The sequence below is a fragment of the Dioscorea cayenensis genome, chromosome 2 (assembly GCF_009730915.1).
Source record: "Dioscorea cayenensis subsp. rotundata cultivar TDr96_F1 chromosome 2, TDr96_F1_v2_PseudoChromosome.rev07_lg8_w22 25.fasta, whole genome shotgun sequence".
NCBI classification, from domain to species: Eukaryota; Viridiplantae; Streptophyta; class Magnoliopsida; order Dioscoreales; family Dioscoreaceae; genus Dioscorea; species Dioscorea cayenensis.
The window spans coordinates 5,706,972-5,779,060 of record NC_052472.1 but is presented as its reverse complement, the minus strand read 5'-3'; the positions used below and the strand labels follow the sequence as shown (position 1 = coordinate 5,779,060).

Sequence of the window (72,089 nt, the reverse complement as noted above, 5' to 3'; positions counted from 1 at the left end):
TAAATTTTCCATTTTAATGTTTATATCTTGTTATATTTGGAAATCCTACCTTCATTCCATGATCTTTCTTTAATTCTCCTTCTGACCATGTTACAAAAGTAGATCTGAATTTCTCGGTTAGCTTTAAATTTGTAAACTTCTTAGTAATTCCTTCCATACCATTATCATTTATAACTACTTTTTCGAATACTTTTTGTAATAATCTAATTATTTCAACTAACATCATTATAATAGCATTATTTTGTCTAATAATTATTTTTTCACCAATTACTTGTGGTTTATTATATAAATTATTTCTTTTTTCTTATATTGCTACATGTTTTTTTTTAAAAAAAAATCCTTCAATTTTTGTAAGCAATTCTTCTACAACATCCATTGATGAAAATTAATTACTGTGAATTGATATGAACTTTCATTATTATCTCTCATTTTTTTATTGCTCTTAAATATGCTAATCTATAATTGAACTCATTAATTTCTTTTTTTAATTCTTTTAATACTAGATCATTTCTCATCATTTTTTGTAGATGTCTTTTTCCAAAATGATCATTCATAGCTATGCTTACTCTATTTGCTACTTGTTTAATTCCTACTTCTAGGGTATTAGTACCTTGAAGAGCCATCAAGTACTACCCATGAAGCTCCTTCAGGCATTATTTCATATAGTTATATATTATTTATATAAAAAAAATTTCTTCATTTTGCCGTTTTATTTCTTTGAGTTTTCTCAATTGATTTTTAAGTTGGTAAGATAGATCTCTTAGCCTTTTTAATTCTTTTGAATTTTTAGGCATGTTTTGGATATATCTTTTTTCAAAATGTTCGTTTTCTACCTTATTAATGTTTGTATTTATCATTTCTATTTTCTTATCTAAGGTTAAGCTTGGCATATTTATTTTCCTATTATTTTCTTTATATGTTTAGTTAATTCTAATTGTATTTTATTAATTTTTTCTACCATAACTTTTAATTGATTAAGTTCCTTGTTCATTATTTCTAATGTTTTAAGAGTTACTTGCCTTGTAATATGATTTTCTAATCCAGTTTTAATGCAATCTAATTTATTTAGTATTGCTATTATGTTTTGATGGTTTTCCTTCAATATACTAGTTGGTAATGCATTTCTTTCTAATAAATGTACTCTAATTTTCTCTAGAATTTTTCTAATTTATTTTTAGTTGTTTCTATGGAGTCCACTAGCTTTAAAATACTTAATTCTTTTGTATTCATACATATATATATATATTTTTGTTTTGATAGATAATTTCATTTAAATTGTTTTAATGATAATTATTACTATGATTATAAGCATTATTGCTACAATTGATAAACATTATGCTATAATCATTGATAAACATTATGCTGATAATTATCACTAAAATTGATCATAATTATTACTATAGCAATTGATAAGAATTATTGCTACTTTTGATAATAATTATTACTAATAAAAATTCTGCTAACAGTAATTATTACTACTGTAAGTAAGAAATACTGCTACTATTAAATTTTTTTTAAGAGAAATTAAGTGAAACTTCCAAATTGTTTTAGGGCTTTTCAAATATTAATGATAAGGACTTCATTTTCTCCTTTCCAATACAGTTTTAAGTATCAAGTTATATTATTTTAAGTTACAAAAGATAATAAAATCAGAGTTTTACTGACTTATATTATTTGTGTTTGTCAATTATATATATATATATATTTATATGTATTACCAAATTTCTTATATTGTATATAATTTATTAATTTCCCTTTTTAAAATTTTTACAAATTGTTTATATTTTTTGAAAATTTATTTGTTTTAACAATGTTAAATTCAATCCTCTTTCCTTGCTTCTCTTGCTCCACTCAGGTAACTCTCACAACCCCGTTATTGTAAGAGAGCCCCAACCAATAATGTCAAAGAACATAGCGAAGGGTTTCTTGGATGAGGAGGAGCTATGCTTTGATGAGTTCTTGCTAGAGCCACTGTCGACGAGAACGTTGCGAAGGACGGCACCCTTGGTCCAATACCGTCGGCAAGCCTTATAGAAGTGGCAAGGCTATGCGAGGTTGTAGTTGTTTTTATGAAGAAGATGATGTGGTAAACCTTGGCTGACAAGGCGACAAATAACTGACTCATCATGCCACATGAGCTATGTGACATGGTCCGGTGAGGGTGACTCGGATTCTCTAGTGGTCATGTCAGTAATTACTGGTCGGAATTATCTAGGTGATTGCCAGGTGAAATGAAATTAAAGTTGGGTGACTAATTTGATATAAATTGAAGTACAGTGGCCGAATTGAAAATTGAGCAAAATTCGGTAACCTATCCAAAAATTAACCCATCAATAGGTCATCATTAAACACAAAAAAAAAATATTAAACCCAATGTTACATCGGTCTTGTGTAACCACTTTCAATAACCAGCTCAAAAGCTGTTCAACCACAGTTCATTAAAAAAGGGATTCACATTAGTGGTTAGACTAGATTGACGGCCGATTTGCAATTGAACTTGTTGAATTGGCGGGTTTGGTTCGGTTTTTAAAACATGGATACCTCTTCAATCTTTATTCAACACTTATGTGTGACTTATGTAGAACACATAATTTTTTCTTCTAGCAAAATTTTTTAAGAGCTCATAATTAAAGCTTTTTCTATCCGATGTCTTGAAAAATCTTGGTATATAAATCAATACTATAGGGCTTGTTTGATTGTTGTATTTAAGAATGTTTATCTATTCTTGAAAAAAACTTTAAAAACTTATTTTGATAATGTGATTTTTAAAAATTGTTTTATAAAAATTAAAAACAACTAAGTACAACTTTTATAACTTTTATGCCAGGATGAGAGATCAGGTTAGACTACAAGAGGAGGGCTAACTGAAGAATTTCATCTCCATGTATTTTGAAATCCTTTTTCCTTATTCCCTTAGCTTTTCTTCTTACCTAAGATTAATTCTTGCTTGATTTAGGAATTATTGTGTTCTTCTAGCCAAAGGCTTGAACCAACCCTGGTGTCTTCTTGCCTTTCTCATAGGGAAGCAGTAAGCAAAGAGCTAGGTTAATCTTGTACAATTGAGTGCCAACTTGGTGAATAGCTGAGAGAAGAAGTGATCTACTTGAACAAAGTTGAGTTGGGATTTCATAAATCCTTGAAATTATTCTCTTTTAACTAACCAATCTGTCGACCCAGTCCAACAGTGACTTTGATGCCCAACCTATTTTCAATTTAGTCTAGTTTTTAAACATTGAGAAGCATGGGACAAAGCACGACAACTCCTAAATCAATTAAGAGGGGATTTATCAAATAAAAAAAAGCTACTTGCATTGTCCAATTTTGCTTCTATCATTTCATTGCCTGCAACATCAAATCAAAACTTTACCCATGCCAGGAAGTTCCCATAAAACTTCCACAAGGACAACATCCTATACCTAGAAGATTTGGTGTTCCTTCGGACATCAATCGAGACTAAATCAAATGTCTAGACTTTTAATAATAATGGTAATAATAATTATTAATTTTATAATTATTATTTAATTAATAATTTAAATAATTTAAAAAATATATATTTTCAATATTAGGATGCCTAACTGGGTTTATCCCCCACCCAATTGTTTTAATAAAGTTTGACCGGTCAATATTGATGCCCAAAAGTAGCCAATGCTTCCCAAATAATCTCAATTTGCTTGAATTCAGATAGGCTGACCCCAGCACACTCTATTAGACAAACTTATGACTTTATATGTTGGATCCAATTATTTCAAATTAATATAAATTAAATTAGTGTTTATCATTATAAATCATTTTAACTTTTTTAATTTGACTTCAAGTTTGTTTCTCCCTGAATATTCTGTCTTAGAATCTAGCAAAATTTTGTTTGTTTTATCTTCTTATCTAATATGATTTCCGGGTTCTTTGATTGGGACATATGAGATAAAAACAAAGGAATAATGTTTATTCTTTATTAAAAAAATCATATTTAAATATAGAGTTAAAAGAGCAATTTTTTTAAGCATGAATTGATTTAATTATTGTTAATCATAATTAAATTCTTTTATGATTAATATATATAAGGAAAAATTGATCATTCGTTAATCGAAGTTTCAAAACTTCTCACAAAATCCGTTTGACATTTGATTTGAATGTACAAGACAATTATTTTTTAATCCCTAAGCCGCACTCCATCAATTATCTTCCCATGCATTTGATGGGAAAAGGCTACTTGTTCACATTATATATTTTTTTTAATATTATATAGATATCCATTATAGCAACAGTTTTTTTTGCTGCAACTTTTCACTCACTTTATGTATTTTTGGTTTACTTATGGAAGAAGGAACTGCCCTTTTTATTCAATTTTGTTTTGATCTCATTAGGAAAAATTTGTTTCCTCTTCGAGGCCTTCATTGTGAGTCCTTCCTATTGCCATCAGTTTGCTCTAGCGTAGTGATCATCTCTTACTTCATGAGTCAACTCCCAAATTCACAAGAGTAAGGCTTGAGAAAACATTCAGCTTCGCCATGAGTTATTTGCTTTTTTTGTGAAATTTTTTTTCATAGCCTGTGTAATTTAACCCATGTTAGTGTAAGGTGCTTTGGGTGCAAGTTTTCAATGGAGACCTTTTGTGCAGTAGCTAGATATAAGGGGGAAGGATGTGTCTTGTAGTTTACTGTGCTGACTTCTTGAGAGTCAGTCCTAGCCAAGATATGTGAGTGATGCATCATTAAAGTTTCCTGTATAAGAGTAAAGTTTGTCACAACAGACGTACACAGAATGGTTATTGATTCTGAAGTAGGATTTTAGTGTATGTTCTGTAGACGACGTTTCTGAGATATTTGATGTATTATGTGTTTTCACTAAAAATAATATCTTTTCGCTTAGAACATGATTTTCTTGTTTAACATGCAACCTTTATATTTAAGCTTTCAACTTCCAATTTAACTATTAACCTTTCTATTTAATAATCAATAATTTTGTTTAAAATTAAAGGTTTATGATTATAGTTTATTCTTTATGAGTGACATCGTTTCCGTATATGGCTCCATTTGGTTTATTCTCAACTGTGATACACCATCGCAAAGGTTTTCTTTTTTTCCCTATATGCATACTACCTATGACACTTGAAGGAAAATTTTATAAAGGGAAATGCTAGACTTGGCAAGACGATGAAGAAAGAGTGACAATCCATATTTGTTAGAATTGCATATGCATGCACATCCAAGGAATATGATGATCAATGAATGACCTGCTAGCCGCATCAACATATGTACATCACTAGTTACTTTAGAGATCCGATGTCTCCCACTAGTCAAGCTATTGATTCAAAGGGGAGAGATGTCTTGAGATGTATTCTAATGTTGCGGAGTCATTTAATGCCTTAATCAAGAAGGCTCGCCATTTACCTTTGAGGGGCATGGTGGACTTGATAAGGCAAGTGGCCATGTCTGTGAACTAGTCAAGTCCTATCCACTTACTTTATCGACTTTCCACTTAAAACGATGGGTTTCCATGTAATCTAATTAGTTTCCACTCGATATAACTAGTTTCCATTTAAATAAACAACTTCTTACTTATGTGCTTTTGTTTCCGCTTGTTATATTACGTTTCTATTGATTTGAAAGGGAAAATGTAAATCATATTATAGTTATTACCATCTTATTAGAGTCCGTATGTGCGACTCTCAAACAATTTGTAGTACATGATTTCTTTCTTTTATTTGTTGAGTATCAAGAGAAGGAAATGGTCGTTAATAATGATGGGTAGGAGGATGACATCCACATCAATATGGCAGTGAACGACATCCCCTATGAAATAAATTATCAAATAAATAAAGAGATTATAAAAAAATATTATTAAATTAAATAATTTTTAGAAAAATATTTTCATAAATTATTTACCAAACTAAACATGAAGTAAGGTCTCCATTGATGGTTAGATTATATGAATTATTGTCAAATTTAACCAAGAGTAATAGAAAAGTTAAGGGGTGATAATGTAGAAGTATAATATTAATTGAATAAATGTTTTAAGAGAAGTTTTGTGTTTAAAAAATTATTTCATCTTAATTATATTGTTTAAAATAAAATACCTTCTATAAATTAAAAAAAAAAATTCAGCCAAAGCGCATCTGGTCTAGTGGTAGTGGTCCTAATGAGAAAGGCATATATTGTGGGAAACTCATTAACTGGGTTCAAAAAACACTAGATTTAGTTGTCACACCCACCCCTTTTACCGAGGTAAATATGACACCCATCAGTTAAAAATCCATTTTAACTAGAAAGCTGACACTCATGTAAAACAAAATCTGACTTACAAAACACAACTTTTACTGGCAACTTTTACACAAACTATAGGTTCAAATACATGTATACAAGAAACCTAAATAATCAAATATGCGGGTAGAACCGCTACAAAATCACGACACCAACAAATAGAAAGAAAGGGGACCCACTGCAACCCTGAACTCAACCCTGACTGGCTCTATACTCACGCAGCCAATTCAGTAGGGTCCTGCTGATAAGTGCTTGTGTATTAGTAATATGAAGTATTCATTTCTTACGATGAGCATTACTTTTCTAAGATTTTATCGCTAATACATGTGTATTTGTGTTCTTTTGTGCATGTAGGGTTGTGGAGACAAGTATGGAAGAAAGAAGCTTAAGTAGATTGCGTTTGCACTTTGTTGATGGAATCTTAGAGTGAACAAACGTGAAGACACAAGTTGTGCTCGAAGACATGTGAGTGTGTTCCAACCTCCGTTGTGCTCAAGTGAATATGCCAATTGGAGGGGCACAAAGGCAGTCACACTCATGTGTTCTGACTTGTGCAATGCTAGAAAGATTATCATCAAATGTGTTTTTATTTGAAGATGCAACGTGATCTACAATATGGGCGTGTGCCCATTTTTGTTGCCTCGATGAAAAGTATGGATTCGGGAGTATTTTGGCTGAGTACTGTAGCAAATCAATGTAGCAATTTACTATAGCAGTTACTATTTATAGGCCGATGAAAAACGAATTTCTGCAGATTCACACGACCATGTGGAGTGGAAATTCCACACTCCTGTGTGGATGCCTAATTTCAGCCCTATTTAAGTCACGATTTAAGCCCGATTTGGGGATCCTTTTTTTCATCCTTTGGCCTATCTTTTCTCACCTTTGGAGGTGCCCGTGGCTAGAGTTCAGAGAGGCTTTGGCTAGGCTTTTAGAGAGATTTATGGCCTTTGACACCGCGCTTCCTTTGGAAGAGAGTTATTGGGGGAGCTTTCGTTAATCCGGCGAGGTGTGCCCTAGGCTTGACAAGGGGATCTTTGGAGAAGACGCAGCCACTCCACAAGACTATCGACACGAACACCAAGGGGGGTTTATTCTCGGATTGCATATTTTTACTTTTGATTTCATTATTGATTGTATTTTGCTCTATGGAGAGCTAAACTGCTAGTGGGTACTTGGGCTTGTAAACCCTAGGATGATATTGTTTCTTTGATCTCTTATTATGCTTTCATTAATTGATGTTTTCATTGAGTTCCAATCTTGAATAATTTTCCCTTAGAGTGACACTAGGGTTGAGAATCCTTGTGGATGAGTGACACACCATGAGGGTTAGACAATGCTAGATTGGAGAGGGTTGAGAGGGTAAGTCGAGAGGTAGCAGAATGTAGGGTTGTAAACGAGCGAGCCGAGCTTTGGCTTGTTTAAGCTTGGCTCGTTACTATTTAATCGAGCTCGAGCTCGAGCCGAGCTTTCTTCGAGCTTCATTTTTCATGTTCAAGCTTGGCTCGTTACTATTTCAACCGAGCACGAGCTCTAATCGAGCTTATTTCGAGCTTCATGCTCGAGCTCAACTTGTTAAGAAAATTCGAAGCTTAACCTTAGCTCGTTAGCTTAATTAAGGCTCGACTATTTTTTTATAGTCTATTATTTTATTTAGTAAAATATCATTTAAATCTTATTTAATGAATTATTATCAAGTGTGACTCAACTCGATTTGAGTTTGAGGATTAAAAGAATAATTTAAGCTTGTTTATGGAATCATTAAGGTTTGAGTTCAAGCTTGTTAAAATCTTCATTAAATAATTTAACAAATAATTACAATAATAACAAAATAAACATTGTAATGTAACTATCTATAAATATTTTTTTTCGATATTATTAACGATCCGGTAAATAAGCTTGTTCATGACACTATTAATGATTATATTAATGATTGTTACAAATAAAATTGGAAATGATATTATAAACAAGCTTTTAATTATACAATAAACAAATTGTTCAAAAGATTTAATGAGGCGAGCTTGGTGGTGTTCAAGCTTGGCTCGTTTATCTTACGAGCTCATTTAACTTAATGAACTAGCTAACCTAAGCTTTTAACGAACTGAGCCTTCGAATAGTAGTTTAGAGCCCTATATGTGTAACTCAAATTGACAAGAATGACATAGTCACATATACACCTTAGTATATATACATACATACATATATATATAAACGAGCTCACAACCGAGCTTATAAACGAGCTTGTTCATGAGCTTGTTTATGAGCTATGTTCGTGAGCCAAAACGAGCCGAGCTTTCGGCTGTTCAAGCTTGGCTCGTTTATTAATCGAGCTTGAAAATGATGTTCAAGCTTGGCTCATTTACAATATGAGCTAAACACGAGCGAGCCCTTATCAAGCCGAACACCGAGCCGTTCACGAATGGCTCGGCTCAAATACACCTCTAGCAGAACGTCTCTTTTCCCCATCCAGTGTGATTTATCCTACCTCCACGTTCCAAGAGTTCTTTGCAGTCACAATAGAGTGAAGTACTAAGAGACGAACTTCGCTGGGGATTAGTTGCGCAAGCAACAGAGTAAAGCATTGAAGAAATCTTTAGTATTTGGGGCTTAATTATGATAAGGAGTCTTTCTCCTGGACCAAAGGGTTAGATCTATTTTAGGGAATAGGGTTTATCACTTGGAATCCCTAGAACCTAAAGCAACCTAGCATAGTGTGAGGTGTCGAGACTGAGAGATTTCTCCATTGGGGCATAGTATAGGGTTAGTCACGGTTGACTTTAAGTTTTGGGACCGTGTGTTTAAGGATCTCCACGACTCATTATACATTAGTTAGGAAACATAATGATTGGTCTTGCACTTGAAACAATAGTCCTAGGGTGAGCAATGTCCGGGTGCCATATTTATCGTTGATTGCCTCTCCTTATCTTTTATTTGTGCCTTCTTCTTCTTTTCTTATTTCTATTTGCATTGATTCTTATTCACATCACTATTAATTCATTTTTCGTTCTAGTTAAATAGCAATCTTTGTGTTTCTAATCACTATTCCCTGTGGATTCAACTACCCACTCATCTGGGTATTATTATTTCGACAAACCCATGCACTTGCGGTACACACGCAAAAGGGCGTTGTCACCCGCTCATGCAACTGTAACATATTTCAGTTGGTTGATAGTGGATCAATAATTTCAAATAATTAAATATAGCGTATATAAAGTATATAAACACCAATTTTTCAAATAACTTCTCAACTTTCACAAATACCAGAATTTTGGCAAAATTCAAGTTTTAAAATCTTTTAAAACACAAACTCATCACAAATCTTCATCAAATCAATTTTCCAAGAAAATATAATTTTCGTAAGAGACTTCCCTCCTTTGAGCGACAGCTGGGCTTCGCTCAATCCAAACTAACATCTTTTATATGATTGAACTGTAAAATTGTTCTCAAACCATTGCCCTAAAAACACTCTTCAACTTAGCCGCCGTTGCGACTAGGTTGAGAGGCATCAAGGTCTTTATAACATTGACTTTGGCCATTGAGATCCTCGTGTGGTGACATCGGGTTTTTCACATAAATAAACCTTGTCAATGGCTTTATGCATCTCTTGATAAGAGGTAAACTCAGGGTTAACCACGGCACCTCCCATCAGGTCGAATTGTGGAACCCCCACTGTAGTATCCGACTAAAGTCTGTAGTCACCATTAAAATATTGTAGAAACTCAATAGTACAATACATACATAATGCTCGTAAAGTCCAGATCCAGGACACCATCTCTATACCAAGAATGAAAACCAATTCCACAAGCATTGACGGTAAAATCCTTTTAATATACACACATGGTTTCATAAATCATTCAAAGTCTATGCATACGTAACCATTAAAATAAATATATAAAATGAATAATTAAATTATATATACATGTATTTGCCAGAATTGAAACCATGTATAATTATACAAAACTGAATGTACTAATACGATTGTTATGGCATGGAAAATTGCAAATAAATATAAGTATCCTTTAACAATATAAATTATTAAACATAATATAATGAAATAATCAAACAGTTATTTTCAACTAGTAGCCATTAAGCACTTGTTTCAAAATACTAGCAATTAACTAATTATTTCAAAATAGTAGCCACTACCAACGCACCTGGTCTCCCTTGGGTTTCCCACTAGACCTAGAACACCCTCCCAAGCCTGAACAACACCTAACAAGAGAACGAAATAAAATAAATAAATACAACAAACTAAAGATAGAACTTAACCCAAAAGAAAATACAAAAAACAATAACATACTCTTTAATTGGGCCCACTTACTCCAACTGATTCAAACCTGACTTTGCATAAACAAACTAGCCTCCAACTTACACTTAAATCAACTCAATTTGGGCTAAACTCTCCTAAACCAACTTGGACTAACCTCAATTTCACTGAACCAAGTTCAATTTTACCAACCAGCCTTGACCCAATTCCAATTCTTATATTTAAATCTACAGTAAATCTTGGAATTCCTCCAGCATTCCAAGCAAGATTTATCTTTATACAAAGATTTTTCCAAACAAAATCATTTAATAACCACCACTTCATCCTCTCCATCAACATTTTTTTTTCAAAAATCCACCCTTTTCTCCAACAAATCACCCACACACATACACACATCCACACATCTCAATCTAAAATAAAATTATTTAAAATCCTTACCAAGGAAGCTCCACTCCGGCAAACTACCTCTGGCGATTTCCAAGTCTAACTCTTCAAAACCTCCCATTTTTTTTCCCTTTTTTTCCTCTTTTTTTTCATTAGTTTGGAAAGCTCATTAATGTAGAAGAAAGCTTCAGCTAATCCAATCCACCCTTCTTCTCTCTTTAACTTAATTTATGCCAAAATTCACTTTCAGTCTCTAAAAATAAAATTTCTTACAAAAATATCCCTGAAAAGTCACCAATGGTGCTTAAATCATAAAATAGTATTTCAAAAAGGTCCCTGCCAACTTACCTCTCAGTCCTTGGTCTCCGAAAATATTTCAAATCAAATCCTTTTATTACTTGTGAATTCAAAATCTTCTATAAACTCTCACACTTAGATCCTTGAGCTTTTCACTTGAGTTTCTAAATAGAACTGCTCTATAGGATAATTTCACTAAAATTTTTAATAATACCCTGAGCATAATTTGCAACAGGTATCCAAAAGTTCAAGGTATTACAGTAGTGGTGCCAAGGGTGCTCAACTATAGGTGAGGGAGCATGGAAAGTTTGTATTGCCACCTGTGTGCACACCTACATGCTGTTGTCGCATTACGACGTCAAAAAATGAAACAAAAATAAAAATAAAAATGTGTATATATTTTAAGTTTGTGCTATTACAACATAGCCAATCAAAAGCTATGAAAAATTCATATTGTGTGTTGATTTTCTAAATAATATATATATATTTTATAAAACAAGAATTAAAAATAATATTACATGTTTTTTTAACATTTTTTTTGGTATCATTACATGTTTTAACATTAAGGTCTATTTGGTAGAGAAGACGGTAGGATATGATAGACTATCATATTCTGCTACTATTTTTTGTTTGGTGAGCCAATAAGATATGATAGTCTTATCCTATTGACTCACTTTATTCTACCAACCACATGATAATTTCATTGTATCCCTTCTTTTGATCTTTACATTCAAGGGCGAAGCTTGTGATAAGAAGCTTGCCAACAACTAAATATGACACCAATTTCACTATTTTAAGTAGGCATCTCTGACCTGATTAAAAGGTTTCTCTGTAGATCTCGTTCATGAACAAATTGTTTTTCATCTAAATCTCTTCTTTTGATCATGTTTTATCTATAGTTTATCTGGTCGGATGATATTTTTTTTCCAATTGATATTAATATGATATATTTATTTTGTTACAAGTATAGATTATGGGTTATTATAAAAAGGGTAATTTTTTCTATTCACATATAATTTATATCATATCATGTAATTATCCTGCCACTTCAAACTTAAAATAATCATGCTCATATCCTTTTCAACTCATATCTAGTCTTCATATTCTATTCACCTATATCCTATCCATCAAAATAACCTTAATTATATATATAACATCTTTTATGTTTTTTTTTTGTATAAATATATAGTAGCACCTAGATCCACAGTCGCCGTCATGTCAGAGACGAAGACGTGGACGTTGGGAATGCCTTTCAACTTACTCGGACTTCCTGGGTCATCCGGGTGAAGTAAAGGTTAGGGCAGAAGCTTGCTTAGGATGAGAGAGTAGGAGGAGAAGGATGCATAAACAAAGAGAGAGAGAGAGAGAGAGAGAGAGAGAAAGATGTATTCACAAAAGGATTTTATTCATTGCATGAAGATGGGAGGAGATGTATGGAACAAGATATAGGTGTGGGTGAGTATGGATGCCCACTCCTTACAAACTAGGGGCCTTATATAGGCTCCAAGACTTAAGCCCTAAGCAATCAATAATGTCATGACATAATTGACATGACACTTTACAAAACTACCCATAAAACCATGGGATCCCAAGGTTTTGCAATAGTAAAATCACTTTTGCTACAGTGACAAACCTATTTTACACACTAAAAAAACAAATACCGACTCCTTTACATATTAAAAACAAACCACACTGCTTCAATCCACCAAAATGTTGGAGTCTGGGACAGTGTGAAATCTAGAACAGTGAAGATTTTCTACCCTTCCATCATGTTGCCTAGGTCTTGTTCAGCAATGTCATCTAAGCCTTCTGGAGATCCGTCTGGACTTGGTAGCATTGAAATATCTGCTGGTATACTTAATCTTGACTAATCTCCAAAAAGATACTCTCTTGCCTATGAGTAGACTTTCTTCATGTGAAGTTCAGTAGCTGGCATTTGTGAAATTAAATTTGGAAGAGGGCAGTACATGAGGAACATGTACTGATCAACATATACCTTTATCACCATTTGACATCTCTGGTTCTCAGCAATTGTCGGGAAAGTTCTCTTCTAATTAGTGGAGATTGTACATGCTCGCCATAACTTCATTTGTCTTTTGATATCTCCCAGAATGATAATGTCTTCAAGTCTGATGGGAGTTATCCTTTCCCTTTTAGGCTTATGATAGAGGAGAAGAGTAATCTTTATATGATGCCTTGCTTCATCAGGATAGCTTTCATCATAAGAAGGAGGGATTGAATTTAATTCCAAATTTACATACCCATCAATTTGTGGTCTAAGAGCTTTGAAAAATTTGTATAGAAGATGAATCAGCTGCCAATAGTCATTTAAAAAATTTGCTTGCTCCGGACTTGTCAGCATTATTCTGGATAGGTATCCATGCTTGAAGAGGTTGATGGCTTTCATCTGGACGCCATTGATTTCTTGGTCATGCCATTGAGCCATGTCTAAGGAACATTTTACTGTAGTGAAGCCTTCTTCGCATTGACATCCAGTATCTTTGCGTGCTAGCTTTTTGAACACATTTGCTACTATTGGAAATCCTGCTGGAAGGATTTCTTCTTTTGCAAGTCGTCTTAGTACTTCTTGCTCAGAGATGAACTGGTCATATTGTGATGCCATCACTTTCTTGAAAAATGAGTTGTTTTACTTCTTTGATTGGCTCAGGAAATAATTCAAACTTTTCCATTCTTTGACTTCTTTCTTTAATCATAATTTTCTTCATATCTTCAGCTTCTTTTGTAATTTTTTGAAGTTGAGCTTGAGTCTTGATTATTTCTTCATTCTTGTGAGATATTTCAACTTCCAATGTTTTGATTTTCTTTTCTTGTTCTACCATATAGTAGAGTGTTTGCGGTTTCAAAGAGAATTTTACACTAGGTGATTCTGGTAATGGTAAATGATGTGGATTTTGGATTTTTTTCATTTATCTGATGGAAATATTTTGCAAAGGAGTGAAATAAGGAGATGAGAGTTTTTGGGTCGTGTTTATTGGCCCAAAGGTTATCAAAAATGACTTGCTGTGACGAGTTTAAGTTGGCCTGTGTTCTGAATTTTAAGGTGGAGGTTGGGGGAAATATTGGAAGGTTTAATTGAGGTTCATGAGAAGATGATTGATTATAGAAATTTTTGCCTGCCATTTTTGCAAAAAATAAACTTTTTAGTTTAAATAGATTTACATGCATTGCATGTCGTTGAGGTTTGAAGATAGCCAGGTTTTCACCATAAAAAGAGACGCGTATGAACCTACTGGTTTTGTAGCCACAACTCTTATTATTCAGATGAACAAACCTTGGTCTATTATGTTTCTTTTTTAGGACTTGGTTACATAGTTCCCACAATTAAAGAAAATGCAAATGAACCTACTTGACTTTACAGTCACAGTTTTCTCTAATGTGAATGGACGAACTATGGGGTAATTTCCAGATTACATGTTTGAGTTACATGTTTCCCCAAAGAGATAAGAATAATGGAGTTTCAGTTGGTTGTGATGCTTCTATGCCTAGATTTAAAGAGGGTGATGAACAGAAATTTATTTCTTGTTGTGGAGATGGAAAAGTTATTTGTTCTTGATGTCTTAAATAATTATCCATTTCCCATTGTTTTATATTTTCTTGGATTAATTTGATTTCTTTTCCATTTTTGTAATTTTTTGTAACATTGTTAATTTTTTCTTTTTTATTTCATTATTTTCTCCTTTCATCCTTCTTTTTCTTTTTGTAATTAAATCTATGGTACTTTGTAATGAATCTACAATTTACTTCTAGAATGAGTTATGTGATATTTCAATATTATTTTCATCTTTGAATTCTTTGAATTCTTTTATCATAGTTTCTAATTCTATAGCATTTTCTTTATCTAATTTTCTTTTCTTAGCCATTATCCAATACATGTTCTTGATTAATTATACTTTTTCCTTTTTCTTGTTTCTCTTTTTCAGTTTTTAATTTTTCTTTTAAATTATTTATTTATTCTTCTAAGGTTTTTATCCTTTTTAGTAATTTTTCTATTATTTCTTTTTCTTGGTAAAATTTCTTATATGGGATTTTCTATCTTTTGTTATTCAAATGTAAAATTATAAAGATTGAATAGACATTTTCTACATAAAGACAGGTCACATTTTAAACATGTTACTCTATGTTTTATTATATGAACTTTATAACATTTATCACATTTTGTTTTATAATTAATTTTAAATGGTCCAAATTCATGTTTGCATTTTTCAAAATTTTCAACTTGATTATATTGTTCTAATAAATATTTTGGATTTATATCTAAATTATATGTTTGCTTGTTCATTTTATTTAATCATAACAAATATTTATGGAATCATATTCATTTCTTAATCTTGATCTAAAATTCCATAATCTATTTTGATCTTTTAAATATTCATCTTGATGAAAATCTTTATATTTTATTTTTGTTGGTTTCCAAATAGATTTACCATTTTCATTTTTTTCTTTTGTTTTAATTTTTTACTTCTATTAATGATTCTGCTTGATAATAAATTTGGTCTCTTAAATTTATATATCTTTTAACTCCTTTTAGCCAAGGACATTGTCTAGCTTTTAATTCTTTTTTTAAATTTCTATTTCTTCTTAATGTATATTTTATTAAGTCATCTATTAAATTGTCTATTAGGGTTATATCTGTTGAATCTATTAAATTTTTCATGTATAACAACTTTCAATAGATTTAAATTGTTCTTCTAATGATATTTTCCATTTATTTAATATATTTGTTTTTTGTTGATGATCTAATGGATATAATTCTCTTCTTAGTATATATATTATTTTCCACATCCAATTTCCTTGATTATCATAATGTACTGTTTTAAATTCTACTAGTGTTTCTGAATTTTGTTGATATGCTTTTTTCATTGTTACATAATTACTGACACATATTAACCAAATTGCTCTTCTTTGTTTTATTTGATCGGTTATGTTGGTGTTTATACTGCCTACATATTTTCTTAATGGTTTCAATTGTGTTTCAATTAACTCTGGATCTGTTATATTTATTAAGTCCATTTTACTCTTGAAGTTCTTCTATTACTATTCTTTTATTTTTATAATCTACCATTGTTATACTAGTACATCCATCATTAGTTTTCATAGAATTCTGCATTACTTGGCCTACTTGATGTTTGGATTTCTATTGGGTGAATATTCCATTCACTTTCTTCTAAAATTTCTGATGAATAATATTTTCCTTCTATTCCTTTTACTCCTTGATTTTCTAAAAATGATTTTACTTTCTTGGGTGTTAAGATGTATTTAAGTCTACTACTATTTGTTAATTGTCTCTGTGAATGTTTTTGTTATTATTAGATTTGCTGCATTTGAAATCATGGTGTATCCTTTTGAGTTTACTATTAATTATATGTATTTATAGAATGTTTCTAATGGAACTAAGAAATCTGGGAGTCATATAAATTATTTCTGGATGGTCACAATTCATATCTATTTCCATGGATTCTATTGTTGCTTTTTGTCATATTTTTGATTTGTCTTATATCTACTAAACTTACTAATACCTTTGCTCCTAATCCTTTTCCGTGTAATCTTATTACTCTTATTATTATTAAGCCTAGATGGGTTAATGTATAGCCTGATGATATTATTTTATTATATGATTATTTTGTTATTAGGTGTAATATGATTAATTTTTGTTTCATTTATTTCTATTTCTATTTCATCATAATGTTCATATATTTTTGTTTTTAATTCAAATATTCCAAATTTATATAATTCTTCTCCTGTGATTAATTTTATACTCATATTTCTTGCTTTATTTCGTTGTTCTTCAATTGTATGAGTTATTTCTTTTCTTTTATGATGTTTATTAATTTGATTTGTACATTTCATATGATTTAAGATTGAAAATCTTCTAATATTATCTATACTTTTTACTATAGTTTTATTTTCTGAATTTTCTGAATCTTTTTTAAACATATTGCTTTTCTATTTTGTCAAATTCTTGGGATAATTTAAGTTTCCAATTTTTTAATTGTTCTTTTTCTTTTTCTGATCCATTTATTATAATTCTTAATTTTTCTGTTAAATATTCTTCTACTTCATTAAGCCATGTATATTTTTGATATTTTATTTTTAACTTTTAAGTTATATTTATTTAATTCTTCAAATGGATAATATCTTATTTTTATTAATTCAATTTTATAATATTATGTTGTTTCAAGTAAATGTTTCATTTCTTGGAAATTTTAACCTATATTCCGGTGGTTTTAATAATTTTTATTTAGTCCAAATTTTAAAAGGTGTTATTGGTTTTCTAATTTTTTGATTTGTTCCTAATTGTATATTTTTTTACTTGGTTACATAAGTTATCTATTTCATTTTTATGATTTTCTTTTTCTTTTATACTATTTTTTACATAGTCTAGATTGGATAAGATAGTTTCTAATTTTAATAATTGTGTTTCTAAATTGTTTAATTTCTTAATAATTAAATACATTTTTGCATCCATTTTCATGTTTATGATTCTGTTAATATTATTTCTTCTATGATTTGTATTACTAATTTTAATATTTTTATCATTTTAGATATTATTTTTCTTTCTTTTTCATTTTAAGATATTAAAATTTCTTAATATTATTATGCTTTATTAGGGTAAACATTATTATTGTAATACTTATTACTTGTATTATAATTATTTTCTCTATTACTTCTTTAATGATTTGATTCATTGATGTTTTAATATTTGTTTATTTGATTTTTTTTTATTTCAGTTTTGATTTAATTTAATGATTTATGATTTGATTGTTGTTTTCTTTTTGATAATTTATTGATATTGTTGATTTAATATTATTTGATTTTTTATGTTTTTCGTAATAAGATAAAATGTACCAAATTAAGATTTGTAGAAAATATAATCTACTTCTATTTTGCAGTAAATAAAAGTTACAACTATTTTGCAATAAATAAGAGTAATTAAGGAAATTTTTATGCAACAACAAAATCCGCAACATATAATATAATCAAAGTTAAAACTTGGCAAATAACTTTAATTGATCCATTCTTATTGAAAGTAAAAACTTGTTTTTGGTTTTTGTTGGTTTTTTAATTTTTATGGATTTTTTGAAAAATTATCTTCATTTCACCAGGGACATTCTCTGTCGGCTCCTTTAATCTTACCGTTTTAGAGTGTACTAACCTTTGCCTATCTGCGGTACTAGGCCACCTTTATAGGAACTCTAGTTTTCAAAGCCTGAGTGTTCCACTTTGCATAATTATTTAGAAGAGTAATTTTTTGTAAACATAATGATTATCTTTTAATATGTGAGAGTTAACCCTTTCTAACTTTCAGAGTTCAGACTCCACACTCTTTTCCCCCTTAATGGACCTCCTGTCCTTTATCACTGACGGGTACTTTTTGGTGTTCTCCAGTTTGTCTTATTCCTTATATTAGTTAGATTAACTCTTTTCCACATAAAAGATTCATTTTAAGTTCAAGATTTCTTTTTCAAAACAAAAGAACTTTACAAAACTCATTTTTTTGATTTTTATAAAAGTTTATGGATCAATAAAGCTATAATACCAAGATAAAACTTACTATCTACATGTTGGGGACCCCGTTAAGGGTTTTACCCCTGCATGGTAAATATTACCTTGTAGTCGTTGTTGAGGAAAGTAACTATAGCTCTGATACCACTAGATCCACAGCGCTGTCGTGTCGGAGACGAAGACGTGGACGTTAGGGATGCTTTTCAACTTACTCGAACTTCCTGGGTCATCCGGGTGAAGTAAAGGTTAGGGTGGAAGCTTGCTTAGGATGAGAGAGTAGGAGGAGAGGGATGCATAAACACACAGAAAGAAAGAGAGAGAGAGAGAGAGAGAGAGAGAGAGAAAGAGAGATGTATTCACAAAAGGATTTTATTCATTGCATGAAGATGGGAGGAGAGGTATGGAATAATAGATAGGTGTGGGTGAGTATGGGATGCTCACTCCTTACAAACTAGGGGCCTTATATAGGCTCCAAGACTTAAGCTTTAATTAATCAATAATGTCATGACATAATTGACATGACACTTTATAAAACTACCCATAAAACCATGGGATCCCAAGGTTTTGCAACAGTAAAATCACTGTTGCTACAATGACACAGTGAAAAGTGTGATACACAGTACTTTCTTTGATCTGAACCGTTCAATCTATTTGTACATATTAACTTAATAACTCTCGACCGTCCAACCTTACTTCTACTAGACCTACAACAAACTTTATAAAATCAAAACAAAACTAATGAGCCTAACCCTAACCCATATATATATGAGAAAAGGGTTTCTGTGGACGTACACAGACGTCCACAGACAGCAACAGTAGGATTAAGATAATGCACAGTGAGAGCTAATCTTGTGTTAATTGGGTTGATTAATTTAATTTTAAAACACTGTTCATCCAACTTTTACTGTACAGTATTACTGTTCACTAAATAGTGCAGAACCGTTGGATTGAAATCAAACGGCCCAGAGCAACGTTCATAGATTATGAATTTGTGAACGTGCGTAGAGGATCGACGCTCTCTCTCTATATATATATTACCAGGCCTATAGTATGGAAAAATTCATGCAACAATCACATTTTGTTTGGCCAACATTTCAAAACATTAATCCATGAGAGGAAAGTGGATTTTATGGAAAATTTTGCGGTTAGATGCTTGGCGAACCTTTTGTTATAGAATGATTGAGTTTTCTCCTAAGTGAAAGATTCAAAAGAGGTTAAACATAAAAAAAGTCTCAAAGTCACCTTCATAATTAAATTTTCATTTTTTGCTTTTAATATTTTTAATTATTATGGAAACGGTCAGATAAAATATACAACGTATTTAATTGGCCTTCTAGATTTCTGGTTTCTTTTATCACATTTTTGTTTTCGCGTACTCTTTACGACTACCATTGCATTATCCCTTCTTAACCTCTCTTCGGTAGGGCCGTTGTCCATAACATTCAGAGGCTGTCAACTCCTCGAAGCCTATCAATGGAGGGCTCCGTCCGCGGCTCTGCGAACTACGTCCCTCTCACCCCTCTGAGCTTCCTAGAGCGCGCGGCCATCGTCTTTGGCGAACGGACCTCGCTGGTCTATGGCTCCACAACCTACACTTGGAAGGAGACACATCAGCGTTGCCACAGGCTCGCCTCCTCCCTTGTCGACCTCGGCATATCCAAACTCGATGTTGTGAGTTCCCTATGCTTCCTATTGCTATCTCTTTGTTATTCTTGAGTTTGAGAGATTCTTAGTGTTTGATGAGCTGTGTTTGATGGGGGAGAATTTGGAAAGTATAGATTTTATTTTTCTGCATAGTTTTTTCTGTTTTTTTTTTGGTGTGTGTGACCCTTCTGGATGTGTTTCTTTTGTTTCCTTCTTTTGATCTGCTTTAGTTTGAGAAATTCTTGGGGGTTTTTTTATGGGTGACTAGTCTTAGTGTTTGATCGCTGTGTTATTGTTCAAATTGGGGACTTGTAGACTCCAGGGAAAAAAAATTGATATGGAAAATTCAGAGACTGTCGATTCCTCTTCCTTGTATTTTGTGATTCTTCTAGGTGAGTGAGCATCATAATAGTCTGATTTCTCCAATGTTTTATTTGTTTTTATTTTTAAAATTTTGAGCCTGTAGGCGATGCACTCTCAACCTTAAAATTAAGCTGATAGGAGAAGAGATCAGAGAGCCGACATTTGTTTGATTGGAATATATATCCGTACTTTTTGTTAGACAATGTTAGACTATCTGCCTTAGGATCCTTAAAGCTGTTGGCATCCATCAGCACCAATAACTTTTTTAATGCAATTGCTTTTTGGTGTTCTTAAGCTTGTACTTTCCTTTATATGATTTTAAGCACGGATCTTCTGTATGATCAAGTTATAAATTTTTCAGACTGATGCTTCTGGATGCAATAGTAAAGAGTGTAAAAATAAGGCTCAAATCCTAGTGTTCTCATGCTGATTTCTTTGAGAGAGAAGTTCCCCCATGTGGTTTCAATTGCATGAAACTATTTGTAAAATTATGATTCAATGTTTTACTGCTAAGTCATATGTCATATTTTTATGCTTGACCACCAGTCAATTGTGATAAAATAATGATTTCACATCTCAAAATGGTTCTGTTCTCCACATTTGTAGCTATTATCCATGTGCTTCTGTTCTCTAACTATGTCGATTGGAAATTCTTCAACAATTGTTTTCTGTGGGCCTTTTGCTGATTACATTACCTTTATCACAATCTTCATCCTTGGCTGGATTAATGGTTCATTTTACTTTCTTTTTTAACCAAAATCCTCAGAAAAGTTTCTAGGAAGGCGAATGTGTAAATTATGTGCACAGCACATAAACTTCAACAATCTAATTTCTTCACAAGGGCATGAAGACAAAAAGTTGCCATTGAGATTCTCTTAAATGTTTTAGTTTCAGGAAACAATGTTTTCCTTTATATTTCAACAAGCTTGGCCCTTTAATTTTAGTATTATCAATACATAGCGATTTCTTTCTTCAATCTGCTCTGGGTAGGCACTGAAAGGATATACTCTAGACACGCCTACTTTTATTTTCATAGGAAGTGGAGGTTTGTTGGTTTAGCCACTTTAATTAGTTTTGTTATGATTGCAGTAATCAGTAATATAAGCTGATGAAATTAAAGCTTGCCAGACTTAGTATGAGTCAATATATGTAAGATAAGTACACTTAGATGTATTGTCTTCAGAATCATATGGAATAGTGTGCAAAAGTTTGTCAGTCTTCCTAGCTACATATGAACCACATCAACATCTCCTTTTTATTGATCTCACACAGTTACAGGTATAAATGGCTTATGTAGTTGATTTTTTGGCATCTATTATGGGTATCAATATTGTGTATCAGGATATATCAATACAAGTGCTGAGGGTATGGGGTAGAAAGTCTACACCTGTGATTTTAGTATTGTTGCCATAGCATGTTTAATCTTCAATAACCCAACCAGCATACATGCTTTTTCAGGTTGCTGTCCTTGCCATGAACATCCCAGCAATGTATGAGCTACATTTTGGTGTTCCGATGACTGGTGGAGTTCTCTGCACACTTAATACCCGACATGATTCTGCAATGGTGTCTATCCTGCTGAAGCACTCTGAAGCCAAAATCATTTTTGTTGATCATCAGCTCCTTAAGATTGCTCAAGGAGCTCTTGATCTGATGTCCCAGGATAATAGCAAGCTTCCCATCCTTATTCTAATTTCTGAATCCGGTGAACACTCATTCCCTGATTACCTTGAATACGAGACTCTATTAAGGAGTGCAAATCCTAACTTTGATGTTAGGTGGCCTATTGATGAATGTGATCCAATTACGCTGAATTACACTTCTGGAACTACGTCTAGACCAAAAGGAGTCATTTATAGCCACCGGGGAGCATTCCTAAATTCAATTTCTACACTCCTCTTCGGTGATATCACCACTATGCCAGTGTTTCTGTGGACTGTGCCTATGTTCCATTGTAATGGGTGGTGCCTCACTTGGGGTGTAGCAGCACAAGGTGGAATCAACATTTGCCTCAGAAACTTTACTGGGAAGGATGTTTTCGATAGAATTGCACTCCATAAGGTGACACACATGGGTGGTGCACCTACAGTTCTTAGTATGATTGCTAATACTCCGACTGATGACAGAAAGCCACTTCCTGGCTGTGTAGCAATCCTGACTGGCGCTGCTCCTCCACCACCTCAAATTTTATTTGAAATGGAACAGCTTGGCTTTCGAGTTGTTCATGCTTATGGACTCACTGAGACCTATGGCCCCGGCACTGTCTGCACATGGAAACCTGAATGGGATGCACTGCCTACAGAAGAAAGGTCAAAGCTTAAGGCACGACAGGGACTCAACCATATTGGCATGGAAGAAGTCGACATCAAAGATTCAAAAACTATGAAAAGTGTTCCAGCAGATGGAAAAACTATGGGTGAGGTAATGTTTCGAGGCAATGTTGTGATGAATGGATACTTCAAAGACTTAAACGCGACAATGGAGTCTTTTGCTGGTGGATGGTTTCGCTCTGGCGACCTTGGAGTAAAGCAAGCTGATGGTTATATTCAACTCAAGGATCGTTCAAAAGACATAATAATCTCTGGTGGCGAAAATATAAGCACGATTGAAGTTGAGTCAGCTCTCTTTAGCCATCCAGCAGTGCTTGAGGCAGCAGTAGTTGGAAGGCCTGATGATCATTGGGGTGAGACACCTTGTGCATTTGTTAAACTGAAGGAGGGTGTTCATGTTCAGCCTGAGGAAATCATACAATTTTGCCGTGCCAAGTTGCCACATTACATGGCTCCCCGGAGTGTCATATTTGAGAATCTTCCTAAAACCTCTACTGGGAAAACACAGAAGTTTGTTCTTAGAGAGAAGGCCAAGGCAATGGGAAGCCTTTTCAGGAAAGGTGGAAGCAAGCTTTGAACAAATCACAGGGAGTGTTAGATTTGAATTTATGCACAAGATGATGGCATCTCAAATGGTGGATAAATTTATGGTTGCTAAAACTAGTCCGGTGTTAAACTATTGTTATATGTCATGCCTCAGTAGGTTTGTATACTTTTTGCATGTTACTGTGGACAATATATAATTTGCTGTTAATAATAACATTTAAGAAATTTTTTAAATATTTATTATTGTTAAAGGGTATAAATTTGGGGGAATTCAACCTTTCTATTGATAAGGTAAATATATGCACCCAATTATGATGTTATCTTACGTCTTGCTTACATATTGGAAATGAAATATTACATACTGAAGACACTTGTAGGAAAACAAGAGACTTCATAGAGAGGAGCAACACAGTTTATTGTCCTCAATCAAGATTTGATCATTTGTATCTCATTTGGTGATTGATTGATGTAATCAAGGTTTGCTTTGATAGATTCCATAGGGCGATTGACTAAACACTTGTACATGAATGTTGAGAATGATCAACTTGTTTAGTAACTAGTGGAACTTTTCATGGATAACTTGGTGAATATAATAGCGATTTGAGTTGATGAGTGCAATTTGTATCATATTTTTCTTACTCTTGAGTCATATTTTTGCTTTTCTTTAAGCACTTTTTGTATAAATTCGATGCTGCTCTGGGTATTTTATTCATGGTACAGGAATTTAGGGTTCAAAGCAATTAGGAGTGAATTTGAGGACAAAACGAACAAGGAGTGAAGAATCCTTCTAAGTGTCTAAGCCAAGCACAGGCAGAGCATGATCGTGCTCTGTCCCCGTGATTTCCTCTATCTGAAGTTGCTTAGGTGGCTGATCAAGCAGGGGGGGTGCTCCCAGGACGAGCACAGCCAAGGCATGGTCGTGTCTAACCCTGTGATTTCCTCTGGAGTCGAAGCACCATTTGCTAGCAGGGAAGGCACGCCCAGGACTCTCCTTGCACAGTCCTGCTCAAGCGAAGCACAGGTGGAGCATGACTGTGTTTCTTCCCCGTGAATATATCTGGTTGACACTTAGCCGATTCACTCAGAGCCTCACAGAGAAGCACAGTCTAAGCACGACCGTGCTAAGACCATGTCAAGCCCGAAAACATCTTTTTTAACTCCAGATTCTAGGGTTTCTCTTCATCTTTTGTTCGGGAATTTTCTTTTCCACCGGGAGAACATTGATGAGGACGAAGATCAAGCTTCACCGCATTGCCTAAGGGGATCAAGGTTGAGTTGGAGTTTCAAAGGAAGTGGAGCTAGCTCATCCATGAATCTTTTGGAGCACAATAGAGAGGATATTTGTAAAGAGGGAGATTATGAGCTCTTATCTTAGTTTTGTCTTTCCTTGTTCTCAGTTGTATCAAATCATGAGGGGCTAACCGTTTCACGGTGCCCCGGGATGTTGAACTATGTTTTGATACTTTGAATACTTGTTTTCTTTTGCCTATGGAGTTTTAATGCATTCTTGTGTTTTACATGTGTTTGCATAGCTTGATGTACTTGATTTGCGTTGATGCTTGGGTAAAACTTGACATGTGTGGATTGCCATAGTTATGATTACCTAGCGTAGTTGCAAAACTCGACGTGTATGAAGCATGTAGTTACCTTAGCAGCCCTTGACGTCTTTGAGAGCCATAGATGCAACAAAGCTTTTGAGCACCCATGATTGATCGCCCGCAAGTGTACGGGATCGCCAAGTAATACCCTGTGAGTGACATAGGGGTCGTAGTATTCCACGGGGTCAAGGAAGTATTATTACTCACTCTTCATCTATTATCTAGCCTACAATTCTTAGTATGAAGAACAAATGAAATAAAATTAAATAAACTAACTAATCTATGGCCGGGTAACTAGTACACGGATGTAAAAAAACAAGGAAGTATCATGCATGAGAAGGGAGTATTTGGACAAGGAATCCACCTAGGGTTGTCATTAAGTCCCGAACTAGAATGAGTTAAAGATGCATTGATGATAATTGAGACCTAGAGACCTCGTGAGTAGATTAGCCCCAATCTCTCGGTGACTAACCCCTGAACCCATACGAATGTCAATCGGAATCTCTTCCGGATTAACACACCTATGATCGCATTAAGTTCTTGGAGTTCTCTAATAGGAGTAAACCAATTATCCTTCGGCTTAAACCTAGCAATGGAGGGCTACCAACACCCGATCTCTCGGCGTGTAGCACAAGTATCCCCTTTCAATCTCTCCTAGATCTAGTACACGTGAGTAGGTCACATCTACGCATACAACTCATAGTAGAATTATGGATCTCTCCATATATGTAATTCTAGGCATGAAAGCATGAAAGATTGAATCTCAAACAACCATCAAATTCAATGAAGAACAACATTCCAAGTTCATACACAAAAATACACCCTAGGGTTCATCCAAATGAAATAACATCAAAAACATGAGTTTCTCAAAAACATAAATGATTAAACTACAAGAAGGACGATGAGAAAAATGCACAAGGCATGTGAGCATGGACTTATTCACACAACAAAAACATAAAAGAAACACACAAACACTTAACTAAAAATACAAAAAGAAGAAAATAAAGAAATTGAAGCTTGGGTTGCCTCCCAAGAAGCGCTTGTTTAACATCATTAGCTCGACGTACCTCTTGCTTACCTTAAGGAGGCTTGAAGAGGGTATGTTCATCCCGACAACATGTAGCATAGCTACTTCCATGAAAGAAAAGAATTACCTTCCGGGACCTCCGTGGCGTTTTCGTGCCCTGCAAAGCAAATAAGACACGATTAAGTGCAAAACGGGTATCAATTCTTATAAAAATACATGCTAGAGGCAACGAATACATATAAAAAAATACATACATTTAGACACTTATCAACCCACAAGGATTTTAGAATGTACCATGGTAGGCATTAGATTCAAGTCAGTATCTTGAGCACATAGGAATCATCCCGAGGCATTGCTCTCTTGTTACTAAAAACTCGATCCTAGTCTACCTGTTGGTTCCACCCTTATTTTGTTATTCTTATTTATCTTTTGTAAATCTTCAACCAACTTTGTGATTTGCTAGACATTAGAGGAGTAATCAGTACTAGAAGTCCAGTCCTTGTGATTTGATAACCCAACCGTCTAGGGGTATCACTTTATTACTTATAACGATCCGTGCACTTGTGAAGAGTACATAAAGTTTTTGGCGTTGTTGTTAGGGACTGGCAACTTTTAGGAAAATTAGGATTCTAGTGATCTAGCCATTTATCTTTTTATATATATATATATATATATATATATATTTCTTTTTATTTTATTTTTATTTTGTTACCTAACTCTTTTATTCATTTTTCAACTCAGGAGAATCAGGCATATGGAAGAATTGCTTTTTTACTTTGAGAAGTCACTCCTGCATCATGGATCTCCAAGAGGAAAGCACCGATTCCCATGATGCCAATCATAAATTGGCAGAACTAATATATGTTTTTTATGAGCAAATTGAACAGTGGAGTCAGTTTATGAGTACATAAATGGGTTTTAATGGGGGAGAACAAGTGCAAGAGATGGATATCGTGCAGGTGATGTTAGTTTCGATTGAACTAGCTAGAGACACGCTCTACACAAAGAATGACAGTGACAAATTTTTTAGCAAGAAAGTTACCCTTGGGGGAGAATAACCAATCGATGCACTGGGTAAGAGCACTGATTTTCAAATGGAGCGAATTGCTAAGGAGAATCTAACTTAAGTTGAGACAGAGCTAAAAGAGTTTCTTGCGCATTTGAAATACGCTTTCTTAGAGGAAGATTCTAAACTGCTTGTAATCATTTCCACCAAACTCAATGCAGACCAAAAGATGTGGTTAGTGGCTATGCTTCGTGAGCATAAGGGAGCTATTGCTTGGAGTATTTCTAATATAAAAGGGATCAATCCATCATTCTGCACGTACAAAATTCTCATGGAGGACAATATCAAACCAAAGGTGCAACCTCAAAGGAGATTGAATCCCAACATGATGGAAGTTGTTAAAAAGGAAGTCAAGAAGCTTTTGGATGCTGGAATAATCTATCCAATTTCAGACAACCCATGGCTCAGTCCAATTCAGGTGGTACCTAAGAAGGGAGGAATGATCGTGATTGCAAATGAATGTAATGAATTGATTCCAACTCGTACAGTGATAGGTGATGAGTTTGTAACTATAGGAAGTTGAACGATGCTACGCAAAATGATTATTTCCTCCTCCCTCTCATCGATCAAATGTTAGAACGGTTAGCAAGACATAGGTAATATTGCTTTCTTGATGGGATGTTTGGGTATTTGCAGATTCCCGTGGCACTGGAAGATCAGAAAAGACCACTTTTACTTGCCCTTATGGCATGTTCGCTTACAAAAGAATGCCTTTTCGTCTATGCAATGCACCTGTAACTTTTAAAAGGTGTATGATGTCCATCTTCGATAAATTCATTGAAGACATTATGGAAGTGTTCGTGGATAACTTCTCAGTTTTTGGAGATTCATTTGAAGGGTGTTTACACAATTTAGATCGGGTCTTTTTAAGGTGCTAGGAAACAAATTTGGTTCTACATTGGGAGAAATGTCATTTCATGGTCAAGGATGGAATCATTTTGGGACATAAAATTTTGAGTGATGGAATTGAAGTAGACAAGCCCAAACTCGATACAATTGAGAAGCTCCCTCTGCCAAATTCCACTAAAGTTTTCCGAAACTTCTTTGGTCATGTAGGTTTTTATAGAAGATTTATTAAAGATTTCTCAAAAATCTCCAAACCAATGACAAAGTTGCTGGAGAAAGACACATCTTTTGATTTCGACAATGAATACCCCTTGGTCTTCCAATTGTCGAAGGAAAGGTTGGTTCGAGTACCCATTGTGAAGACCCTTGATTGGGATCAGCCCTTTGAACATATGTATGATGCAAGTGATTTTGCAGTTAGGGTAGTGTTAGGGCAGAGGCATGACAAGCAATTTCATCCAATCTATTATGCGAGTAAGACCCTAACCCTAGTACAAGGAATTTATACCACCACGGAGAAAGAATTATTGGCGATAGTATATGCTTTTGACAAGTTTCGCTCATACCTGGTTCTATCCAAAGTCATTGTGTATACAGATCATCTGTGAAATTAATGAGAGAAATCAATGCAGAGAAATTAATAATGCTTTTCCTGAAGAGCATCTCTATTTAGTTTGAGAAGAATACGCTCGAACTAATGATTGTCCTTGGTTCGTTGATTTCGCTAATTACCTTGTGGGGAGAATCGTTCCATCACACTTCTCTCATCAACAGTGAAAGAAATTCTTCTCAGATGTTAAGCATTATTTTTGGGAAGATCCTTTCCTTTATAAACTTTGTGCTGACTTAGTCTTGCGACATTGTGTCTCACATGTAGAAGGATGGGAAATTTTAAAACATTGTAATTCAGGAGTAGTTGGAGGACATTTCAGTGCGAATCGTACAGCTGGGAAGGTATTAGAAGAGGGATTCTTTTGGTCGACTCTCATGGATGCTAGGAAATTTGTTAACACTTGTGATCAATGCTAGAGAAGTAGAAATTTGTCAAGGCTAGATGAAATGAGACATCCACCTATTCAGTAATGTGAAGTATTTAATGTTTGCGGAATAGATTTCATGGGACTTTCCAAATTCGAATGGGAACAAATATGTACTAGTGGCTGTTGACTATGTTTCGAAATGGGTTGAAGCGCATGTACTCCCCTCCAATGATGCGATGGTGGTTGTTAAATTCTTGAAGAAAATTTTTTCCTGATTTTGCACGCCAAGAGTGATTATTAGTAATCGGGGGACATACTTCTGCAACACCCAATTCAACAAAGTGATGAAGAAATACAAGGTAAATCATTATATAGCCATAGCCTACCACCCTCAAACCAGTGGTTAGGTTGAAGTCACTAATCGATAATTAAAAAGAATACTTGAAAAGACTATCATGACAGACGTGACTAGTCAGAAAGATTAGATGATGCTCTCTAGGCCTACCAAACAACCTTTAAAACTTCCACGGGGCATACACCTTATCGAATGGTTTATAGCAAGGCCTGCTACCTTCCTGTCGAGCTTGAGCATCAAGCTTATTGGGCAATTAAACTGCTGAACTTTGATGTAGGAGATGCACAATGGAAACAAAAGTTCAGATAAATGAATTATATGAGCATAAACAAAAAATGCTTATGAGAATGCACTGTTATACAAGGAAAAGATAAAAAGGATCCATGATAATCACATCAAAACAATCAAGCAATTTCAAGTTGAAGATTAAGTTCTTTTGTTCAATTCGAGGTTTAAGCTTTTTTCCCGGAAAACTCATGTCCCGTTGATCTGGGCCATTGAAATTTCCCACTCAAACTTTTCCTCATGGAGCCATTGAAATTTCCCACATTACCAATTGGGGACTTTCAAGGTCAATGGCCATCAGTTGAAGTATTATGTATTACATGAAGAACCTACCCCACCTTCAACCCTTAAAGCAATTTTGCTTGGTAAACCCCCTTGAAGAACAGGTACGTCAAGCTAGTGACTTGAAACAAATGTTTCTTGGGAAGCAGCCCAAGTCTTCATCGTTTTTAGTTTTGTATTTTCAGTTGTTTTGATTTGTGGTACAGCAATTATCCTTTCTTTTTGGCCTAGTGAGAAAACAATGTATTTGTGGTTTGTGTTTATTATGGCAAACATTTGAGGCTCCGTGTTTCAATTATTTTAGCAGGGGAAAGACTTGTCTTGGAACGTTTTAGGCTAAGCACAGGTAGAGCACACCCCTTATTAGGCCGTGATTATCTTTATTTTATGTATTCTGAAACATTCCAGGACAACCATAGGCTAATGACACTACCGTAAGTGCACGAGTGTCGAAGTAATAATCTACCCAAGGGGTGGGTAGTCGAATCCACTAGGAATAGACTCTAGAAACAAGTGGTATTGCTAATTAGCTAAGGTGATAATCAATTGGTGATTATGTTCAAGATGTTAATGAAATAAATAATAAGAAAATAAGCAAAGGGTAAAAAGAAGAGGTAATCAATGATAAAGCAGGGTACTCGGACAATGCTCCCCTAGGACTATTGTTTCAAGTGCAAGACTAACACTATGCTTCCCTAATTGACATTTAAAGAGTCATGGAAATCCAAAAGCACACAGTCTCAAATTTAAGGTCAACCATAACTAGCCCTCTTTGTATGCCTTGACGGAAAGGAAAACTCTCAACACCTCACACTGTGTGGCACTGCTTTGGGTTCTAGGGACTCCAAGTATAAATCCTATTCCCAAATCTAGATCAAACTCTTTCGTCCAGGTGAAAGATCCCTAATCACAACTAAGCCCCAGCGGAAAGGTTCTCTCGACACTTCACTCTGTTGTACTTGCACAACTAAGCCCCAGCATAGAGGATCTATTAACACTTCACTCTATTGTGATTATAAAGAACTCTTGGAATATGGAGGTAGGATAAATCATATCGGAAGGGAAAGGGGACGCTCTGTTACCTCTCGACTTACCCTCTCAACCATTTTCAATCTTGCTAAGTCTAACCCTAATGGTGATGGTCACTCATCAAAAGGGTGACTAGATGGGTTCTCAACCCTAGTGTCACTCTAAGGGAAAATCAAACCATAAGCATGCAAGATTGAAACTAAATTAAAGAAAACATAATAAGAGTCAATGAAACAAAATCATCCTAGGGTTTACAAGTCCAAGCACCCACTAGACGTTTAGCTTTCCATGGAGCAATACAAAATCAAAGATGAAATCAAAGGTAAATGCAAAATATCCATAAAGATAACCCCCTTTGTTATCCATGATGATGGTCCTTAAGAGTTGCTTCTCTTTCTCCAAGGCCTCCTCTGTCGAGCCTATGGCACACCTCATCGGAATGATGCCATCAAAAGCTCCCCTAATAACTCTCCTTCGGAGGAGGTCCATGTTGAACGGGCTAGAAACTCTCCAAAACCTAGCAAAAAACTCTTCCAAACCCCAGTCGTGCTCTTTTCCAAAGATAAGAAAAAGCTTCCTTTATAACTCTTCAAAGCAACTGTTAAAAGCATAGAAATCAGAATTTCACACGCCATGTGGAATTTTCACACGGGCGTGTGGACTCTTAGTTTCATTGAATATCACACTGCATGAATAGCAATAGCTACAATACCCGTGGATAGTACTTTGCTATAGTGATCCTGAATTTCTCCTTCCATTTAGGCCACACGGTTGGGCACACACCCGTGTGGTAGGTCATATCGCTTCTTCTCTTTAAAATGTGTTGATGACGCTCTTGAAACTCTGTACAAGCTGGGACATGAGTTTGTGACTGCCATTGTGCCCTTCCAATTTGTAGATAGATTTGTACAATTTTGGAAGTTGGCACACACCCTCATGTGTCTGATCACGGCTCGTGTCTTGACCCTTGTTCCACACTAGATAGTCCTCAAAATTTACGTTCATGACCTATTTTTGCTTCCTTTCTACTTATACTATCTCCACAACCATAAATGCACAAAAGAACATAAAAACACATGAATAAGACATAAAACCTGGTAAAAACAATGCTCATTATAAATAATACATATTCAATAAAATGCCTACACAAACACTTATCAGCTAAGTACAACTGTGCTCTTCATTTATCACAGTTTCTGTGCTCCTTACACGGTCATGCTCCTCTTTCTGATTCGTTGAGAGATTTTCCCTAGATAATCATAGGGAGGCAGCATGGGAAAGCATGACCGTGCTCACCCCTCGCAGTTGCCCTAGCCTGAGCAAGTGCGTATGACTGTGCTAACTACGTATTCGGGAGCAGTCGTTCCAGTTCTTCTTTCGCCCTCAAAACTTGATCGCCAATTGGCTTTTCATCACCAATCCCTCTCGGGTTTCTCCTTTTCCCTTACCTCATCTCTTTCTTGAGTGTTTGTTGTCTCTACCATAGTTCTAGTCAGAGGTCCCTCTCTGCTTCACTGACCTCCTCGATTTCGGTTTGTGATTTTCATTGCTTTGATTATCTTGTGAAATCCATATTTCCTTTGTTTTCAAATGCTTGTTTGTTGCCTATTCTTGCGAATATGGTGTTTTCTTGCTCCCCTTGTTGCATTTGGAGGAGTTTTTACTGTCGACTCTCAGGGAAGATGATCCTCTGAGAAACACGGTTGTGTTGTTCTTTAAGCACGATCGTGCTCCTTTGCTTCCCCGAGATTTGTAATTGGCGAGCATACTCCTACTTTCCTACCAAGCACAATCGTGCTTGATTCTGCACAACAGTGATTTGCCCTCACTACACCATAAGGGGCTTTTGACAGTTTTTTTTTCTAGGTTTTGCGGCATTTATAAACTTCACCACAAGACCTCCCGGCGTGTCTATAAAACACCTAGAAATATGTCGTTGAAGTGAATGTCAGTAAATTAGCAGCGCTTAATCACCAAAGCACCGCCCATGTAATGGCGTTTTCTTCGATAAACGCCGCGCTCGGCTTGTTTCAAAATTCATTACTACGACACTAATTTGGCGGTATTTTATAATTAAACACTACTACTAAATTGGCTGAGTTTATTTATTAAACACCACCATTTGCACTGAATTTTTGGAAAATAAATCCAAATTTTCATAGCGTTTATTTGAGAAAACGCCACTAAGTAGGCGACAATTCAATCATAAACGCCTGTAAATCTATGGTATTTTTTAAATAGTTTCTACTGATTTGGTAGCATTTTTGTAAAAAATGGCACCACTTTGGTGGCTTTTCTTTATAAAAATGCCACCAAATTTGTGGCGCTTATGTAAAAAACACCACGACTTTGGTGGTGTTTTTTGCATAAACGCCAGTAAATTCCTAGGTCGTGCACAACATTTTTTTAGTAAATGCTACCAAATTAGTGCCGTTTTTCCTAATAAAAACCACTATGTTTGGGCCTTGATATATATAAAGTAGAGGATAAAATGCCGGTATTTCATTCATAAACGCCGCTAATATTAATTTGATTATACTATTTTTTTTTGAATTTTGTAATTTTATTTTTATTGCATTTTTACTCCGTTCTCGCACATCCCCATTAGCCTTGGGGTGTTTCTTGTGACATCTCCTTGCACGCTTCATATTTTGGAGCATCTTCTTCGATCATGATCCCTGGGGTTGGTTGCACCATTTTCCTCTAGTCCAAGCATCAAAACTTCTTCATTCTCCACTTTTTGGTCTAGCACCCCTTCATATGGGTCTCGACGCATCATTTCTTGCACATATTCGTCTGTTAGTTCATTGGTAGTGTCAAGAAAGTAAAGAGTATTATCAAAGTCTAGAGAATGTCTCATGGCTTCGGCGAGGCGATATGTAAGCTTGTCATCCCCAACTCGTAAAGTCAACTCCCCGCCATCCATGTCGATAAGAGCTTTGGAATTGAGCAAGAAGTGCCTTCCAAGTATCAAAGGAACGTCGACATCCTTATCAACATTCAACACTACGAAGTCTACAGAAAATATGTACTTGTCAACTTTCACAAGTACATCTTTGATGAGGCCCTTCGGATGTCTCACCGTTCGGTCTGCCAATTGAAGTGTCATTCAAGTGGGCCTAGGCTCTCCCAAGCCTAGCTTCTTAAGGAAGGTGTAAGGCATGACGTTGATACTAGCCCCGGAATCCGCCAATGCCTTTTCTTCACACAAGTTACCAATATTGCACAGAATGATGATGCTTTCTGGGTCCTTCTTCTTGTTCGGCATATTCTTTTGCAACACCGCCGAACATGATGCATCTAGAATCACAGATGCACTCTCCTCCAACTTCCTCTTGTTGGTCAAGAGGTCCTTGAGAAACTTTGCATACCAAGGCATTTGAGATAATGCCTCCACAAATGGGAATGTTGATGTGCAACTTCTTAAATAGACCAAAGAACTTCTTGAATTGCTCATCATTTTGGTCATTCTTCAACCTTGAAGGATAAGGGATTCTTGGCTTGTAAGGTGGGGGTACCACCTCCTTCCCTTTGTTGGCTCTCTCCTCAACCTCCACGTCCTCGGGTGCTTCAATATTGGTCTCCTAACTCGGAAGCCTACCCTCAACCTCATGACCACTTCTCAAAGTGATCACCTTTACATGTTCCCTTAGATTGGTTTTGGTGTTACTAGGCAAGTTTCCTTGAGGTCTCTCCGATAATGACTTCGCAATTTGCCCTACTTGATTCTCTAAATTGTGTAATGACGCGGTGTGGTTGCGAAGTGTGGCTTCAACCGATTGAAATCTTATATCCGATGATTGGACGAATCTGGTCAAAGCCTTCTCTAAATTAGTCATCCGATTTTTCAACCCTGAAACTCCGTTGTCCATATTCGGGGCTTGTTGTTGTTGTTGAAAACTGGGTGGTGCCATTATCTTCTATTGCCTTGATTACTCCATGAAAGATTCAAGTGGCTCCTCCAGCCTAGATTGTAGGTGTTGCTATAAGGATTGCCTTGGTTTCTCATTGCTACCCACAAAATCCACTTGTTCTACCGAGGATGTACCACCAATAAAAATCGGGCAATCAAATGGAGCATGTCCTCCCCCGCACCCTGTGCAACTAGTCACGACCACTACTCTATTAGAAGTTAGAGTGTCTAACTTCTTGCTCAATGATTCCACTTGGGTCGCCAATGAAGTAATGATAAGTGCTTTTGTATTAGTAATACTAAGTATTCTTTTCTTATGGTGAGCATTACTTTTATCAGATTTTTAGTGCTAATATATGTGCATTTGTGTAACTTTTGTGCATGTAGGATTGTGGAGCCAAATATAGAGGAAGGAAGCCAAAGTAGATTGCGATTGCACTTTGTTGATGAAATCTTAGAGTGAACAAACGTGAACATATGACAAGATCCCCTTGCGTATATCCCGTAAGTGCACGGGTTTGTCGAAGTAATAATCCCGGGTGAGCGGGTATTGAATCCACAGGGAGTAGGGAATAAAAATACTTAATTTGATTCTTAGCTATGTGAAAGATCAATGATAAGGAGTGTGATAATGATTCAATTCTCAACAGTAAAACCAACAAGTAAGAGAGCAAAAGTAAAGAAGGGGGTAAGGCAATCGATAAAGATGGGGTACCCAGATAATGCTCCACCTAGGATAATTGTTTCAAGTGCAAGAACCCTCTATTATGATTCCTAATCAATGCAATGGTGAGTCATGGAAATCCTTAATTACATAGTCCCAAATCTAAAGTCAACTATGCCTAACTCTATACATGTCCCGGAGGAGAAATCGAACAATCTCAACACCTCGCACTCGCATAAAGTTGCAATGAGTTCTAGGGATTCCAAGTGATAAATCTCTTCCTTATAATAGACCTAACCCTTTGGTCCAGGTGGAAGGTCCCTAACCACAATTGAGCCCTAGATACTAAGATCACTTCAACGCTTGACTCCGTTGCACGCGCAACTAAGCCCCAGCGGAAGTTCATCCCTTAGACCATTCACTCTATTATGGCCGCAAAGAACTCGAGGAACAGAGGTAGAATCTATCACGCTAGAGGGGAAAGGGGACGCTCATGTACCTCTCGACTCACCCTCTCAACCCTCTCCAACCTAGCCTTGTCTAACGCTCGTGGTGTGTCACTCACTCACAAGGTTACCAACAAGAACTCTCGACCCTAGTGTCACTCTAGAGGAATTGTTCATACAATCAAGCATTCAAGGTTAGAACTCACAATAAACATCAATTTATTGAAAGCATAATAAAGAGGTTCAAAGAAACAAATACATCCTAGGGTTCACAATACCCGAGTACCCACTAGGGGGTTAGCTCTCCATGGAGCTAAGTACAATCAAAGAAATAGAATGTAAAAGCAATGAATCCATAAAGAAACCCCCTCGATGGTCGTGCCGATGGTCTTGTGGAGAGTCCTCTACTCGTCACAAGGGATCCTTTGTCCGGCCTAGGATACACCTCGCCGGATCGGTGCCGACGAAAGCTCTCCCAATAACCTTCTTCCAAACGACGCGCGATATCGGAGCCATAGAACCTCTCCAAAAACCTAGCCAATACCCCTCAAAACCCTAGCCGAAGCCCTCTCGCAAGTTGGGGAAAAGATGGAGAAAAGAATACCAAAATTGAGGCTGAATCGGCTTTAAATAGGGTTGGAATCGGGCGACTCCACGGGCGTGGATGCTCCACGCGCCCGTGCGGAATTTCCACACAGGCATGGATAGTTTTCACACGCCCATGTGGATTCTCTGTTTCTTTGGTTTCTCGGCCCGCTGTGAATAGTGCTGCTACAGTATATACTACAATGTTGCTACAGTGCTCTGCTACAATATTCGACCTGAATAGCTTTCTAATTCCATACTTTCATCAGGGTAACGCAAACGGGCACACGTTCACGTCGTGGATCACTTGCTTCTTCAATGGTGTACACGTTGGTGGAACTCTTGTTCTATGTGCATAACTCGGAATGCTCGAGTGTGACTGCCTCTGTGCTCCTCCAAATGGATGTGCCAACTCGAATACGAGGAGGTTGGCACACATTCTAGCATCTCACATCAACCTATATCTTCGCGTTTGAACCTTAGCAAGATTTCCTCCAAAATCGGTGCATTGTGATCCACATTGGCCTATTTCCTTCATACTCAGCTTCACAACCCTACCTGCATAAGAGTAACATAAAAACACACATATTAGTGTAAAAACCCGAGAAAAGTAATGCTCAACATAAGGAATGAATGCTTCGCATTCGTATCGCACAAGTACTTATCAACATAAGGAATGAACGCTTCGCATTCCTTTGCCACTGGAGGTGTCTCGGTCTCCATCGGTGCTGGTTGGGGCTCGGGAGCGGGCTGAGAGCCTGAGATGCCCCAGCTTCATCCTCGAATGGTGTGTTCAGCACATAAACACCATTTGAATATTTACGTACTAACCCCATTAGCCTCATTCTCTCTAACCCATGGGGTGCTGGTATTATCGCCTTCTCGGTTCTACTGATTTTGTCTCGCAGACCCATCCCCACAATGAGTCTGGTAATATATGGACCTGAGAAGATGAGACCCAATCTGGAATATTGTCCTTGATGCTTCAGATACTCCGCTAAAATATGCCCCAGATGGACTGGTTCGTTCCGAACCATGGAGTATAAGTACAGAAGCTCTTGCTTGTTGATGACTCCGGTGCTATCACCGCGGCCATTCACTGACCTGCTCATTATGGCGTGAAGATATCTGTAACTGGGTCGAGATAAACATGAGGCCTTAGACACTCCTGGTTCATATCGCCCCTTTTCACATAGTAATGTATACGCCTCAATGGGAGAAAGTCCTGACATGTCAATTGGAAGATTCTCATACTCCTCAGTTTCAGTATACTCTTCATCATTTAGACCAAGTCTAGTGGAAAACTGTGTGACACTCATACTATGATGTTGCCCAAGGGCTCTGAACTGAATAGCGCCGGCACTATCAAAATGAGCATAAGAGCGGTCGAACTCAAACGAAGCAAGTACCTCCAAAGTGAGTGTGCGGATAGCAGGATCATGAATATTTAATAACTTGTGCCAATTACAGACCAATAATAATTTCTCGACCTCGTCAGCCATGTCATCCGCTAGCTGCACCTTTCTAAGTAACCCAACATCCGGGGTTAGCGTTTGACCAAACTTAAGCTTCTCTAACCGCTCAAACCGAGCTTTATGCGCAGGGAGTATGAATTCCATGATTTCCAGCTCAGGGGCAAGCTTTCGAGGACGTTTGGCAACTGCTTTCTTCGATTTGGTGGTCATACCTGCATGTATTAAAAAAGAAAATCAATCAGTTCCATTCAGACTGCAGGAAGATAACAACGCACGGCCGTGCGGAAATTCCACACGCACGTGCACATCCACGGGGCGTGGAAAACGCACTGCCCTTGTAGTCAATCTCCATGCCACACTCTCTATCTCAATTTTAGATCGTCTTAAAGACAAATCATAACCATTTTAACAAGAAGACGGTGTGTATTATCCATTTCAATCGTGGGTAATCAGTTAGATTCAAATGAAATCGAAGAAGAGAGGAAATTAAGGCCTACCAATGAGCTGAACCTAGACACCCCTACAATCCACACAATGCGCAATCAATCGACTCGAGGACGACAGTAGGAGGGGACGAGAATGTCGGAAAGAATGCTCTTTGGGCGGCTTAGGGTTGTTTGAGGAGAAATGTGTGACTGTTGTAATGGGAGAGCGGACGGTTTTTTAACTCCTGGAGATCCACACGGGCGTGCGGGCATCGTCCACGCCCGTGCGCCCTCAAATGAAAGAGTCACAGTGGTAGACGCACGCCCCTATGGCCTCGCTGGATATTCGAGAAAAATATTATACACGCCCGTGCGGAAATTCCCCACGGGCGTGGACATTCACATGCCCAATTCACAGGGGCAGCCGCACACCCCTGTGTCTTCTCGGGATGGAGAGAATTCCTCTGCAGAGTTTCGCACGAGCGTGCGGAAATTACCCACGCCCGTGCATGGTTCACAAGGTTACCCACAGGGGAGAGTCCACACCCCTGTGTGCTCTCGGGAAAATACGCCCAACTCTGCAGAAATTCACACGCCTGTGCAGAAATTACCCACGGGCATGTGACAGTTACATGGTTGTTCACAGGGGCACCCACACGCCCCTGTGCCTTCTCTGGATAGGGCTTACAGTATACGTCCACGGGCGTGTGGAAATCCTACACGCCCGTGTGTTTTCTCCGGATGACTTAGAAAAATCTGCAGGCTCTGCAGAATATTTCTGAACATGTTTGCACACTTAGAGCCTGCCCTATTATGCAAATTTTACCAGTGAGAAACACAAAATAGAACCCAAACGACCAAACTTTTCGCCAATTCCTCAAAAAGCACACGATGACTTTAAAACCCACAATAAAATTGCAGCACATCATCTAAAAATTAAGACACCAACACTTAAACAATTTATTCATGCAAACAAACTAAACTAAAAGATAAGAAAATAGTAAACACTTGGGTTGCCTCCCAAGAAGCGCTTGTTTAACGTCACTAAGCTTGACGTACCTTGCTTACCTCACGGGGGTTCATGAATGAAGGTTGCCCTCTTACCCATAACTTGAAAGCATGATGAACAAAGTCTCTTGAGGGTAGAGGGTGTACTATCGGGCTTCGGACAACCTAACAATGGTTCATCCAACTTTCTTGGTTCATGTACTTCTCCATCAGTCATGGAGCATTTTCAGTGACGTCTCCTAGCCCTCTTCATTTTTCAGAGCACCTTCTTCAATATCCCCGGGGTAGATATTACTTCTTCAGTCAAACCAAGCATCATGACTTCATCAACAAGCTCATCAGTAAATGAACGGGTTTGTATATCCCGCAAGTGCACGGGTTCGAATCCATAGGGAGTAGGGAATAAAAATACTTAATTCGATTCTTAGCTATGTGAAAGATCAATTATAAGGAGTGTGATAATTATTCAATTCTCAACAGTAAAAGCAACAAGTAGGAGAGCAAAAGTAAAGAAGGGGGTAAAGCAATCGATAAAGATGGGGTACCCAGATAATGCTCCACCTAGGATAATTGTTTCAAGTGCAAGAACCCTCTATTATGCTTCCTAATCAATGCAATGGTGAGTCGTGGAAATCCTTAATTACATAGTCCCAAATCTAAGGTCAACTATGCCTAACTCTATACATGTTCTGGAGGAGAAGTCAAACAATCTCAACACCTCGCACTCGCATAGAGTTGCAATGAGCTCTAGGGATTCCAAGTGATAAATCTCTTCCTTATAATAGACCTAACCCTTTGGTCCAGGTGGAAGGTCCCTAACCACAATTGAGCCCTAGATACTAAGACCACTTCAACGCTTCACTCCTTTGCATGCGCAACTAAGCCCCAGCGGAAGTTCATCCTTTAGACCATTCACTATTATGGCCGCAAAGAACTCGAGGAATAGAGGTAGAATCTATCACGCCAGAGGGGAAAGGGGACGCTCTTGTACCTCTCAACTCACCATCTCAACCCTCTCCAACCTAGCTTTGTCTGACACTCGTGGTGTGCCACTCACTCACAAGGTTACCAATAAGAACTCTCAACCCTAGTGTCACTCTAGAGGAATTGTTCATACAATCAAGCATTCAAGGTTGGAACTCACAATAAACATCAATTTATTGAAAGCATAATAAAGAGGTTCAAAGAAACAAATACATCCTAGGGTTCACAATACCCGAGTACCCACTAGGGGTTTAGCTCTCCATGGAGCTAAGTACAATCAAAGAAATAGAATATTAAAGCAATGAATCCATAAAGAAACCCCCTCGATGGTCATGCTCGATGGTCTTGTGGAGAGTCCTCTACTCGTCGCAAGGGATCCTTTATCCGGCTTAGGATACACCTCGCCGGATAGGTGCCAATGAAAGCTCTCCCAATAACCTTCTTCCAAATGATGCGCGATGTCGGAGCCATAGAACCTCTCCAAAACACCTAGCCAATATCCCTCAAAACCCTAGCCGAAGCCCTCGCGCAAGTTGGGGAGAAGATGGAGAAAAGAATACCAAAATTGGGGCTGAATCGGCTTTAAATAGGGTTGGAATTGAGCGACTCCACGGGCGTGGATGCTCCACGCGCCCGTGCAGAATTTCTACACGGGCATGGATAATTTCCACACGCCCGTGTGGATTCTCTGTTTCTCTGGTTTCTCGGCCGGCTGTGAACAGTGCTACTACAGTATATACTACAATATTGCTACAGTGCTCTGCTACAATATTCGACCTGAATAGCTTCCCAATTCCATACTTTCATCAGGGTAATGCAAACGGGCACACGTTCACGTCGTGGATCACTTGCTTCTTCAATGGTGTACACATTGGTGGAACTCTTGTTTTATGTGCATAAGTCGGAATGCTCGAGTGTGACTGCCTCTGCTCCTCCAAATGGATGTGCCAACTCGAATACGAGGATGTTGGCACACATTCTAGCATCTCACATCGACCTATATCTTCGCGTTTGAACCTTAGCAAGATTTTCTCCAAAATCGGTGCATTGTGAGCCACATTGGCCTATTTCCTTCATACTCAGCCTCACAACCCTACCTGCATAAGAGTAACATAAAAACACACATATTAGTGTAAAAACCTGAAAAAAGTAATGCTCAACATAAGGAATGAACGCTTTGCATTCGTATCACACAAGCACTTATCAAAATACAAGTTGTGCTCAAAGATATGTGAATGTGAGCCAACCTCCATTTGCTCAAGAAATTACAAGGTTTGGAGGGGTACAAAAGGAGTCACATTTGCGTATTCCGACTTATGCAATGCTAGCAAGATTTTCATTAATATTAGTTATCCCTTATTGAAGAAGCGATGCGATCTATGACATAGACGTGTGCCCGTATATGTTGCCTCGATGAAAAGTTCTAGGTTTTGTAGCAAATCACTGTAGTAATTTACTATAGAAGTTACTGTTCATAGGCCACTGAAAAACCAAGTTCTGCAGACTCACACGGGCGTGTGGAAATTCTACACGCCCGTGTGGATTCCCGATTTCAGCCCTATTTAAGTCGAGATTTCAGCCCGTGAAAAAGAATCTTTTTGCCATCTTTTGCTCATCTCTTCATTATCTTTGGATGCGCCCACGGCTAGGGTTTAGAGAGGTTTTGGCTAGGTCTTTGGAGAGGTTTGACAGCCTTCAACACTGCGTTCCTTCAAAAGAAAGTTATTGGGGGAGCTTTCATCGGCATCGATCCGGTGAGATGTGCCCTAGGCTTGATGAGGGGACCTTTGGAGAAGACGCAGCCACTCCACAAGACCATCGACATGAACACCGAGGGGGTTTTATCCATGGATTGCATATTTTTAATTTTGATTTCATTATTGATTGTATTGTGCTCCATGGAGAGCTAAACCCCTAGAGGGTGCTTGGACTTGTAAACCCTAGGATGCTATTCTTTCATTGACCTCTTATTATGCTTTCTTTAATTAATGTCTTTAATTGAGTTCCAATCTTGAATGCTTGTTGAGTTTATTTTCCCTTAGAGTGACACTAGGGTTGATAATCTATTTTGGTAGCCATTGTGGATGAGTGACACACCATGAGGGTCAGACAATGCTAGGTTACAGAGGGTTTTGAGGGTGAGTCGAGAGGTAGCGGAATGTCCCCTTTTCTCTCCGGTGTGATTTATCCTACCTCCACGTTCCATGAGTTCTTTGCGATCACAATAGAGTGAAGTGCTAAGAGACAAACTCCGCTGGGGCTTAGTTGCGTGAGCAACAGAGTGAAGCGTTGAAGTAATCCTTAGTATATGGGGTTTAATTGTGACAAGGGTCTTTCACCTGAACCAAAGGGTTAGATCTACATTTGGGAATAGGGTTTATCACTTGGAGTCTCTAGAGCTTTAAGCAACCCTACACAATGTGAGGCGTCGAGACTAAGCGATTTCACTTCCGAGGCATAATATAGGGTAGTCACGGTTGAACTTAGATTTGGGCCCATGTATTTTAGGATTTTCACGACTCATTAAACATCAATTAGGAGACATAATGATTGGTCTTGCACTTGTAACATTAGCCCTAGGGTGAGCAATGTCCAGGTACCCCCACTTTCTGTCTATTGCCTCTCTTATCATTTACTTGCATTTCCTTTTCCTTTTCTTAGTTCTATTTGCATTGTTTCTTGTTCACATCACCATCAATTTATCTTCACTTAGTTAGATAACAATCTTTGTGTTTCTGATCACTATTCCCTGTGGATATGATAACCCACTCACCTGGTTATTATTACTTCGACAAACCCGTGCACTTGCGGTACACCATGCAAAAGGGTTATTGTCAAGTAATTGCATCAATCTCATGAAGTCGGCTACTTTTTCTGTTTCTTATGTTCAATGGATAACTGTTCATAGCCATTTCTTCAATGAGAAGCCGGGCTTCTTTGGGGGTCTTGCTGCCTAAGGTACCTCTTACTGCAGCATCAAGTAACTGTCTTTTGCTCGGATTCAACCCATTATAGAAAGTCTGAATGATCATCTACTCAGGGAACCCATGTTGAAGACATTTCTATAAGAGCTCCTTGAACCTATCCCATGTCTCAAATAGAGACTCTAATTCTGTTTGCACAAAAGAGGATATTTCATTCCTAAGCTTCGCTAATTTTCGGGAGGGAAAATATCGGGCAAGAAAAGCTTCTACCATCTCCTTCCATGTAGTGATCAATGCACTAGGTAATGAATGCACCACCCATTGCTTCGCTCTCCTTTACAAGAAAAATGGGAAGGCCCTCAATTAGATAGCATCATATGTAACACCATTGATCTTGAGCATATCGCACACTTCCAAGAATTTCTCTATGTGATTGTTTGGATGCTCATCAGCCAAACCATTAAATTGTGCCGACTGCTGTAACATTTGGATGAATGCTGGCTTGAGCTCAAAATTTTGAGCTATAATTAGTGGCCGCACAATGCTAGATTGTGTGCCAAGAACTACGGGTCTGGTATAATCAGACAATGTCCTCTGTTGCTCATTCTGTTGTGCCATATCTGACCCTTCATCTTCTATATTAGCTTGATTAGAATGTTCTTGCACAGGTTCTTTCCCCCTTCTATGAATTCTTCGTTTAATGTCCAGATTTCCTTCAACCAATGTCAAAGGTTTTTCTTAGGTCATAACCTGGAGTTGTAACCAAAGAAAGAAAAACAAATCAGAATAATGGAAGAATAACAAGATATGAAATAGAACGAGTGATGAATAGCTAAAATGGCAAAGTTCAAAGTGTTTCTAAAATTCCTACTCTCGACAACGGTGCCAAAAACTTGACAATGCCCTTTTGCGTATGTACCACAAGTGCACAAGTTTGTTGAACTAATAATACCCCGGTGAGTGGCTAGTCGAATCCACAGGAAATAGTGATTAGAAACACAAAAATTGCTATTTAACTAGAACGAGGATGAATTAATAGTGATGTGAATAAGAATCAATGCAAATAGAAATAAGAAAAGAAGAAAGAGGCACAAGTAAAATATAGGAGAGGCAATCGACAATAAATGGGGCACCCGAACATTACTCACCCAAGGACTATTGTTTCAAGTGCAAGACCAATCATTATGTCTCTTAACTATTGTCTAATGAGTCATGGAGATCCTTAAACACACGGTCCCAAAACTTGAGGTCAATCATGACTAACCCTACACTATGCCCCGGTGGAGAAATCTCTCAGTCTCGACACCTCACACTGTGCTAGGTTACTTTAGGCTCTAGGGATTCCAAGTGATAAACCATATTCCCTAAAATAGATCTAACCCTTTGGTCTAGACGAAAGACCCATAGTCACAACTAAGCCCCAGATACTAAGAATTACTTCAACACTTCACTCTGTTGCTTGCGCAACTAAACCCCAGCGGAGTTCGTCTCTTAGCACTTCACTCTATTGTGACCGCAAAGAACTCTTAGAACATGGATGTAGGATAAATCACACTTGAGGAGAAAAAGGACGCTCCACTACCTCTCGACTCACCCTCTCAACCCTCTCCAATCTAGCATTGTCTAACTCTCATGGTGTATCACTCATCCACAAGGATTACTAATATGGATTCTCAACCCTAATGCCATTCTAAGAAAAAAATCAACTCAACAAGCATTCAAGATTGGAACTCAATTAAAACATCAATTAAAGAAAGCATAATAAAAGGTCAAAGAAACAACATCATCCTAGGGTTTACAAGTCCAAGTACCCACTAGGATTTTCGCTCTCCATAGAGCAAAATACAATCAATAATGAAATCAAAAGTAAAAATATGCAATCCATAAATAAAACTACCTTGGTGTTTGTGTTGATGGTCTTGTGGAGTGGCCGTGTCTTCTATAAAGGTCCCCTCTTCAAGCCTAGGGCACACCTCGCCGGATCGGTGCCGATGAAAGCTCACCTGATAACTCTCTTCCGAAAGGAAACGTGGTGTCGAAGGCCGTAAACCCCTCCAAAAACCTAGCTAAAGCCTCTTCAAACCCTAGCCTGGGCGCCTCCAAAGGTGGAGAAAAGATAGCCGAAAGATGGAGAAAAGGGTTCTGAAATCGAGCTGCTATTGCGACTTAAATAGGGCTAGAATCGGGTATCCACATGGGCATGTGGAATTTCTACATGCCCGTGTGAATCTTCAGAAAATCGATTTTCTACGGCCTATAAACAGTAACTGTTAAAGTAAATTGCTACATTGATTTTGCTATAGTACCTGCTACAGTACTCCGCCAAAATACTCCTGAATCCACACTTTTCATCGAGGTAATATAAAGGGGCACACGTCTACACTGTAGATTGCATTGCATATTCAAATAAAAGCGCATTTGATGATAATCCTGCTAGCTTTGCACAAGTTGGAACACATGAGCGTGATTGCCTTTGTGCCCTCCAATTTGCATATTTCCTTGAACACAATGGAGGTTGGCACACACTTACATGTCTTTGAGCATAACTTGTGTCTTCACATTTGTTCACTCCATAATTCCAACAACTAAAGTGCAAACGCAATCTACTTTAGCTTCTTTCTTCTAAACTTGTCTCCATAACCCTACATGAACAAAAGAACACAAATACTCATGTATTAGCGATAGAATCTGAGAAAAGTGATGCTCATCATAAGAAAAGAATACTTCATATTACTAATACACAAGCACTTATCAATCAACCTCGGTTTCGCATCAATCTTATTCATAAGATAACGAAGCGCCGAGTGACCGGTAAATACAGTGACTCTAGATAAGATGCTGATAAGTGCTTGTGCGATATGAATGCGAAGCGTTCATTCCTTATGTTGAGCATTACTTTCCTCAGTTTTCTACATTAATATGTGTGTTTTATGTTACTTTTACGCAGGTAGGGTTGTGAGGCCGAGTATGAAGGAAATGGGCCAATGTGGATCATAATGCACCTATTTTGGAGGAGATCTTGTTAAGGTTCAAATGCGAAGACATAGGTCAGGTGTGAGATGCTAGAGTGTGTGCCAACCTCCTCGCATTCGAGTGAGCACATCCATTTGGAGGGGCACAAATACAGTCACGCTCGAGCATTCCGACTTATGTATATAAGAACAAGAGCCCCGCCAACATGTACATCATTGAAGAAGCAAGTAATTCACGACGTGAATGTGTGCCCATTTGCGTTACCCCGATGAAAGTATGAAAGTGATTACTGCAGCAACACTGTTCACAGCCGGCCGAGAAATCAGAGAAACAGAGAATCCACACGGGCGTTTGGAAATTATCCACGCCCGTGGAAAATTCTGCAAGGGCGCGTGTATCGTCCACGCCCGTTGAGTTGCCAGATTCCAGCCCTATTTAAAGCCGATTCAGCACCGATTTTGGTATTCTTTTCTCCATCTTTTCCCCAACTTGTGAAAGGACTTCGGCTAGGGTTTGGAGGGGTATTGCCCAAGGTTTTGGAGAAGTTCTATGGCTTCGACATTGTGATTCCATTAGGAAAAAGGTTGGTAGGGGAGCTTCGATCGAGGCGTATCCTATACCGGATGAAGGAATCTTTGGATGACGAGTAGAGGACTCTCCACAAGACCATCGACACGACCATCAAGGGGGTTTCTTTATGGATTCATTGCTTTTACATTCAATTTCTTTGATTGTATTTAGCTCCACGGAGAGCTAAACCTCTAGTGGGTACTTGGGTGATTGTGAACCCTAGGATGTATTCGTTTCTTTGAACTTCTTTATTATGCTTTCAATAAATTGATGTTTATTATGAGTTCCAACCTTGAATGCTTGATTGTATGAACATTTCCCCTGGAGTGACACTAGGGTTGAGAGTTCTTGTTGGTAACCTTGTGAGTGAGTGACACACCACGAGTGTTAGACAAAGCTAGGTTGGAGAGGGTTGAGAGGGTGAGTCGAGAGGTACAGGAGCGTCCCCTTTCCCCTCCGACGTGATAGATTCTACCTCCGTTCCTTAAGTTCTTTGTGGCCATAATAGAGTGAATGGTCTAAGGGATGAACCTCCGCTGGGGCCTAGTTGCGCGTGCAATGGAGTGAAGCGTTGAGAGGATCTTAGTATCTAGGGCTTAATTGTGGCTAGGGACTTTCCATCTGGACCAAAGGGGTAGGTCTATATTTAGGAAGAGATTTATCACTTGGAATCCCTAGAGCTCATTGCAACTCTATGCGAGTGCGAGGTGTTGAGATTGTTCTATTTCTCCTCCGGGACATGTATAGAGTTAGGCATAGTTGACCTTAGATTTGGGACTATGTATGTAAGGATTTCCACGACTCACCATTGCATTGATTAGGAAGCATAATAGAGAGTTCTTGCACTTGAAGCGATCATCCTAGGTGAAGCATTATCTGAGTACCCCATTCTTTATCGATTGCCTTACCCTCTTCTTACTTTTGCTCTTTCACTTGTTTTTTTGTTGAGAATTGAATCAATTTCACACTTATCACTATTGATATTCCACATAGCTAAGAATCAAATTAAGTATTTTCACTCCCTACTCCCTGTGGATTCGACCCCGCTCACCCGGGATTATTACTTCGACAAGCCCGTGCACTTGCGGAATATAAGTAAGGGGACCTTGTCAATTTTTTGCGCCGTTGCCGGGGAGCTAGGCATTTAGAGATACTTTGCACTTTGTTTTCTTAGCTATTTCACCACATATTCTATTCCATATCTTCTTATTCTATCATTTTTCTGATTTTCTTTTTCTTTTTCTTTGGTACAACTCCAGGTTATAACCCGAGGAAATCCATCAATATTGATTGAAGGAGACCCTGAGCTTGAACGTACACTTCGAAGGAAAGGGAAAGAACCTGTACAAGAGCAGCCTAATCCAACTGATTTGGAAGTAGAAGGATCTGACAACATGGCGGAATAGAATGAGCAACAACGGACACTATCCGATTATGCCAGACCTTCAGTGTTGGGGACACAATCGAGTATTGTGCGTCCCTCAATTACAGACTCGAATTTCGAGCTAAAGCCGACATTCATTCATATGTCTGCAGCGAGTCCGCACAATTCAACGAGTTTGGCGATGAGGATCCAAAGCAGATACATAGAGAGCTTCCTCGAGGGTGTGTGACATGCTTTGAAGATCAATGGTGTGACGGATGATGCCATCAAATTGAGAGCCTTCCCATTTTCCTTAAAGGGGAAAGCAAAGCAGTGGATACACTCATTGCCTAGGGCATCAATCACTACATGGGAGGAGATGGTAGAAGCTTTTCTAGCACGTTGTTTCCCTCCCGGAAAATCAGCCAAGCTTAGGAATGAGATCTCATCCTTTATGCAATTGGAATTGGAGTCTCTATTTGAGACATGGGAACGGTTCAAGGAACTCCTGCGCAAGTGTCCGCAACATGGATTTTCGGAGTGGATGATTGTTCAAACCTTCTACAATGGGTTGAATGCAGGTACAAGACAACTCTTGGATGCTGCGGCAGGAGGTACTTAGGTAGCAAGACCCCCGATGAGGCTCGTCAATTGATTGAGGAAATGGGGTTAAATAGCTACCAGTGGAATGTGAGGGAGAAGAAAAAGGTGGCCGGTCTCCATGAAATTGATGCGGTAACTTCATTGGCGGCCCAAGTGGAGAGTTTGAGTAAGAAGCTAGATCTTATAGCTTCGAATAGAGTTGCGGCCGTAACCAATTGCACCGGTTGTGGTGGAGGACATGCTCCCTCCGATTGCCCAATCGTCATTGGTGATGTTTCTTCAGTTGAGAATGTCGACTTTGTAGGTAATGGGATGAGACCTCAAGGGAATCCATACAGCAACACCTACAATTCAGGTTGGAAGAATCATCCCAACTTTTCATGGAGTAATCAAGGACCAAAGAAGACCATGGGGCCATCGGGGTTCCAACAACAACAACAAGCCCCTCAAGTGGAAAATAGAATTTCTGGCTTGGAAACCCGAATGACGGATTTGGAGAAGCATTTGGCTAGATTTGTTCAATAGGCAAATACAAGGTTTGAATCAGTCGAGGCTACACTTCGCAATCACACCGCCTCCTTGCACAACCTTGAAAATCAAGTGGGGCAAATTGCGAAATCTCTTTCCGAAAGGCCACATGGGAGTTTACCAAGCAACACGGAAACCAACCAGAGAGAACATGTGAAGGTGATCACTTTGAGAAGCGGTTGTGAGGTTGAAGGGAGGCTTCCGAGTGAGAAGCCGAAAGAACACGCACCCGAGGTCGTAGAGGTTGACAAGGGAGCAAGCAAGGAGAAAGAGGTGGCACCCCCACCTTTCACGTCAAGAATCCCTTATCCCTCTAGATTGAAGAATGACCAAGGGGATGTACAGTATAAGAAGTTCCTGAGTTTGTTCAAGCAACTCCACATCAACATTCCATTTGTTGATGCTTTGGCTCAAATGCCTAAGTATGCGAAGTTCCTTAAAGATCTATTGACCAACAAGAGGAAATTGGAGGAGAGTGCTTCAGTGGTGCTTGATGCTTCATGTTCGGCGGTGTTACAAAAGAACATGCCGAACAAGAAGAAGGACCCGGGAAGCTTCATTATCCCGTGTAACATCGGCAACTTAGGTGAGGAAATGGCATTGGCGGATTCAGCAGCGAGTATCTATGTCATGCCATACACTTTTTTCCAAAAGCTAGATTTGGGTGAGCCTAGGCCTACTCGGATGACTTTACAATTGGCGGACGGAACGGTATGACATCCGAGAGGCATCATTGAAGACGTGCTTGTCAAGGTGGACAAGTATATTTTTCCGATTGACTTTGTAGTGCTAGATGTCGATGAGGATGCAGAGGTACCCTTGATACTTGGGAGACCATTCTTGCAGACTTCCAAAGCATTGATTGACATGGACGGCGGAGAGCACACATTGAGAGTCGGAGACGATAAGCTCACTTACCGCCTTGCTGAAGCCATGCGGCATTCTCTCGATTTTGATGACACTTTGTATTTTCTAGACACTACTGATGAGATTGTTGATGAATATATACAGGAAATGTTCAACCCGGATCCGTATAAAGGTTCGTTCGACCAAGAGGAGAGCAATGAAGAAGTACTGATGCTTGGTTCGACTGGAGAGGAAACATCTACCCGGGGAATCTTGAAGAAGGTGCTCCGAAAAATGAAGAGGGCTCGAAGACGCCACGGAAAACAACCCAAGATTGTTGGAGACGTACATGAGCCAAGGCAGTTGGACGAACAATTGTTTGGTGGTCCGAAGCCCGCTAGTACACCATCTTCCCTCAAGAGACTTTGCTTATCATGCTTTCAAGTTATGGGTAAGAGGGCAACCTTCATTCATGAACCCCGGTGAGGTAAGAAAAGATACGTCAAGCTTAGTGACGTTAAACAAGCGCTTGTTGGGAGACAACCCAAGTGTTTACTGTTTTCGTACCTTTTAGTTTAGTTTGCTTGCATGAATAAATTGTTAAGTGTTGGTGTTTCAATTTTTGAGTGCTTGTGCTGCGATTTTATTATGGATCTTTAAAAGAATTCATTGTTGGTTTTGTTGTGAGTTGGTGAAGTTTGGTCGTTTGAGTTTTATATTGTGTTTTCCTCTGGTAAATTTTGCATAATAGAGCAGGCTCTGAGTGTGTGGACATGTTCTGATTAATTCTGCAGAGCCTGCAGGTTTTTCTAAGTCATCTAGAGAAAACACACGGGTGTGTGGAATTTCCACACGCCCGTGTATGTTCACTGTGAGCTCATCCAGAGAAGGCACAGGGGCGTGCGGCTGCCCTTGTGGACGACCACCCAACTAGCGCATGCCCGTGGGTAATTTCCGCACGGGCGTGTGAATTTCTGCAGAGTTGGGCAGTTTTTCCCGAGAGCACACAGGGGCGTGGACTTGCCCCTGTGGGCAACCTTGTGAACCACGCACGGGCGTGGGTAATTTTCGCACGCCCGTGCGAAACTCTGCAGGTTGCTCCCTCCATCCTAAGAAAACACACGGGCGTGCGGCCGCCCCTGTGAGTTGGGGCATGTGAATGACCACGCCCGTGGGGAATTTCAGCACGGGCGTGTGTTAGACTTGATATTTTTTCTCGGATGACCAGGGAAGCTACAAGGGCGTGCGTCTTCCCCTGTGGGTCTAGCGCACGGGCGTGGGTATTTTCTGCACGCCCGTGTGAATGCACAAAACGCCAGAAATCGCGAGTTTTGTTTAAAAAGGGGATGATTTCTCTCCTTCTTCACGACTCCTTCTCACTCGAAAACACCCTCACAACATACTTTGAGTCCATAGCGCCGGATTTTAGCGAAGTTTTCTGGCCGGCTCTTCATTTTTCAAACTCTTCCTCGTCGATCATGGCACCTAGGTCAAAGAAGCAAGATGATAATAGGCCATGTGAGTCATCCCCTGAAGCTGAGGACATGCGATTTGTGATTCCCGAACATCAGGTCCGTTATGAGCGTTTATCGAGACTCCGTTTCGGACAGACTCGATTCCTGGACACGACTATACTCGCGAGATCTTCGACGAGGAGATGAGTTCACTGAGGAGGTTGAGGATCTTGTTTCGAGATGGTGGTTGGCGGCGATTATTGATGATTAGAGAGCCAGCCATTCGAGCGTTTGCACTGGAGGTGCTCTCCTCGTTCGAGTTTGATAGAGCGTATGCGAGCTTCCACAGTTTAGGCACCGTTCAGTTCAGAGTATTTGGACACCATCATAGCTTGAGCATTACGCAGTTTTCCATATTACTTGGTTTATACGAGGAGGCATTCACAGATACAAAGATGTATGCACAGTTGCATACTGATTATCCTGGAACCTTGACCCCGCAAAGAGCTTATAGAGTGCTATGTGGTCAAGGCCAGTACGAGCCGGGGGTGTCAAAGGCCACATGCCTTTCCCGACCTGCATACAGATATTTGCATGCCATCATGAGTAGGTCGGGTGAATGGCCCACGGCGACGATCTTGGTGTTACGAGCCGTCGGGGAGTTGCTTGTACTTTGTACTCGATGGTAGAGCGTGCTCGATCCACTTAGGGCACATCCCTGCCGATTACATCGGACATCGAGGGACGATATGCTGAGGCGGGAGTGATCTTCTCGGGGCCCATACATTCACGAGATTCTTGTTGGACATGGGTCTCTTGGATTCGATTCGCGGGGTCGAGAAGACGAGTGTACCCGCTCCTCTGGGTCTAGAGACGATGCGGTTGATGGGCATGGTCCGCGAGGGGTTCGGACATGGGTTTTTGCGTTAGTTCTACCAGCCCCGAGATAGGCGAGGATCGAGGGGTGATGACGCCGGAGCATCTCGGCCCGACCCCGAGCCTCGGCCCGCATCGATGGAGACCGAGGCACCTCCAGTGCGGAGGAACCCCCGGTGCGTATATTTTTCACCTTCTCGAGCCAATGATTGCTTTGAGAGGCTCGAGAATGCTATAGGAGTGGTCCGAGCCGAGGTTGCGAGATTAGGGGCTACGTAAAGCCACTCAGATACCACGAGTTCATGGCACATTTCGACATTTTTATAGCGAGATCCTAGAGCGAGACGTTGCCTTATCATTTGTCCTGCGCTGAGGGACCCTTCGAGTCCCGTCGGCTCCCTCGGCACCGAGAGGACCCACCATGTGCTTCCACTTCCGCAGTAGCAGTACAGGAGCTGAGCGCAACACCGACACTTGACTTCTTCCTCTTTACTTTCATGCATTTTACTTTATCTTATTTTCTTATTTTTAGACTTTTTCACTCAGAAAGGACTTTCCTTCTGATTTTATGTTATTTTGCATTATCGAGTTGTATTCATTGCTTCATCTTTTATACACTCGAGTTATTTTTGTTTTTCTTGAGCTTCACTGAACCCCTCGTGTATGCGTGCAGATGGTCTTATCTTCTTGGAAATTGAGACTTAGTCATGGGCACGGCCAAGGTGCTTTGGCACTTGGCCGTGCGAGCTTCACAACCCGTTGGAACACTACTCCCAATGAATTAGCTCCATCAAACGCAACACTAGGAGTCAGGGGAGTATTGTTTTGATTGCTTCTCCCACATATATTTTTCATTGATATACATTATGAGTGAGCTTGCATGTGTACATTGACGACAATATACAACTTAAGTGTGGGGGGAAGTTTCATAGTGCACACATCATTTCTATTGTTCTTGATTGATATATGCTCACATAGCCAATGGCGGTTCACCCTAGTTGCAATGATTGTATTCTTAAGTTTAGGAAAATTTTTAACATTGAATGTTTTCATGCTCTAGTTGTTGCTTGAATTTTTAGAAATTTTTGCCCGATTTACACTTAGTGTACTACTCACTCTTTGAACTCTATTGGAAACTCATGTTCGATGTTAAAAGGGACTAGTTAGGTTTATTTTTCTTGTGCTAAAAATGAAAATGAAAATGAAAATGAAAAGTGAAAAGAAGGAACAAAATAGTTTTATTGTTTATTTGAATTGTTGGGCGGAAAGAGCTACCGCCTATGAAGTATGAAGCTACTCTCACAAGTCGGATACTAGTTATGCCCTAATGAGAGAAAGAGCTATCTCATAGGATGAGTGAAAGCTACCACCGGGTAGAAAGAGCTACCACCTCGAAAGTGTGAAAGCCACCTTAGCGGCCGCTTTGGAAAGGGCTACCTTAGAGGATGTGTGAAGCTACTACCATCTTTTAAAATTTTTATCACTTGTGTAGATAAATAAGTCCCTTGCACTTAGAACTTTGAGGAGTATAACTTGGGGTGTTTTGAGTGAGTTCACACACTTACACGAAATTCGAGTTTGTTATCCTTTTTGGTTCAAGTTTTTAGCTAGAGCATTGATTTTTCGTATTTAGTGTTGAAATTTCCCTTACTTGTAGAATTCTATCTTTTGTATACTTTGGTGAACCTAAGGCCAAGCACTTTCAATATTTTTCTTCACGGATGCACACAATGTTTTTAATGTTTGCTTGAGGACAAGCAAAAGCTTAAGTGTGGGGAGTTTGATAAGTGCTTGTGCGATATGAATGCTGGCGTTCATTCCTTATGTTGAGCATTACTTTTCTTAGGTTTTTACATTAATATGTGTGTTTTTATGTTACTTTTACGCGGTAGGGTTGTGAGGCCGAGTATGAAGGAAATAGGGCCAATGTGGATCATAATGCACCTATTTTTGGAGGAGATCTTGCTAAAGTTCAAACGCGAAGACATAGGATAGGTGTGAGATGCTAGAGTGTGTGCCAACCTCCTCGCATTCGAGTGAGCACATCCATTTGGAGGGGCACAAAGACAGTCACACTCGAGCATTCCGACCTATGCATATAAGAACAAGAACCCCACCAACATGTATATCATTGAAGAAGCAAGTGATTTAAGACGTGAACGTGTGCCCGTTTGTGTTACCCCGATGAAAGTATGGAATTGGGAAGTTATTCAGGTCGAAGATGTAGCAGAGCACTACAGCAATTACTGTAGCAGCACTGTTCACAGTCGGCCGAGAAATCAGAGAAATAGAGAATCCACATGGGTGTGTGGAAATTATCCACGCCCGTGTGGAAATTCACTGACGGGCGTGTATAGTCCACGCTCGGGTGGGGTTGCCCGATTCAGACCCCTATTTAAAAGTCGATTCGAGCACCGATTTTTGGTATTCTTTTTCTCCATCTTTTCCCCAACTTGTGAGAGGACTTCGGCTAGGGTTTTGAGGGGTATTGGCCAAGGTTTTGGAGAGGTTCTACGGCTCTGACATCGTCATTCCTGAGGAAGAAGGTTGGTAGGGGAGCTTCCGTCGAGGCGTATCCTATATGGGACGAGGGAATCCTTGGACGACGAGCAGAGGACTCTTCGCAAGACCATCGACACGACCATCGAGGGGGTTTCTTTATGGATTCTTTGCTTTTACATTCAATTTCTTTGATTGTATTTAGCTCCATGGAGAGCTAAATCTCTAGTGGGTACTTGGGTGATTGTGAACCCTAGGATGTATTCGTTTCTTTGAACTTCTTTATTATGCTTTCAATAAATTGATGTTTATTGTGAGTTCCAACCTTGAATGGTTGATTGTATGAACATTTCCCCTGGAGTGACACTAGGGTTGAGAGTTCTTGTTGGTAACCTTGTGAGTGAGTGACACACCACGAGCGTTAGACAAAGCTAGGTTGGAGAGGGTTGAGAGGGTGAGTCGAGAGGTGCAGGCGTCCCCTTTCCCCTCCGAGCGTGATAGATTCTACCTCGTTCCTTGAGTTCTTTGCGGCCATAATAGAGTGAATGGTCTAAGGGATGAACCTCCGCTGGGGGCCTAGTTGCGCGTGCAATGGAGTGAAGCGTTGAGGGATCTTAGTATCTAGGGCTTAATTATGGCTAGGGGCCTTCCGCTGGACCAAAGGGTTAGGTCTATAATTAGGGAAGCGATTTATCACTTGGAATCCCTAGAGCTCATTGCAACTTTATTCGAGTGTGAGGTTGAGAGGTTATTTAATCTCTCCTCCGGGACATGAATAGAGTTAGGCATAGTTGACCTTAGATTTGGGACTATGTATGTAAGGATTTCCACGACTCACCATTGCATTGATTATGAAGCATAATAGAGAGTTCTTGAACTTGAAGCGATCATCCTAGGTGAAGCATTATCCGAGTACCCCATTCTTTATCGATTGCCTTACCCTCTTCTTACTTTTCCTCTTTCACTTGTTGTTTTTATTGTTGAGAATTGAATCAATTTCACACTTATCACTATTGATATTCCACATAGCTAAGAATCATATTAAGTATTTTCACTCCCTACTCCCTGTGGATTCGACCTCGCTCACCCGGGATTATTACTTCGATAAGCCCGTGCACTTGCGGGATATAAGCAAGGGGACCTTGTCAGATGCAATATGGTCTAAACTTGTCAAAAGCAAAAACAACTGCTAACAACTCTTTCTCGGTGGTTGTATAGTTCTATTGCGCACTTGTGAGAGTCTTGCTAGCATAAAAAATCAGTTGGAACTGTTTTCCTTTCCTTTGCCCCAAAACTGCTCTAATAGCGTAGTCTCTTGTGTCACACATGAGCTCGAAGGGCTCATTCCAATTAGGGGTGATCAAAATTGGTACTTGCACTAATTTATCCTTCAACAAATTGAAAGCGATCAAATAATCATTCCCGAAATAAAAGTGGGGCATCTTTTTCAAGGAGTTTTGTTAACGGCCGAGTGATTTTCGAAAAGTCCTTGATGAACCTTCTATAGAAGCCCGCATGCCCCAAGAAACTACAAACTCTTTTCACATTTGTAGGTGGGGGAAGTTTAGCTATGACTTCAATCTTTGCCTTGTCTACCACCATTCCTACTTGGGAAATCTTATGACCAAGGACAATGACCTCTTGGACCATGAAGTGATACCTTTCCCAATTAAGAACAAGATTTGTTTCCCACATCTCACCAATACTCTCTCCATGTTCCTTATGCAAATGTCAAAAGAACTTCTGAATGCTGAGAAACTATCCATGAACACCTTCATGATATCTTCTAGGAGAGCATAAAAAATGGGCATCATACAGTGCTGAAATGTTACCGGTGTATTGCACAACCCGAAAGGCATTCTTCGATAAGCAAAGGTCCCATCGGGGTAAGTAAAAGTCGTCTTCTCTTGATCTTTTGGAGCTGTGGGAATTTGAAAGTATCCTGAGATACCATCAAGGAAGCAGTAAAATTGATGCCCAGCCAATCACTCCAACATCTGATCAATAAACGTCAATGGAAAATGATCTTTTTGAGTTGCATCATTCAACCTTCTGTAGTCAATGCAGACGCGCCAACCTGTAACTGTTCTGGTTGGGATTAATTCATTCCTTTCATTTCTCACCATTGTCACTCCTCCCTTTTTTGGGACTACTTGAGTCAGGCTCACCCATGCACTATCAGAGATGGGATAAATGATTCCCGCATCTAGAAGTTTTACCACCTTTGCCTTGACAACCTCCTTCATGTTTGGGTTCAATATTCTCTGAGGTTGAATCATAGACTACTAATTGTCCTCCATTATGATTTTATGAGTGCAAAATAAGAGATTGATGCCTTTTATATCAGAAATCTTCCAATCAATGGCAGATTTATGTCTCATTAACATGCTCATAAGCTTATCTTACTGATTTATAGAGAGGTTTGAAGCCATAATAACAGGGAGCTTTGATCTTTCCATTAGAAAAGCATATTCCAAATGTGCCAGCAAAGTTTTAAGCTCTAATTCGGGTGGTTCCTCAATGGATGGCCATAATCTGTTCTCCTTCAATCTATCAATTTACTCAAACTGTGCTGAATCTTGCTCAAAGGTGTCCTCTGAACCATCCACTTGTATATATGATTCTGAATGATTTTCAATTAAAAACTAATGTGATCAACAACTGCATCTTCAGTTCTATGTTCTCAACCATTCCCGCTATGGTATCAAATAATTTGGTAATGTTCATCATCTTTCCTAAAATCAAAGAAAGAAAAACAAATCAGAAAGATGGAAGAAGAAGAAAACGTGAAATAGAATAAGTGATGAATAGCTAAAATAGCAAAGTGCAAAGTGTTTCCAAAACACCTAATCCATGGCAACAACGCCAAAAACTTGACAACACCCTTTGCATGTGTACCATAAGTGCACGGGTTGTCGAAGTAATAAAAGTACCCTGGTGAGTGAGTAGTCGTATCCACAGGGAATAGTGATTAGAAACACAAGATTTGCTATTTAACTATGGTGAAGATGAATCAATAGTGGTGCTAACAATATCAATGTGTAAAGAAAATAAGTAAAGAAAACAAGAAAGATAGACTCAATAAAATGAAAGGAGAGGCAATTGATAGAAGATGGGGCACCCGAACATTGCTTACCCTAGGACTATTGCTTCAAGTGCAAGACCAATCATTATATCTCCCAACTAATGTTCAATGAGTCATGGAAATCCTTAAACACACGGTCCCAAACCTAAGGTCAACCGTGACTAACCCTATAGTATGCCGCGGCGGAGAAATCGCTCAGTCTTAACACCTCACACTGTGAAAGGTTGCTTAAAGCTCTAGGAGCTCCAAGTGATAAACCCTATTCCCTAATCTAGATCTAGCTCTTTGGTCAAGGCGAAAAACCTCTAGTCATAATTAAGCCCCAGCACTAAGGATTACTTCAACGCTTCACTCTATTGCTTGCATAACTAAGCCCAAGCGGAGTTCCTCTCTTAGCACTTCACTCTATTGTGACCGTAAAGACCTCTTGGACATTCCGCCACCTCTCTACTCACCCTCTCAACCTTCTCCACCTAGCTTTGTCTAATCCTCATGGTGTGTCACTCATCCATAAGGATTACGAAGATGGATCCTCAACCCTAATATCACTCTAAGGGAAAATCAACTCAACAAGCATTCAAGATTGGAACTCAATTAGAACATCAATTAAAGAAACATAATAAAAGATAAATGAAACAAAAGCATCCTAGGGTTTACAAGTCCAAGCACCCACTAGGGGTTTAGCTTTCCATGGAGCAGGATCCAATCAATAATGAAATCGAATGTAAAAATGTGCAATCCATAAGTAAAACCCCCTTGGTATCTATGTCGATGGTCTAGTGGAGTAGCCTTGTCTTCTTCAAAGGTTCCTTCGTCAAGCTTAGGGCACACCTCGCCAAATCGATGCCGACAAAAACTCCCCCAATAACTATCTTCTGAAGGAACATGGTGTTGAAGGCCATAGAACTTTTCCAAAAGCCTTGCCAAAGCCTCTCCAAACCCTAGCAATGAGCGCCTCCAAAGATTGGGAAGAGATAGGAAAAGGGTTGGGAAAAGGGATCCCTATAATGTCATAAGTTGCGGCTTTAAATAGGCTAGAATTGGGCATCCACGAGGGCGTGTGGAATTTCTGGAACTTCAGTTTTCTGCGAGCTATGAATAGTAACTACTACAGTACTTTGCCAAAATGTTCTCGAATCCGCACTCTTCATCGAGGCCACATGAATGGGTACACATCCATGTGGTAGATCGCGTTGCATCTTCAATAATGTCACATTGAAGGAGATCTTGCTAGTCTTGCAAAGGTCGGAACATGCGAATGTGATTGACTTTGTGCCCCTCTAAACCATGTGTTTGCTTGAGTACGTTAGAGGTTGGCACATAATCACGTGTCTTTGAGCACAACTTGTGTCTTCGCGATTTATTTACTCTAAGATTTCATCAACAAAGTGCATCCACGATCTACTTTTGGCTCTTTTCTTCTACTATTGTCTCCACAACTCTATATGCACAAAAGAACACAAATATGCATGCATAAGCGATAAAATCTGAGAAAAATAATGCTCAATGTATAAAAAAAGAATACTTCATATTACTAATACACAAGCACTTATCACTATACAAATCCTGATCGTGATCTCTCTCTTCACTAGGGTTCATACGATCGCTTAGCGCTCATGGGAATACGAAGGTAGTCATGATCAAATCAAAGAGGAAAAGGGACACTCCTCTACCCTCTCAAGTCTCCCCAACCTTTGTAGGTCTAGTCCTAGTGGGTTTCTTAACTCGTCACTAGTTTAACCCAAACACACTGAGCTCTAACTACAAATGGTCATATGATAAATAATACACAGGGTTGAAACTCAATTTAACTGGAATTCAAGAAGCATAAATTAAATCAACATCAACCAATTCTAGGGTTCACATGCCCAAGTACCCAATAAAGAGTTTAGCTGCTCTTGGAGAAATACAATCCAAAATCAATAGGAATGATGAAATATATAATAAAGTCAAGAAAAAACTCCATCTAAATCCATGGAAGAAGTCTGGTTACTTGTTCTCCAAAGGGTCTAATGACGCTTCCTCAGCGAGGGATCATCGCCTCTATATAATGCTTCCCCAAGCCCACCCGTGATATGGATGATGATGTGGGTAATGAAGAAAGGTATTGGAATGACAAACGCCCTTTTTTTGTGTGTGAACCGCAAGTGCACGGGTTTGTTGAAGTAACGATACCCAGGTGAGTGGGCGGTCACATCCATAGAGAATAGTAATTAGAAACATAAAGATGAATCGATGATGGTGTGAAAAAAATCAATGAAAATAGAAATAATGAAAGAAGAAGAAGGCTCAAATAAAAGATAGGAGAGGAAATCGAGAGAAATTGGGGCACCCGAACACTGCTTACCCTAGAACTATTGTTTTAAATGCAACACCAACCATTATGTTTCTCAACTAATGCTTAATGAGTCATGAAAATCCTAAAACACAAGGTTCCAAACCTAAGATCAACCGTGACTAACCCTACACTATGCCCGGGTGGAGAAATCGCTTAGTCTCGATACCTCACATTGTGCAAGGTTGCATAAAGCTCTAGGGGCTCCAAGTGATAAACCCTACTCCCTTATGTAGATCTAAGCATTTGGGCCATGTGAGAGACCCCTAGTCACAATTAAGCCCTAGATAATAAGGATTACTTCAACGCTTCACTCTGTTGCTTATGCAATTAAGCCCCAGCGGAGTTCACCTCTTAGCACTTTACTCTATTGCGACCGCAAAGAACTCTCAGAATCTTGAGGTAGGATAAATCACACCGGAGGATAAAGGGGACGTTCTGCTACCCTCGACTCACCCTATCAATCCTATCTAATTTAGCATTGTCTAACCCTCATGGTGTGTCACTCATCCACAAAGGTTACCAAGATGGATTCTAAACCCTAGTGTTACTCTAGGGAAAATCAACTCAACAAGCATTCAGGATTGGAACTCAATTAAATACATCAATTAAAGAAAGCATAATAAAAGGTCAATGAAATAATAGCATCCTAAGGTTTACAAGTCCAAGCATCCTCTAGGTGTTTAGCTCTCCATGGAGCAAAATACAATCAATAATGAAATAGAAAGTAAAGATATGCAATCCATAGGTAAAACCCCCTTGGTGTCCATGTCGATGGTCTTGTCCAGTAGGCGCGTCTTCTCCAAAGGTTCCCTCGTCAAGCTTATGGCACACCTCGCCGAATCGGTACCGATGAAAGCTCCCCCAATAACTATTTTCAGAAGGAATGCGGTGTTGAAGGCCATAGAACCACTCCAAAAACATAGGCAAAGCCCCTCTAAACCCTAGCCATGAGCGCCTCCAAAGATAGTGAAAAGATGGGGAAAAGATGGGAAAAAAGATCACCCAATCGGGCTGAAATCGCAGCTTTAAACAAAATAGAAGATTAATGAAACAAATACATCCTAGGGTTCACAACTCCAAGTACCCACTAGGGGTTTAGCTCTCCATGGAGCTAGTTACAATCAACAATGAAATCGAATGTAAAAGCAAGTAATCCATAGAAAAACTCCCTCGGTATTCGTGTTGATGGTCTTGTAGAGTAGCCTTGTCTTCTCCAAAGGTCTTTTTGTCCGGCCTAGAGCACACCTCGCCGGATTGATGCCGACGAAAGCTCCACCAATAACTTTCATCCAAGCGGAGCGTGGTGTCAAATCCATAGAACCACTCTAAAGACTTGCCAAAAGCCTCTCCAAACCCTAGCCGACGGCCTCCCAAAAGATAGAGAAAAGTTGGAGAGAAGGGTGGAAAGGATCTCTCAAAATCGGGCTGAATCACGGCTTAAATAGGGCAGGAATCGGGCATCCACACACCACTGTGGATTCTTCAAACGGGCTTGTGGAATTTCCACACGGGCGTGGGGAATTTCCACACGTCCCTGTGGATTCTCTGGAAACCTGATTTTCGGCCGGTTGTGAACAATAACTGCTACAGTGTATTTCATTAGTGATTTTCTATAGTAACCTGCTATAATACTCCTCCAAAACTCTCCCAATTCCACACTTTTCATCGAGGCAACATAAACAGACACACGTTTATGCCGTAGATCGCAACTCTTCTTCAGTCAAAGGCCTCATTGGTGAAGATCTTGCTATCAATGCACAAGTTAGGATACACAAATGTGACTACCTTTGTGCCGCTGCAACTCATTGTAATGACTTCAATATATGGAGGGTGACACACATTCACGTATCTTAGAGCCCCACTTGTGTCTTTGCATTTGTTTCTTCCAAGATTTAACCCAATAGTGCGTTCATGATCTACTTTTGGCTTCTTTTCTTAATACTTAGCTTCACAACCCTACATGGGCAAAAGAACACAAATATACATGTATTAGCGTTTAAACTTGACACTACAACAAGAAAAGCTTATTGTGACATTTATGAAACAACAATTTTGGCAAATGTCACTGAAAACAATTAAAATTACTTTTAAGCGATGTTTGTAATAAATGTTGGTGTAATTATATTTTATCCCTACGTTTATAGTGACATTTTTACTTATAGTCACAAGAGGTTTGGTTTTATGATTTTTTTTTATAAATATTTTAGAGACATTGAAAGAAATGTCAGTATAATATTAACTCTTAAGACGTTTATTACGACTTATGTAACAAATGTCATAATTCAATGTGACTCTCATTGCATCAATTTGCTATGACATATTTGAAAACGTCATTTTAAGTTATTAAAATAATTTTAAAACATCATTTCATGTAAATGTTGTTATATTTTATTTGCTAGTGACTTTTAGAACCACACTTATTATATATGTCTTAATAGTTTAAAAGTTTTTTATTAATGTTAGTGACATTAGTAAGTTATGTTACTATAATCTTAGTTTTTATTATTATTTTTTTGTGACATTTGAAATAACTATTGTAGTGCACATATGGCATTTCTTTATAAACATCTCAATAATCCTGGCATTTGTTTTTTTCTTTTAAAAACAATGTAGATAATGTGATTTGTTATGTTTTAAAATCACCACTATAGTTGAATTTGATGGTTATGTGGGGTTATCAATGGGGTGGAGATTCACCAAGGATATATTCCCATGCCTTAGCTCCAAATTTACAAGTCCATCCTAACCCTGTGCCAGAACTTAAGTATGGGAAAAAAAGTTTCCCCATCTCCATCCCCATCCGCATGGGGATTATTTGGTTTCAAAGATTTCCCAGGCCCGATTAATTTTCTATATATATATAAAACATTATTAGTTTTTAAAATGAAATTTATAAAATATTTGATATTCCAGGCAATGGCCACAAGCTCAACAATATTTATTTATGTTTTTTCTAAATAATTTTATTAGAGTTAATAAATTCTAAATATATTATCATTAATTTGCAAATTTTACATAATTCTTTTATAACTTCTACATAATTATTATTATATCCTATAAACATCATATTTACTAACTAGTCCTCTAGTTTTACGTACATATGAACATTGATATTAGCAATTATCGAATTTTTATAGGAGCATACAAGTGGTTTTAACATCTTGCTTTGTTATTAGAATCAATTTGCATTAACATACACAAATAATTATTTATAGAGAATGTTTGGAATATTTCTAAACTAAAAATTACATAAAAACAAAAAGCTTTATATATTTGAAAAGAACACAATGGAGCCTCGAGAATGCAACGACCATACTTTCACCAAGGCACGAATCCTGCTGAAGCACAGGATAAAACATTAATATAAGATACATCAAGTTAAAATAATTTTCTACATTTTTTTTACTATGTACATAAAATAAGAAATTTTAGAATTTCTATAACAAAGAAGCTTGTCTCTTTAACTTCTTATAGTGGATGACATCATTAACTAGACGACCATTTGTTTATCATGAAATAGATACACCATGCAATTGTACACAACCCATACAATAATAAACAAAGATCATAGCTTTTCTTCATGTTTATGCATTTTTTAAGCTTCACTTTTCTAATCCAGATTTTAAAATAAAGATGTAGGCTACCTGGATGATCAAAGTTGTAGTCCTGAACTCGAGTTAGCTCCTCTTCAGTCAAATCATAATAAAAGGAATCCTGAAACAACAAGCCAATCACAGATGAAAAGCAGTAAAGATGATACCACTCTAATTCTTGATATCTAAAATATGTTAAAAATCCACAAGAACATTGATAATGACATTGATAATTTCATTGCTATATGAATAAGGTGGCTCCTATAAATGTGAACTGTCTGTGCAGAGAAAGTGCCACAAGACTTAGAAAAGCTCTAATGTGCCATAGTTTATGCGTGACATTCATAAAAATCACAAAACTGAAGTCATAATGAAAAAAGATGCCAAGTAGTAAACAAAATAATAGAGATAATAGCTCTAAAATCCTTGATGTATCTACATGTGTGAGATCCATATGAACCATGTCACTTTCCAGTGGTCTGGTGCAAACTATGGCATTAAGTTTTTGACACAACTGTGCAGATGAGAGCATGAAAAAAAGATGGTCCGCTATAAATAGCATATCTGAGTAGACCATCAACTGAGTACAGTGTATAATAGATTGATCTTACTGCTGATTTATTATTACAAGGATCACTGTTTTGAGTCCAGGTACAATATGATTGCACAGAGATGTGCCTAATGGCAAAGTTGATGAAAATATCAAACAACGATAGAGATGTGCCCAATATGATTGCATAGAGATGTGCCCAATGGCAAAGTTGATGAAAATGGCAAAGTTGAACCCAAATACAAAAATACTTTATTGCTTTGAAAATCACAGAATGATGAAAATCTATCGTGTTATTTGATTAATTTGATACTGCATTACAAATAGCAATATACAACAACAATAAAAACAAACCGTTTGTCCCAACTATTTGGGATCTGCTACAATGAATTATTCCCTTCCATGTTGCTCTATCAACAAACCGTTTGTCCCAACTATTTGGGATCCGCTACAATGAATTATTCCCTTCCATGTTGCTCTATCAAGGGCAAAAGAACTATATAAACTAAGCTATGTCATATCATTATGCAAAGTTTTTTGCTAAACACTTTTTAGGTCTATCTTTCCCTCTTATGCAACCTTTCACTTAGAGAGAGCTTCCAGCTTTCTTATGGGGCATCTATGGGTCATCTAGGGACATGTTGATACCATCTTAATCAATTTTCCTTTAACTTGTCAGTGAAAGATGCCACTCCTATTCTATGTCGAATAAGCTCATTCATTAATTAGCCTTTTTAATTAATAATACCAAACATCCATCTCAGCATTCTCATCTTAGCCACAACCATCTCAATTATATTATTATTTGTTCAAGACAAACAATAATATAACATATCATTTTTAATATCCAATGATGATCAGTCTAAAGCACACACTACCAGTACAACTATCAGCCTCTGAAGGTGAAAATGTTACGGTAGCGCAGAGCTAGTAGATTGCTTGTTTCAAAAAGACTCAAGTGTCAATTCTTTACACTAGCACAATAATATAATTCCATTTTTAATCAAAGCCACCAATAGGATGTATTTACATGATGCATCTTCAATATTTGGGTGAGAACGAGTTCATGAGTACAACAAACAAAGTAAGATCTACCTGATATAGAGTGAAATCATAAGAAAAGAAAATGAAGCTCTTGGTAAGGTATTTTCAAATGAGCACCTCTGTCCAACTATCTAGGAGGAATCAAATAGAAAATAAAGGATAGATATCCTAGATACAAACCAAACATATTAGCCAAGCCCCATCCAATTTAAAAAAGTAAGCTGATAGTATGGGAAACCATGATTAAGGGTAAAAGCTTAAGTTGACAGGACGAGACCCAAAATTACATGTTCGATCTATACCTAATACATTGATTGATGTGTGACTATTAGTTACTCTAAAATAGATCAACTGAACATCATATCTGGAAAAATTATCAGTGTTATGGTGCAAATGTGTTTGTCCTCCTGAGCAGTTATAGGTTAGACACAAATCATAAAGATTTGAAACCACTGTTCATGACTGGGAGCACATGAGCTTGGAAAGCTACTGTTAGAACAGGGACCACTGCGCACCTATTCCGCAATCTCTACTTTTACATGCATAATAGTTGCCTGTGCTCAAACATGCATTTGCCGGGATGCAACATATTGCCACATTTGTCTCTACTGAAACCAATTTAATAATTTAAATATAAAAATTAATAGCAAAAAGGATATACCTGGTTCACAAGCACAACATGCTGATCATGAAGTTGTTCAATGATCATATTGCATATGCTGGTCTTCCCTGAAGATACACCACCTGCAACACCTGTGGTGACAACGAGAAAAATTTACCTTTTCAAGCATCTATTTTGCAAAAAAAAAGAACTGCACATATTTTTAAAAGAAAGGCTACGATAGCATTTCAGAAATAAAACTCTACATAAATCGATCATCTCAACTAAGCTATAGGAAACATTCACATGTAAATCAATTCAACATGACAAAATGAATATCTGTTGCAAACAATAAAAAAAATTTGCTATTTTTAACACAAATAAGTTGCTTATATAAACTTAAGATTAACAAGAAGCAAAATTCTACTATATAAACAACAAAGAAAACAAGTGAAATAATGAAAGTCTCCGGCAAATAAATCTCACCAATGATAAAAGGTTGCTAGTGGAAACTTTCAGTATTTGAAGTTGTCGGTTATTCTAGTTCAGATTTTCCTAGGTCGGACTCATCTAACAAAAGACCTGAAAAATGAGCTCCAGCTGAAGACTCCAGAAAATCTTCTACTGATTTAGGATTCATTCATGATTATACATATACCTAAGAAATCATGCACAAAGAAAAGAAAATTATCAGCAAACTTTTGGGCATGAATCAAACCATCACAGAATTGATAAATAAAACAAGCATTTTTGTGTCAAAAGAAAATAATATGAGAACAGATCTCTTCCCAACAAAATGAAAAAGAAAAAAAAAGCCAGTTAAAATTGTGTGGAAGTGATGTGGCATTGGTATAGACATCTGGTCCAAAAAGCATCTTGTCCAATTCATCCATATGATATCAACCAACCAACCACTCAATCCAATATTTACAAGGTTCACTCATAGGAAATAGAATGATATCTATATTTATTAAAAGAAACAAAAGTTATCAATAACATGCTTTGGCAACTAGTTAGTTCACATGAAAGAAAATTGACTCAAGTAATATTCCTAGCATCATAAATAATTGAAGGCAATGAATAGAACATAGAAGAGTCAGGATTTAGAAAGGTGTAATGAAACAACTCAATTTTAGTGAAAGAAATCTACACAAAATGTTGACCAGAGAAAGATTTTCCCAATTATTTTTCTAAGCAATATGATGAAATCTGAAAATAATAAGAATAGGGTAAAACCATATTGTCAAAAATATATGCAACTGACATAGACCATGAAGGTCGCATAAATAAAATTGAGAAAAACATGAGCAATTCTCAAAAATATCAAATTTAAAAGGAATGTTTGCCATTATCTAACATGTAAAGAATTACAAAGTGATTAGTTAAAAAAAAGTGATTAGTTAAATTAGGAACTACCATAAGTTAATTGTTGAGTCACCAGAAATATTCTCAGCATGCTTAGTGGACCCATTGCTACAAGCAGTCAAATTGCTATTATGTGATATTAACTTCACTTAGAGTAGAGTTTGAAGAGTTTATCCCAAATCAAAGCCCACAAAGACATCATCAAAGTTGGCACCTCTACCTCCTACACCTGCTCGAAGTAGAGAAAGGGAAGGTCTTTTGTAGAATGACCCACTTTTGCTGATGACAACAACAGCCTACCAATTTGGATTAGCTTCCTCGTCTAGGAACTTTCTTTCTTTAAGTTTAATGTCTATTCTTAAACAAAAATGTGGAATCGGTCTTGACAAATCATTTCTCTCTCTTTTTTCAAACCAATGAGTCACGCCAATACATAAAGACAACACCTGTTAGCCTAGTGTTCACATCCAAAAATTAAAACAAAGTAGTGTTCTTTCAAGCGCTTGCATTTTCCAAAATAGCCGCTGACTTTAAAATTGGTGGAACTCTCAATGACTAGGGCTTGCTGCAAAAGCTTAGTAGGTTAGTTCTTATGCAGTGAAATACCACAGACACAAATGTCCATTTCAATCAGGACGGACGAAAGAAGTTTTCAAAAATTATAAAGATAACATGTTGCATGAGGGTAGCAGTTAGACCAATTAATTAAAAATCTAATAATTAAATCTAACCATACACATTAAAACTCTAATACTCTTCAAAATTGTAAAGACACTTGATTGAAAAGATTTATTAGAGCACCATAGAAACCATGCTCACGGCATAACTTGACAACCTAGAGAAACAACAAAGAAATGGGCTTCTACTTAAAGGAGAGATATTTGAGATTGCAAAAAATAATCATTGCTTAATTGGAGCATCTTAATTCCCTGCTCCTGCTAATAAGTAAATAACTATATTCTTAAACTATAAACACCAATCACCTGATTGAAACCTAAGGATGAGATGTCCATATGAAGAACACATTGCTCCACTCGTTGTAACCACCCCTGGACACTGCAATGCTCTACCAATGAAACTTGGAACATAAATCATAACATAAAATTAGCCAATAATACTTTAATATATTAAAAATAACATTGTTACTTTTTTTAAGCAAAAAATACTATGCAACTAATTCAAGAAGAAAGAATAGATCAAGATACCCAATGCAAGCAACAATTCTTCCAAAGAGACCAATAATTCTCTAGACCTCATCTGAAGATTAAAAAATAATTAGTCAATAAATTAAATATCATAAATTATTAAGAAACAAATAAAACAAACATTAATTTAAAAACTATATGGAATACGCTTACCATTCCTCGCTAGATGAAGAATCTTCTTTTTCATTATCTCCAGGGCCCACATGTCTTCCATCTATATCATTTCTTACCCAGATAACCTCTTCATTACTCATATTATGTTTCTCCATTATACTATCATCATCAGAATGGTGGTGACTATTTGATGAAAATGAGAAGTCCTCACCCATTTCATAGACGTCCCGAGGGTTAGTTCTAACTACAACATGCCATTCAGGCTGTAATAAATCTTGAAGATAAAACACTTGTTGAACTTGTGATGCCAAAACAAATGGCTCATCAGTCGACTTCAGACCAATATGAACTAACTTGGACAAGTTCACAAGTGTGAACTCAAATTGATCCTTCTTCACCCCTTTTCTTCGCTCCACATCTACCCAATCACATTGGAATAATACAACTTTAAACCTTTCAAAATAATTCAATTCAATTATATCTTTCAACACGCCATAATAAACAACATCTTCATCTAAACATGATGTCTTTGTAGTAATGACAACACCACTATTCTGAGTTTTTCTCTTGTCCTCTCTTTCTTTAGTGTAAAATCTAACACCTCCAATTATATATCCTTTAAATCTTCTCCTAACTTTATTTGGACCATGAACCAACCATTCAATATGTTCAACAACTCTTGTACTTTTCAATTCCACTAATCTTGATACCTAAACAATTAGGTAGCTTACTTATTAGTTAAATAACATGAATTAAGGAAAAGAAAGTTCAACTTATAAATGAATGAAATTTTACTTACATGAGATTGAAACCAATCATTAAAAGTTGAGTGATGAATTCTTTCTATTTCAACTTCGTTGAGGGAGCTCTTACGATTTCGACTACGTTGTTGTCTCTTGATTTCATCCCGATGTACCCTAGATATCATTTAAATAATAAGTTATGAAGTTTGAATTAAGCTTATAAACTTTTACATAATAAATTTTAAATACAATATGTAATACTTACTCGATGAATGGGGTTACTAAATCAGAATTGTATAAGACATATCGATGAGCTTGCAAGAGTGTTTGATCATCAAAAATAATATTCTTCACTTTACCAATTGGACGACCCAAAATTATAGGCAAAGGAGCATCTGGCATAGGAGTAAGTTCTATAGTATCATCATTCCATGCCGGTTGATTAAACCTTGTCTCAACACCTTCAAAATATCTGGAACAATGAGTTATGCACTTATTTGCTATATATCCTTCTGCAATCGATCCTTCGGGATAATGTCTATTCCTTACATATGACTTTAAGGTGAATAAATACCTACAATCAAATATATGTTGATTAAAAATTATTAGTTTATAGATCATAATATACAATTAAACATAATATTTATAAGTACAAAATATGTATGCATATACCTCTCAATTGGGTACTGATAAGTGCTTGTGAGATATGAATGCGAAGCATTCATTCCTTATGTTGAGCATTACTTTTCTTAGGTTTTTACATTAATATGTGTGTTTTTATGTTACTTTTACGCAGGTAGGACTGTGAGGCCGAGTATGAAGGAAATAGGCCAATGTGGATCATAATGCACTTATTTTGGAGGAGATCTTGCTAAAGTTCAAACGCGAAGACATAGGATAGGTGTGAGATGCTAGAGTGTGTGCCAACCTCCTCGCATTCGAGTGAGCACATCCATTTGGAGGGGCACAAAGGCAGTCACACTCGAGCATTCCGACCTATGCATATAAGAACAAGAACCCCACCAACATGTATATCATTGAAGAAGCAAGTGATTTAAGACGTGAACGTGTGCCCGTTTGTGTTACCCCGATGAAAGTATGGAATTGGGAAGTTATTCAGGTCGAAGACCGTAGCAGAGCAATGCAGCAATTACTGTAGCAGCACTGTTCATAGTCGGCCTAGAAATCAGAGAAATAGAGAATCCACACTGGATTGTGGAAATTATCCACGCCCGTGCTAGGGTTTTGAGGGGTATTGGCCAAGGTTTTGGAGAGTTTCTACGGCTCTGACATCGTCATTCCTGAGGAAGAAGGTTGGTAGGGGAGCTTCCGTCGAGGCGTATCCTATATCGGACGAGGGAATCCTTGGACGACGAGTAGAGGACTCTCCGCAAGACCATCGACACGACCATCGAGGGGGTTTCTTTATGGATTCATTGCTTTTACATTCAATTTCTTTGATTGTATTTAGCTCCATGGAGAGCTAAACCTCTAGTGGGTACTTGGGTGATTGTGAACCCTAGGATGTATTCGTTTCTTTGAACTTCTTTATTATGCTTTCAATAAATTGATGTTTATTGTGAGTTCCAACCTTGAATGCTTGATTGTATGAACATTTCCACTGGAGTGACACTAGGGTTGAGAGTTCTTGTTGGTAACCTTGTGAGTGAGTGACACACCACGAGCGTTAGACAAAGCTAGGTTGGAGAGGGTTGAGAGGGTGAGTCGAGAGGTACAGGAGCGTCCCCTTTCCCCTCCGACGTGATAGATTCTACCTCTGTTCCTTGAGTTCTTTGCGGCCATAATAGAGTGAATGGTCTAAGGGATGAACATCCGATGGGGCCTAGTTGCGCGTGCAATGGAGTGAAGCGTTGAGGGGATCTTAGTATCTAGGGCTTAATTGTGGCTAGGGGCCTTCCGCCTGGACCAAAGGGTTAGGTCTATAATTAGGAAGCGATTTATCACTTGGAATCCCTAGAGCTCATTGCAACTTTATTCGAGTGTGAGGTTGAGAGGTTATTTAATCTCTCCTCCGGGACATGAATAGAGTTAGGCATAGTTGACCTTAGATTTGGGACTATGTATGTAAGGATTTCCATGACTCACCATTGCATTGATTAGGAAGCATAATAGAGAGTTCATGCACTTGAAGCGATTATCCTAGGTGAAGCATCATCCGAGTACCCCATCTATATCGATTGCCTTGCCTCCTCCTTACTTTTGCTCTCTTACTTG

At 37.9% G+C, this 72,089-nt stretch overlaps 1 protein-coding gene and 2 non-coding genes across 3 annotated transcripts; 2 read left to right on the top strand and 1 right to left on the bottom strand.

Moving 5' to 3' along the window:
- The first annotated feature begins 20,120 nt into the window (after positions 1–20,120).
- On the top strand, positions 20,121–23,846 carry LOC120277322 (probable acyl-activating enzyme 1, peroxisomal). Its single transcript, XM_039284119.1, has 2 exons — positions 20,121–20,400; positions 22,195–23,846. Exons 1-2 carry the CDS (start codon positions 20,203–20,205, stop codon positions 23,641–23,643), a joined length of 1,647 nt encoding a protein of 548 aa, XP_039140053.1. The 5' UTR covers positions 20,121–20,202; the 3' UTR covers positions 23,644–23,846.
- A 19,776-nt stretch (positions 23,847–43,622) lies between these two features.
- On the top strand, positions 43,623–43,729 carry LOC120281982. The gene has a single exon (XR_005542857.1). It is a non-coding gene; the product is annotated as a small nucleolar RNA R71 (small nucleolar RNA).
- A 5,108-nt stretch (positions 43,730–48,837) lies between these two features.
- LOC120281413 lies at positions 48,838–48,944 on the bottom strand. Its single transcript, XR_005542564.1, has one exon. It is a non-coding gene; the product is annotated as a small nucleolar RNA R71 (small nucleolar RNA).
- Between the last annotated feature and the right edge of the window lie 23,145 nt (positions 48,945–72,089).

Coding starts and splice junctions, on each gene's coding strand:
- LOC120277322 (XM_039284119.1), top strand. CDS start 20,203: ATGGAGGGCTCCGTCCGCGGCTCTGCGAACTACGTCCCTCTCACCCCT. Junction 20,401..22,194: donor GCATATCCAAACTCGATGTT/GTGAGTTCCCTA, acceptor ATGCTTTTTCAG/GTTGCTGTCCTTGCCATGAA.